The sequence below is a fragment of the Lactuca virosa genome, chromosome 9, assembly GCF_052849685.1.
Source record: "Lactuca virosa cultivar CGN04683 chromosome 9, Lactuca_virosa_CGN04683_v6, whole genome shotgun sequence".
In the NCBI taxonomy this organism is placed as follows: domain Eukaryota; kingdom Viridiplantae; phylum Streptophyta; class Magnoliopsida; order Asterales; family Asteraceae; genus Lactuca; species Lactuca virosa.
The window spans coordinates 44,205,188-44,277,276 of NC_136434.1; the positions used below are offsets into that span (position 1 = coordinate 44,205,188).

At 35.8% G+C, this 72,089-nt stretch overlaps 2 protein-coding genes and 2 pseudogenes across 2 annotated transcripts; 2 read left to right on the plus strand and 2 right to left on the minus strand.

The window, feature by feature from the left end:
• Window positions 1–20,874: 20,874 nt before the first annotated feature.
• LOC145137264 (gamma-secretase subunit) lies at window positions 20,875–21,992 on the minus strand. Its single transcript, XM_079071407.1, has 2 exons — window positions 21,633–21,992; window positions 20,875–21,194 (listed from the first exon to the last, which is right to left on the minus strand). Exons 1-2 carry the CDS (start codon window positions 21,934–21,936, stop codon window positions 21,034–21,036), a joined length of 465 nt encoding a protein of 154 aa, XP_078927533.1. The 5' UTR covers window positions 21,937–21,992; the 3' UTR covers window positions 20,875–21,033.
• Window positions 21,993–22,652: 660 nt separating this feature from the next.
• Window positions 22,653–26,016, minus strand: GONST1 (golgi nucleotide sugar transporter 1). Its single transcript, XM_079071406.1, has 9 exons — window positions 25,420–26,016; window positions 24,490–24,718; window positions 24,268–24,407; window positions 24,058–24,187; window positions 23,891–23,989; window positions 23,630–23,784; window positions 23,432–23,548; window positions 23,189–23,286; window positions 22,653–22,888 (listed from the first exon to the last, which is right to left on the minus strand). The coding sequence occupies exons 2-9, from the start codon at window positions 24,703–24,705 to the stop codon at window positions 22,830–22,832; spliced, it is 1,014 nt and encodes a 337-aa protein (XP_078927532.1). The 5' UTR covers window positions 24,706–24,718; window positions 25,420–26,016; the 3' UTR covers window positions 22,653–22,829.
• A 20,418-nt stretch (window positions 26,017–46,434) lies between these two features.
• On the plus strand, window positions 46,435–49,111 carry LOC145137899 (gamma-tubulin complex component 3 pseudogene; annotated as a pseudogene).
• A 1,154-nt stretch (window positions 49,112–50,265) lies between these two features.
• On the plus strand, window positions 50,266–51,457 carry LOC145141102 (flavonol 3-sulfotransferase pseudogene; annotated as a pseudogene).
• Window positions 51,458–72,089: the final 20,632 nt, after the last annotated feature.

Consider the following 72,089-nt stretch of genomic DNA (forward strand, 5'->3'; position numbering starts at 1 on the left):
TATGTTTATTCGGCCAAATATCAGTCTACCTTTGGGTCGGCTAATACACGCATTAATAAACACATAAACTATAAATTTTGATAATAAGAATTGACAATATATCATGTCAATTAATAAGCCCCTCTTTGGATTGACTTGTTAATGACATGTAACCTAAAAATTGTCACATATTTAATATCAAACATGTGTTTATCCGACCAAATATTAACCTATCTTTGGGTCGATTAATATCCGCATTAATAAACACAAACTATAAAATTTAAGTTCTCTGTAATTAATTTTCACAAAAGAGATCACTTTGGCGATATATTGTGTCAATTAATTTACTCTGAAAATAAATAAACATGTCATAATTGTAGTTTATTGACAATTAACCTGAAATATATTGAATGTGTCTACCTTTAGGTCGAACACAGTTCAGATAAACAATATCATAAAATCTTTAATGTATTTACAACCAAATTGATTAAAATAATAGAGATTATTTTGGTAAAATTATCGTGATTGTTAATATATTAGGTAGCCCAAAACCAAAGCATATAATACATAAGGATAATTCTACTCCAATAATACTTTACTATAATAAAGTCTAAAAGGTTAATTTGTAACCATAATTATGTTGTTAACGAAACGGCAAAGCAATAACATATTGTTTGAAACTTGGAGCAGAAAAATTAGCATTACTTAATCACGTACAAAATCACAAAAGCATTGTAAAATGCACAAACTTAAAAGAAAATTAATCTATATGTGATCCAGAATATGAAGGAGGTGTGATACTAAAACACCCATTATGCTATATGATTAGTTTTCTAGAACCCAAAATTTGATATAATCTCTTGTTTTAAATTGAAGTCATATGTGATATAACCTAAGCAGTTATCCCGGTCAAAAATATAATAGCGGTCACCCGCCGCTATTTGAAATCACGGTTTTCGCGGCGGTATAGCGGTGATATAGCGTTTTTTATATTATTTAGAATTTATATATATTAGAGTATTAATCAATAAATCTTACTTTAAAGTTCAACCCAATCCAGTTAATTAGTTAATCAGTAAATCATAATCCACATATCATATTTAGTTAATCATACTTCACATATCATAATTAGTTAATCATACTTCACAGATCGGTTACCAATGCCCTAGTTAATCATACTTTAACACAATTAACAAGAAAACATATGCAATACTTACTATTTTATCATACTTTAACACAATTACAGTTATCAAATAAAATGATTAAGCAATTTGATAGTTAATCATAATGTAGTACTTCAAGTTTTCAACACAATTAGCAAGACAACACATACATGGTTTCAATGGAAGTCATGACAGTCACAAAATTACAATTTTATTCAATGGAATGACACAAAAGTTTTGGTTCCGGCTAAGAAAAAACAATTTTATTCAATGGAATGGCACAAAAAAAATGTTTTTTTTTATGTAAAATAGCCCAAAAATGGAATTTATTCAAATAGCGGTTATAGCTTCGCTATAGCGGTGAGCATAATCGAGGTAAATAGCGGTAAATCGCGGCGCTAATAGCGCCACCGTTATTCTAAACCGCTATTTTGAAATAGTGTTTCCTTACCTCCGCTAACCGCTATAGCGCCGCTATTGACTACATAGGATATAACATATTCATGTGAGTGGTTGTATAGTCCCAAAAAAAAATGCCGACATCCAAACATTAACCTCATAGGGACTAAAGAAAGTTATTGGCGCTTAAAATTAAAAGTCCTTAAAAATGAGTTGTGCCATCTTTCACCCAAATTATACATAACACATGTAAAACTTAAACTTATAATAATGCAATATAATAATAATACATGCATATCCATAGGTCCCCAAAATAAATAGGTCCCCAAAATAAAATAGAATTGATATACATGTGATCATTTCCTAAATAAAACATAAGGTTATTGATTTCTTTCTTGTCAAATTGATTACAAAAAAATCCATATAAATGACATGTGATCACTTCCTGGTTTCATTATTTTTTTTTCTTTGGCGTCATGGACAAAAAATGCACATAAAAGGGAAGATCTACGCCAATGGAAGAAACGGGTATCTTTAATTCAAAAAGCAATTTTATAAATTTCTAATAACATATTCGAGTAGGCTCTGATACCAATTGTTGGTTATTTTGATAGCCAAAAACATAAACGCGGTAGCTTTAGATCTTAATCTCGAATCTGTTAAATGAAAACTTTAAACCTGAAATAATGATTACATACTTGATTTCATTATGATCTTCGTATCTGAAGAGCTAGGGTTGGGTTTTCCAGTTGATCTCAAGAACCCTCTCTAAATCCCACAGCAAGCCCTAAACCGATTTTCTTGTATGTATTTTTGTATATTGTAAATATGTTTCTCATCACGTATTTATATAGATGGAGATATAACCGAATGTGAGAGATATTAGGGATTTAAGAGATTTTGAGTCAAACTGGGAACTCAACCCATAAGATAAACATGGTAAGTGTATATCTTTATTTATTAATAAAATCGGTCCATCAACAATTTTATATAATTTCCATAATAATATAAAATTAATGATAACATTATTTATATATATTTATTAGTGGTCCCAAAATATCTAACAGTTTGAACCTCCCGTCATAACCACCTTCGGTTGCCTCCTTCCCCGACAAGTCGTCATCGCTTCCCTTCTGCATCATCGTCACGCACTCTAAAGTTTCATATTTACAATATCGACCATTAACACGGCCGATCTGCATCTTTGATCGTTTTCAGACTCTTTCTGAAACCTTTAGGCATCATCAATACACGCACTAACTCGGTCGATCTTCACTGCCATCGATCTACATCATCAAACGTTGGCTCCATCACTGCCATCGATCCGCCATTATTTGTCCTTACCAGACTCCTTCTGCCACTTCCACACGAACATAAACACACTTTATTTTCTTGGATTTCTAGTATGAAATATGGCTTGGAGTTTTTTATTTTATTATTAGTTTGAATGCATTTATGGGTTTGAATGATTTTAAAGAGTATGTTTTCCGGTGGCGATGTGGTGCTGCTTTACTCCGATTGCAGAGGTGGTGGTTTTCCGGTTGGTTTAGAAGGAGTGGGTGGTTCTCGATTATAGTGGTTTGGGTAAGGAGATAGAGGACAACGATGAATATGGTCGGTGGGCCTGACTTTTATTTTTTATTTTTTTTATAATAATTTAAGTATTATAACAATTAAATAAAATGGAAAAAAAAATCATAAGGGCATAAAAGTCATTTTAAGTCTATAGGGACCAAATTCACTAAAAAGATCCGAAATTGGACCATTTATGTACCACCAAACTTTTTTTGTACCAAAACCATATATTTTTGGCAATCACATTGACCATTTTTGCAATTTACTCAACTAATTATGTAGAGAAAATATAATAATATCGTTATTTAGTTAGGGATGACAACTAGTCCAATACCCACCTGTTATAAAAAAGTATCATAAACTCGAACTCGATTTATCATATATCCGGTTTATAAATATTAAATAATTAGATTATAACCTTTAGAAACCACGGTCGCTATACTTAAAATTATTAAATAAACAAAAAAAACTCAACATATGATGAATTATAAGCAATTGTTTGTCATGTATTTGATATGAACAGAGGATTAGTTAAATAAAATATTTAGAATAATATATCTCTAGTTTCTTGGGGTATATTAAAATTTAAAAGATTTAATATGATTTTTAAAAGATAGATACCATATATTTTGAGATTGTTATTAAAGTAAGATTTTTTGCTTTGAAAATGTGAATTGAAGTTGATTTGTTACCAATAAAACAAAAAAATGATATAAATTATAGAAAAATATCACGTATCAAATATACATGCTAGAAAAGAGACATGTGACATTTTTATGCTTCATTTATTAGAATATATAGATATATAGATGTAGATTGTATTTCAAATTCGTCTTATAGGTATCAGATATTCTATTTTATGATTTTAATAAGTTAAAATTACATGTTCAAATTTTTCATTACATAAAATACGATCGAAAACTCATCCAAAAAAACTATCAATTTCTAATAACATTAACAAGCTTAATATCTAACAATAATACATAAATATAATCATCACCATATAAATTTTAGAATATCTTAAATGTTGTGATAAATTAATATAGATCAATGATATAAAGAATACCACCAGTATCATTCATCTATTTTATTGATCCCCTACATCATTTTATCAAGTTGAGTACTTGCTAAGCGAAATTTATTAAAAATAAAATAATATTATAAAAGTCTAAATTGTTTGGATAGGGCAAGTGGTATCGGGCATGGGATCGAGTAATCAGACAAATGTAGCCCTAATATCATAATCATTACAAACCCAACAAATTTTTTTTGAAAAAATCTCATAGCTAGTGTCATAACCATTTATCCGATCCAACCGATCCAAAACACATCCCAAAAGTTTCAGGTTTAGTTTATTTTTGTCATCGTTATATTTAATGTTTATTATACTGTAATAAGATTCTTATTTAATGTATCATAACAATATATTTTTTATAATATTAGTCTAGTTTTATTTTATAGTTAATTAAAAGTTTAGTCTCTATGTTATGTCAAAAGTTATAGTTTTAGTCAAAGTGTTTCATTTGTTGTAGAGGTGATCACTAAAATTTGATTTTGTTTCCACACTCGTTTGTACTTAACTTGATGCACAGGATTGCTTATTTAAACAATTTATACTTATTTGTAAATGTGTTAATTAGTTTATTCGGTGTAAAAATAGAGTTATATATATATATATATATATATATATATATATATATATATATATATATATATTAGCTTATCTGGTATCAAAAGAAAATAAATTGATAAATTATTTTTACTGTTTGTCAAACTCCGATTTTATATATATAATAATGAAATAACTTATAAAAAACAGTTTAAATACGCCAATATCAAAAAAACTTCTTATTTAAGTCAATAAGTGCTTATGAATTTTTTTTATTCGAACACTAAAAAGGTCATATTACTAATACCCAACCGAAATAAGTCAATAATCATTTTAAATAAACAATTCCAAACACCTGCAAATAAACATTTTGCCTTCGTTCTTTCTCTTCAATAAACCCTCACCTCAAATAAAATTTAAATAATCATAAAAATATGATGTGAGATCAAATCAAATCTCGGTTACCAAAAACTATATTAAACATTCCAAAATCATTATAAATAACCAAAAAAGTGTTCATTTTGTTTATTTTATAAATCCATTATAGAAAGCATGTTTTCAATAACCAAACATATGGCAAGAATTTTTTTTTAACGGCAATGTTAGTGGTTGAAAGTTAGTACACGAAATCGTCAACGTCTGGATTAGAACTCGAGACCTCCATGTTAGATATTATGGGACAATTTCATAAATATGTACATGTTATCATTAAATCCGAGTATTATGGTAAGAATATAAAGTGTTGATTGACTGATTTATAGGATATTCACTTATCTTTTGTGGGTTGACTTTTCGGTTTGACTGAAGATCCTCAAGATCCCTTCCATCTCTTACCTTAAGGTATATCTCCATCTATATATACATATGATGAGGAGCAGATCAAGATACACGAAATACACATGTAAATTCGTTTAAGGTTTGCATAGAGATTTTAGAGAGAGTTCTTGAGATCAACTGGAAAGCTCAACCCAGTTCCTCAGATCCGAAGATCACAATGATACAGGTATGTAATCGTTCTTTCAGGTTTAAAGTTTCTTTTGACAGATTCGAGAATCAAGATTTAAAGTTATATTTCCGCATTTTATGTTATGATTATCAAAATTACTAACAATTGGTATCAGAGCTTACTCGAATCTGTTAATAGAAAATTTTGGTTGGTTTAAGATCTCTAAATTTAGTCTATGAAATAACATACATGTATTATTATGATCTTCAGATCTGAAGAACTGGGTTGAATTTTCCAGTTGATCTCACGAACTCTCTCTTAAATCCCTATGCAAACCTTAAACGAATTTACATGTGTATTTCGTGTATCTTGATCTGCTCCTCATCACATATATATATATATATATATATATATATATATATATAGATGGATATATACCCTAATGTGAGAGATGGAAAGGATCTTGAGGATCTTGAGTCAAACCGGGAACTCAACCCATAAAATGTAACTAAATATACCAACACTTAATATTTTTATCATAATAATCGGATTTAATGATAACATATATATATATTTATGAAGTTGTCTCATAATTATCTAACAATCTCCCACTGGACCATGAATATATAAATGTATATATAACCGTATAAGCGCTTTTATGAATGTTATCATAGTATTGGTACCCTTAAACAATCTCGTCCATTAATCATAATAGTATAGGATCAAAGCGGTTTTCGTTATATATAAATGTATATAACCAACATAATTTGTAGTATGCTATGAGGCATCAAATCATGGAATATGGTTGCAGAAGTTTGTCACAAGGCTACATATTATTGGTATTGAAAGACCACTAAAGTTGTGACAATAAGATAGCAATATTATATTCCACCAACAGCAGAAGTTCTACCAAGTCAAATCATATTGATCAAGTTTCTGAATGTTAAAGAAAAAGTACGAATGGACAAATATTTATATAACACATCTAGAAAAACTCAATGATAGCGGATCCACTCACAAAGGGATTACCTCCCAATGTCTTTCATTAGCATACTATACACGTTGGTGTGATAATTTGTTTTACTGGGAGTTTTATTGGTGTTTTATGTTTTGTTTAAGAACAATTATGTTTTTTTCTACAGAATTAAGAATTTGGTTAATTCTATTATTAGTTGCACTTATTTGAAGTTTTATCTCACTTTAAGCTAAAGAGGAACTCATTGGAAATCTATTTTGATTTTAAAACCACATATCATGTTTAATCTATGTCATTATTTATATATGCATATGTGACCATTGATGGGTTTAGTTACGTAAATTGTAACGAATACCGCTTTGATCCTATACTATTATGATTAATGAACGAGATTGTTTAAGGGTACCAATACTATGATAACATTCATTAAAGCGCTTATATATATATATATATATATATATATATATATATATATATATATATATATATATATATATATATTCGTGGTCCAATGGGAGATTGTTAGATAATTATGGGACCACTTCATAAATATGTATATGTTATCGTTAAATCTGATTATTATGGTAAGAATATAAATTGTTGATGGACCAATTTATAGGATATTCACTTACCTTTTGTGGGTTGAGTTCCCTGTTTGACTCTAGATTAGACCTGACAATGGAGCGGGTTTGGAACGAATCGACCTTAATCCAAACTCTATTAACAAATTTCAAAATTCAATCCACACCCGCTCCGTAACCCGCAGGGTTTTGAATAATCACACCATACTCTTATCTACCGAATCAACGAATATCCAAACCCGCCCCGTAACCCATAGGTTTTTTGAATAATAAAAAAAGTATTTAATTCTTAAAATAACATTTCTTACATAAAAAAAAGTATATTATATCTTAATACTTAAAATAACCATTTTTTAAATAAAACAAAAGTTGATTTAGAAAAGGGCATTACCTACTCGAGGAATTTCGATTGGAATTAAAAATCACTATTGCAACAAATTTCAATTGATTTATGATTGTCGATTGCAGTGATAGCTGATGTGAAATTTATCTAGTCTTAAATTTATAAGGTTGAAATTACCGATACTAGAATTTACTATCGACTTAGGCAAATGTACATAATTGAATTTGTAATATAGCAATGGTAAGAACGGATGTCGAACACTTGGGGAAACGAGTATGATTTAATATTAGACTATTTGTCGCTAATTAACTTAAAAGATAAGTAACTTGGGGGAATTTCTAGTAACAAGACAATAATGAGAATTTTAACAATTAAAGTGTAGAATAAATATAGAACAAGAATTGGTTTTTAAGAATCAAGAATGATAAGGATGCTTTCACTTAGATTTAATTCCACCTTTTAGTAATGAATGATTTATATTAAGTGCAATGGATATTATTAGTTATTTACCGATTTCTAAAATTGGTTAAAAATCATGATCTAAATTTTTTACCGTTTTGATAATAAAATTAATTAAAAACAATTGTCATGCAATTAACAATTTTATTAACAATAATTAATTCGTATCATGCAAACATTTGATCAAACTATTCATTTTAGTGGTAGTAAAACAAATAGGAATCGTAAGTTGGTCGTACGATATAAAATATACATGTTAAATTTTTAGTATTTTATTTTGCCCAATTCCTAGAATATTGTCCTTTACTAGTCATAAATATCAATGGTTATGAAAAATTTATGATTCAAGATAATATAATTAAAGTGATCTTTTAAAAATATTAACTTAGTTATGGGAAAATTAATTACAAAAACTTAACATATACAAATAAATGATCAAATATGCATGATAAAATAAATAACAATTAATATCCGAATAATATAAATCAAATCATATTTTCAAGGTTTCATTATCTAAGTGAAAGCAAAGAGAATTTAGCTCATAATTAAGGTTACAACATACATAGAAAACATATTGAGAATGTTAAACATGTCGATAAAACAAACCCGATGTAGTCCCTAATGCCACTGCAATCTTCAATTCCTTAGCTTTTTGACTCTTGAATCCCCAATTGTGGTTCAAATGTTGGATGGAATTTGGTATAGTGGTGATATGGTAAGAAATTGTATGGAGAAATTTGTGTATCAAAGTGTATGATGGATCTTTTTGTGGTGAAAAATGGTGGTATTTATAGTAAAAATTTGGAAAATTAAATACCAAAAAGAAATAAATTGAGATTGGATCTAATGAAAAAGAATTCAAAAGAAATAAAAAGATGGGAATAAATGGTTGGAAAGTTTAAAGGTGGTGAATTATTGAGTATTGGTTGGAAAGAAATGGGTTTAAAATAGGAAAAAGTGGGAAAAATTGGTTAAAAAAAACGTAAAGGAAATGAATTGGCAAATCTGGTAACCAAAACGACGTCGTTTAGAAGGATGAACAGTGCGAATCGGATTTTGGGTCGAAACCGGGTCAAGGCGCGGACCTTGATGTGAGACGAAACGGATCGGAGTTCGGGTCGGATCGGGCACGGATCTGGGCGTGGATCGGATCAGGTGACGTCACGGATGACGTCACAGGCTAAAAAAACGCGGATCTAAACCGGTTCGGATCTCTGGGTCGGGTCGGTAACATCAGATCTTTCTGTGAGGGAAAATGGAAGCGGGGCGGAGCGGTTCGCGGGTCGGATCGGGTACCGGATTGAGGTGGACGGATCAGGCCTTGTTTTTGTTGGGCTCCGGGTTTTGGGCTAAATCCTGATTTTTGGGCTCTTTTTCTTTTCCTTTTCCTTTTTTTATTTTTTACAAATTAAATTAAATTAAATTAATTTAATTAATATAAATTATTTAGAAATTAAATAATTAATTCCCAATAATTTATTTTAATTAAACCTCATTAATTAATTTAAATTTCTTTTTATATTTTTATTTTGTTTTCTCGTCTTTCCAACGCGGCTATCTTTGAATTCTTTGACTTTTTGATCTCGATTTTCTTCGTGTAATTTCTTTCACTTCTTTTTGCGGATTTTTGCACGTTTTCTTCTCCTTTTTTCCTCAGAAATGCTTTTTAGCTGTAAAATGGAAATTCAAACTTTATAAGTACCTTTTATCTTAAATCATACCAAAATATAGCTAAAAATACATAAATATCGCTCGAAATATATGTATAATTATTGCGATATCAATAGCGAATAGCAATTGCAAACTTTTTTCCTATTAATAAATGATTTTATTGAATTGTAAATGCTTATTATGATTTTTTGATGAATATAAATTGAATGACATCATGATGCTTGGTAGAAGTTTATAAGTTTAGAAGTCGACTTCTGAGTCCTAGGTAAAAACGGTTTTTCCTTTGGCCTTTTCCCTTTGGACTTTTCATTGGAATTTAAAATTAAACGTTAAGTAGTATAAAATATAAATGTATAATTCTAAAATTTATATGGGGTGGGCTATAAATGGAGCGGACATGTGATGATCCATACCCGACCCTTTTAATAAAAATGTTAGCAGGTATGAGTCGTTAACGGGTAAACGAATCAAAAACTACGCTCCAAACCCTTATAATTCTTACGGGTTTGGATCGGATCAAGGGCAAAACCCGCATCATTGTCAGGTCTACTCAAGATCCTCAAGATCCCTTCCATCTCTTACTTTAGGGTATATATCCATCTATATATACATGTAATGAAGAGCAGATCAAGATACACGAAATACACATGTAAATTCGTTTAAGGTTTGCATAGGGATTTTAGAGAGAGTTCTTGAGATCAACTAGAAATCTCAACCCAGTTCTTCAGATCCGAAGATCATAATGATACATGTATGTAATCGTTCTTTCAGGTTTAAAGTTTCTTTTGACAGATTCGAGAATCAAGATCTAAAGTTATATTTCCGCATTTTATGTTATGGTTATCAAAATTACTAACACTGCAATCTAAGAGGCAAAGTCTCTACCAAGTGGGTTAGTCTCACATTGGCGGCAAGAAAATCTTTACAAAAAAATATAAATAAAAAAATAAATAAAAGAAAAAAACATTGGAATGAAAAGGGAGATGGTTTTCTCATTTCTCCGATCAAAAATGGATTTTACATATAAGTGGTTTGGTCATAGGAGCGGACCAAAAAAAGTGTACCTTATCATTTTTTTTGCATAATAGATAATAAGATAAAAAAACATTAAAAATTATGATTTTATTAAAAATGACAAACCGACAAAGCGAAACTACATAACAATTCTACAGGAACGGTTAGGAGATGGTTGTGGACATCAAGTCATTCGTTAAACTCACCAATGGTCATTATAATGGTGGAAGTCACATCATAACTACACTTCATACCACTAACAATGACATCCCTACTACTAAACACACCACTCCATCTCATTTTTTTTAATTAAATTTAATTCAAAAATACATATTTTTTTAAACTAGATTTTTATTCAATAAAAAACATTACATTAATTTAAAAAACAACTTAAAATAAAAGAGAAAAAAAAACATAAAAAATACAAACGCAAACAAATTAAACTAGTCTTTTAAACCCCATTTTTTAAGCAATCCATTTTTCCGGATTCTTAAATTTTAGCCAAGCTTTTAGGTGTATAAACGGTCTGTGATTATGTCTTCATATTGATGCATGACCACAACAACTGGATCGATATCGCCTTCGTGTCCGTTGTTTATAACATAGTTATAAATTCTGGTGAACTCGCGGCATTTTACCCTCATATCGCGATACTTAGAACATATTTCATCAAGATTACTACTTGGACCACCCATTAAATCGTGGAAAACGTTTCGAACTCTTCCCCAAAAATCTCTAGACACACCACTACTTATGTCTTCCGAAACCGACACTCATGTTACTGCTAACTTCTCTTATTCCTCTTCCGACCAATTCCGCATTTTGGGAGTCATGGTTTTTGAAAGATCAAGAAACACAAATGTGTGATTGTGAGAGAAGAATTGTCTGAGATAGAAGAAGGTGTATTGTGGTATATATATAGTAGGTTTATAATGATTTTTTATTTAGGTAAAAAAACCCTAAACTAGCCATTAGAAGCATTAAATCGCAATTCAATTTCATTGGTCGTTGCTCTCCGTTGTATACACCACGAACGGCCACGAAGACGGAGAACCATGGAACCTCGGGGTGGTGTGCACGTTGGTTTTCCGTGGCCACGTATACCACGGACTCATGATTTGTGCTTTGTATACAATTCGGTCTCATAGGTGAGACTGTTAATCTCAAATAGTTCATGTCAAACGTTATAGTTTACTTCATCTAGGTCCATGACAATTGGGACACAAGCCATGATGTTGGTTACACCGAAGGGGTTTCTAAAACCTCACTAATAACAATCATGGAAGCAAAACACGGTGGCTATGGTTTTGCTAGAGGTTGGCGTCGTGAATGGGAAGGGAGAGGGAAAGGATCGTGATTGGAGAGTGAAAGAGAAAGAGAATTGGGAAAATCTATTACAACTCTTATGCCAATTACGAATTGTATTTTCTCATAATGCTGTCAATTCTCATTAAGGAGTATAAATACACAACAAGTATAATTACATGGTCGGATCCTCTCTAATAAATAAATGTTTTTTTGTCGCATGTCTTCTTCTCCTTCATTTTGCCACATGACTTTTTTTGGTTTTTTTTTTTCATTTTCTTATTTTCCACTTGTCGTTTTTTGAGGTTTTTCATTCTTACATTAAATTTCAAGAATTTATGGTTATATATATATATATATATATATATATATATATATATATATATATATATATATATATATATATATGATTATCATTTTATTAATTTGAGAACAGGGGCGGACGTAAGATTTTACAGTAGGGGTTGTATGGGAAAGTTAGGGGTTGCACGGTAGTATAAAAAATGAAAATTTTCAAAAAAATTTTCACTACGGCCGGAAAAGTTAGGGGTTGCCGGTGCCACCGTGGACCACCCCTAGGTCCGCCCCTGTTTGAGAATAAATTCATATAAATGTTACAAACTCATTGATTTACTTTATTTTTTTAGTTACTTTAAAAAATGTTTAATGCTTACGTATTAATATTAAACTTTTTATTTTTAATAAACTCGTGTAGTACACGGGTCTCACACCTAATATATTTATACATAAAAGCTACTACATAAGCTGATATATACTATTCGATGGCTAAAAATTAACTTTTAATTTGAAAAGTTTGAAAGGTAAAGAAAACGCTCACGCATTTCAATTTGGATTTAGGTAGCAATTGGCATGTGACTTACGATATGATGATATCTTATTTGTTTATTACATCTGTTTGGAGATATTGATAATTTCCAGTTATGTAGATTTTGGTGTGTCTATTTGGATAACGATGTCTGAAATAAAAGGTCAAATAGAAAGTGACAGTGGAATCTTTTTAACTAAAGTTTATTTGGCCAACGTTGAAATTCAGAAAATGTTTTCACTCACAGATTTTGTTTAAATATTTATTAAATAGTAATTTTATTCAATATTATTTGCATATAAATTGTTAAAATGAACTTTGTTTGTTTGTTATTTATAATAGTTATTTAACATATAAAACAGAAACTATTGTCCATTTAGTTTTTTTTTTTTTTTGTCCATTTATAATAGTAAAGCACTCCTTTATAAAGCCAACATTTCAATTTATATCCATTTTCTATAAGACGATGCGGTATGGGCCAACAACGAGAAGCAACTGGATGATGTGGCACACGAAAACGCCGTCGTGACGGGGGGAACACCGCCCCCCCCCCCCCCCCTTTCTCGTTTCTTCTCGTTATGGCACTTCTCGTGCTCGTCACAACTTATTGAAACGGGAATCAGAACCAATCAAAATCAATTTTCTTCCTCCTTCTCTCTTTCTCTCTCTACCTTTTTTTACCTCTTAACAAGTTATAACATTGGAACACCATTTCCTACATGGTGTTATGGTGGTGTTAAGGTTGATGTGTCATATAAGATGACGTTATAACACCGGCCCATACCCAATGCTCTAAGAAATACGCGGTATGGGTAGAAAACGGTAATGTGTGTCATAAAAAATGAAATGGACATCGGTTGTTTTTTAATCAAAACAATGCAAAGGATGGTAGCTATTTTTGCCCTTTTGTTAAATTGAGGTCAATTACTTACAAGAATTTATTGAAAAGGTCATCTTTTATTTTATAAAATAGTTTAAGCTTGGCTATTTGTCATTACATAAAATGTTTACTATAAAAAAAAACTATAAATTATTATCTACAAATTTTATTATAAAGGAAATTTATACTTTAAGTCGTGCAATTATACATCAAAAACGCAAGTTAAAACATATATTATAATCATTGAAATTTTCTCGCAAAATCAACCAAAATGGAAACGAGATATCAGTAAAAAACGATTTTCAAAAAAACAAGTTGTGACGGTCCGCACTTTACGGCTAGTTTATTAATTTTATACTTTTAACCGGATAAATTAATAGAAAATGTTAGTATGTAAGATTTCTTGCATAATTTATATATTTGATATTATATATAAATACATACAAAATAATCTAAAAAAAAGACGGAAAGAGGATCTATTTACTAAAACAAATAACAAATAATTATATAATAAAAACTAAAAGAGAAAAGTATGGATAAAATTGTTATTTTAGAGGCATTTAACAAAAGATGCTTGAGAGTAACACCATCAAGAACAAGTACTTAATTTTTGGCCAACCACGGTGATCATCCATATAAAAATTTAAAATCTTGGACCTAGAGTATAGAGCAGTGCAAACAACAAGGAGTAAAAATGTAATTTAGCATTCTTATTGGAATTTAAAACTTATACCTAAAATGTAGAATGGTACAAACAACATGTACCAAGACTATAATTTACTCATTCAATATAATTTTACAATTGTTATGAAATATTAGTTTGTGAATGAGCATTGGATTTCCCATTTCTCTCATAACTCTCTATCATTATTTAGCATTAGTAACAATCATTTCAATGTATTTTATGAGTGTAATAATGTACCATCATAATCGTGCATTCATCTTTCATCTAATTTTGCTTGTATAAATAATGAATCATATGTATTAGAAAGTTGATGATTTCATCACAAGTATTGGAATAAAAGTTCTCTCCACTCTCATGTCTTTCTTTACTTTATAATTTATCTTGTTATTCAGCACGACTCTACCATAGAGCTCTAACTCCTTATTGTTCTTGTCATTTTCAGGTATGTATTTTTTATAAGTTTACATGTACAATGCTTACAACTTATTTTATGGAATTTCTTAACTAACAATTCATTAACATATAAGTCTTTATTTTGATTACTATTTTCATTATGGAAGACCATGCTAGCAAAACTTTCTCTAGTTTTCATGCTACTAACATGCTCCTGTAGTAACAATATCACGATAAAGGTTTAAAATAAATATGAATTAATCTCATGTCTTCTTGTGGCTAAACAAAATAATGAGTTATTGATGAAAAATCACCAACCAATCTCGACCAGTTCTAGTGCATTCCCTGAAGTGAATGCAACATCATATAATTATAATAGTCATGGGTATAACCGAGGTCATGGAGGTTATCATAATTATTATAAAAATAACAAGATTACAAGTAACCAGCAGAAGTTGGAAAATAACAAAAACCCACATCCTAGATAAAAATGGTCAAGGAAAAAAGAAAGTTGAAAATATTTGTCACCGATGTGGAATGACCAGTCATTGGTCTTGTACATGCCGCTCTCCAAAGCATTTTGTTGATCTTTATCAAGCTTCTCTAAAATCTAAAGAAAAATAAAATATTGAAATAAATTTATTCAAAATGATTTTCACGAAGATCAACCAAAAATGACACATTTGGATGTTGCAAATTATCTTGTCTACCCAGAAGGGACAAGTGGTGCTATGGATGGTGATGGAAAAATAATAAATAATAGTTTTGTTTTATGTCTTTTATTATGTTTTTATGTCATATTCGTTTCATTAGAAATGATGTCATCACAATCTTCTCAAAGTAATAAAATATGACTTTATTTCTCTAAGTCGAATGTTTCTTATGTTTTATTTATTTATTGAAGAGAAATATGGATATTCGCAAAAGAAATGAGAAAGATATATGTCATGCAGACAGTGCAAGGACACGTAGCATTTTTAATAATGAAAAATATTTTGCTTATTTATCAATTAGAGAAGAAAATGTTAATACAATAATAGGTAATGCAAAAATGATTGAAGGCTCCGGAAGAGCGATTATAATATTACCATAGTGGACAATAATTACAATTGGTGATGCATTATTTTCATCAAAATCACCAAGAAATTTATTAAGTTTTAATGATATTCGGTCCAACAGATATCATGTTGAAACAACTAATGATGGTAATAAAGAGTATCTCAATATTACAAAAATGATATCGGGTAAGAAAAGTCTTTTGGAAAAATTATTGTCCTCCGGATTGTATTATACAAATATTAGAATGATTGAATCTCATGCTATTGAAAATAAAATGTATGATAACACCTTTAAAGTATGACATGACCGGTTGGGCCATCCCGAATCAATTATGACGCGCAAAATAATTGAAACTTCAAGTGGTCATTCCTTGAAAAACCAGAAGATTTTTCAAGCTAATGAATTCTCTTGTGTTGCATTCTCTCAAGGAAATTAATTTCTCATCCATCATTGAACAAAGTTGGGTATGAAAGTCGTAGTTTTTAGAAAGAATTCAAAGGGATATATGTGGACCAATTTAACCACCATGTTGACCATTTAGATATTTTATGGTTTTAATTGATGAGTCAACTAGATGGTCACATGTGTGCTTGTTGTCTAGTTGTAATTTAGTTTTTGCAAGATTACTTGCATAAATAATCAGTCTAAGGGCACATTTCCTCGATTACCCAATTAAGAAAGTTTGACTTGACAATGCTACAAAATTTTCATTGCAAGCTATTAATAATTATTGCATGTCGATTGGATTGAACATCCTATTACACATGTTCATACGCAAAATGGTATAATAGATTCAATAATCAAACGCCTTCAATTAATTACAAGACCATTACTAATGCATTCTAAACTTCCTACATTGACATGGGGCATGCAATTTTACATGCAACATCACTTATACGCATCAGGCCAACTAGTTATCATTAGTTCTCCCCTATTCAACTGGTTTGCGGTCAAGAACCAAATATTTCCATCTAAAGACGTTTAGATGTGCAATTTATGTACCAATTTCTCCACCTCAAAGAAGAATGAGAATTTATGTTGAATATGAATCTCTATCTATAGTAAAATATTTAAAACCATCAACTGGAGATTTATTTACAGCTATATTTGATGATTATTATTTTCATGAATCATATTTTCCAACATTAGGGGGAGAAATAAAGAATCTGGAAAATAAAATCTCTTGAAAAGAATTATCACTTTCAGTTTTAGATCCTCGTTCAAGTCAATGTGAACTTGAAATAAAAAAGATAATTCATTTACAAAATGTAGCAAATCAATTGCCAGATGCATTTACTGACCTAAGATAGTAACAAAGTATCATGTACCAGCTGTAAATGCTCCAGTTAAAATTGATATCCCAGAAGGAAAAAATACAACTACAAATGAATCTAAGGCATGCCTGAAGCATGGAAGGCGAACCGGTTCCAAAGATAAAAATCTTCGAAAACGAAAGGGAGAAAATATAATTGATGGTCCAAAAGAGAAAACAAAATCTCTTGAAAAGATTAATGAAGCTCTAGAAGAGCCCAATAACACAACAAAAGGAAATAAGGTACCTGAAAAAAAAATTAAAATGATGAGATTTCAATAAATTATGTCATTACATGAATAAGATGGAACCGAAATAAGATAGACGTCGACGATAATTTTTCATATCATGTTGCGCGTGAGATTATGGAAGAAAATGAGGATCTTGAACCCAAATCTATAGAGGAATGTAGAAATAGAAAAGATTGGTCAAAATGGAAAGATTCAATCAACAAAGAGCTTAATACTCTTACTCAACGAAAAGTGTTTAGACCTGTAGTTCGTACACCAAATAGAGTAAGACTAGTGGGACACAAATGGGTATTATGGCGCAAAAGAAACGAGAAAAATGAAATTGTGAGATATAAAGCAAGACTTATTGCACAAGGTTTTACCCAAAGGCCCAAAATTGATTATGAAGAAACATACTATCCTATGGTTGATGCAATTACATTCCGTTATCTAATAAGTCTGGCAACACATGAAAAACTGGAGATGCATCTGATGGATGTAGTTACCGTCTATTTATATGGTTCACTTGAGAATGATATTTATATGAAATCCTAGAAGGGTTTAAAGTGCCAGAAGCACAAATTTCTAATTCTCGAAAAGTACATTCGGTAAAATTAAATAAATCTTTGTATGGATTGAAACAATAAGACCATATGTGGTTCAATTTTTTAAATGTCATTTTGTTGAAAGAGGGCCACAAAAATGATCCAATAAACCCATGTGTATTCATAAAAAGATTCGGATCAGAATTTGTCATAATTGATGTTATTGTAGATGATTTGAACATAACTGGAACTCCTAGAGAATTGGAAAAGGCCACTCTTGTTTTAAAGAAATAATTTAAATGAATGATCTTGGTAAAATGAAATTTTGTTTGGGTCTTCAAATTAAGCACACAAAAATGGAGTTTTTGTACATTAATATCTAGAAAATGTGCTTAAAATGTTTTATAGGAATAACTCACATCCATGAGTAACCCGATGGTGGAAAGGCACTTAGATGTCAAAAGGGACCAATTTCAACATCATAAAAAACATGAAAATCTTCTTGTTCCCGAAGAACCATATCTTAGTGCTATTGGTGCACTAATATATCTTACTATTAATACAAGACCTGATAAATCTTTTGTCGTAAACTTATTAGCAAGATATAGTTCTTGTCCAACAAGGAGACACTGGAATAGAGTCAAACACATTCTTTGGTATCTTCGAGGTACCATGGATATGAATTTATATTAATCAAATTCATCAAATGTGAAGTTAATTGGTTATGCAGATGCTGGATATTTATCTGATGCACATAAAGCTCAAACTCAAACATGTTATTTATTCAGTTATGGAGGTAAGAAAAATTATTGACATTATGTTAAACAAACTTTAGTTGCTGCTTATTCTAACCATGCAGAGATTATAACAATTCATAAGGCAAGTCATGAATGTATTTGGTTAAGAAAGTTAACTCAACATATTCGTAAGAATTATGGTCTAACTTCTAACATGGATTTTGCAACCATACTATATGAAGATAATACGACTTGTATATCTCCATTCAAGGAAGGATTTATCAAAGGAGACAGAACCAAGCATATATCACCCAAGTTCTTTTTCACTTATTATCTTCAAAAAGAGTGTGACATCAACATCCAGAAAATTAAATCAAGTAACAACATTCCCGATTTGTTCACTAAAGCACTTCCTACATCCAAATTTGAAAACATTGTACGAAACATTGCTATGCGGCGCTTCAAGGAAATCAAGTGATGTACTGATTAGGGGGAGTTGGAAACATATTGTACTCTTTTCCTTAGCTATGTTTTTCCCACTGGGTTTTCTTAGCAATGTTTTTAATGAGACAATTATTTCCAATAATCTATTATTAATAATGTACTCTTTTCCTTAATAAAGAGTTTTCCCATGAGGTTTTACCTATTAAGGTTTTAACGAGGCATGATACAATCGTCATTCAAGGGGGAGTGTTATGAAATATTAGTTTGTGAATAACCATTGGATTCCTCATTTCTTCCATAACTCTCTATCATTATTTAGCATTAGTAACAACCATTTCAAAGTGTTTTAAGAGTGTAATAATGTACCATCATAATGTGCATTCATCTTTCATCTTATTTTGCTTGTATAAATAGTGAACCATATGTATTAGAAAGTTGATGATTTCATCAAAAGTATTGGAATAAAAGTTCTGTTCACTCTCATGTCTTTCTTTACTTTATAATTTATCTTGTTATTTGATCATATTTTCTAACAACAATGTAATTTTATAAATTAATAACTACAAGACCGAAACTATAAAATTTCTTTGAAAGTTACAACTATAGGAACCAAAAATGTAAATTCCTTAATTAAAAACTACGAGTATCAAGTATCAACTTCTATTTAATCCATTTTTTTAGAGTTAGAAACTATAAGGAACAAAAATATAATTGTTAACTTAAAATTTTAAATTACTTTATTCTCTAATAACCAACAAGTCTTTGACGTAACAATCTAGTACGAGGTCCTCATTTTCAAGTCTCCTAAGTGATATATAGATGAAATTAAAAAGTAGTTAAAGAGTAGATTTATGAGTGTGTATCTGTTTAAAAAAATAGATTTCTTGATAATTAAGAGGGAAATATAATGACCATTAGCAAGGTATTTGTTAATCTATTTAGACCGGTAGCTATGGTATCACAACTTATCACACTTTTGGTCTAGCCATGTCAGGGCCACATCATTTTTCCCTCTCACCCTTCTCTCACCCCACAAAACTGATAGGAATGATACCGCACCTCACCACACACAACGGTCGGAGAAAAAAATGTGGTATAACTTTCTGGTGCAATGGTCTTAATTAATATAATACAATTTACTGTAATAAATAAAAGACTGTAAATATTAATTATTACATTCAAATTATAACTAATATATAAAACAAACTAGAAATGTATAGACATGACCTAAAATCGATAACCGAAGCTTCAACTCTATTCGGAGAATTTTTTTATTTTATTTTATCAGCAGGATTAGTATTTGTCTGGGATTGAACTCATGACCTCTTTGTTATAAATTCCACACTTTGTTAGCCAAGTGGGCTAGCCCCAACTTGTAACTCTATTCGGATAAATGAATAGTGTTACTCAGTAAATGTGATAGTTAGTTGTTATAATATGAATCTACTCAGAAATCAAAAATCAAATCGTTAGGCTTTAGGATCATTGGACATGCTCTTAGTGACGAAGTCACAAAATATTAACATGTACTTTCATTTCTCTTGCTAATGTTTTAGTTTTTTTTTTTACATATTTATTGATTATATTTTTACAAAAAAATATCCAGTCATCGTATCAAGTATCAACTTTTCAATTAAATATAGCAATACTAAATACCTTGCAAGTGAATAATAGTATAATACACTTTATAAATGATTTAGTTGTATTGTATTAAGTATTAACCAAATATGTTGATGACATGACTAAAAAATTCAAGGCTATATGTATTTAAGTGACTTCTGAGACTACTTGAAGTTGAATAATACAGAATTCAGAATATCTCTTGGAGTTTCAAACAAAATGAGTTATGAGTCTAGTGTTTTTCCAATTCCATTCCAGACTTTACAATTCCAATTCCAATCACTAAATCCAACCTGTCAAACCATATCTGTCAGCAACATTATACATTACCAGTTCATCCCATGTATGCCCGAAAAGACGTTCGCCTCCAATGGTGAAGGTGAGGGCCCACGAAGCTAGCATGGCTGAAAATATCGTCACTCCTATTGCTGATCCTACCACATCTACACAATCAACAAAACTAGTTTTTACTTTCTAACATAAACTTCAAATCTTCTAACCATTCAATTTCCCAGTAAACATGGAGGTATGTATTCATGAAAATATACTTCATTTTTTACCCTAGAAAAGCACAAAACCGATAAATTGCTCCATCTGTCCCAAAGAAAGAGCTGAATTTTGATGTTTTTGATGTCAAATCTAGTTAGCATTCAGTAGCGTAACCGATTGCAGATTAAGTATAACAATTTCTTAAGATACTTTTTCAAATTCAAAATGTAAATCTGGAATAGAGACAGTTGGCCTGACAATTTTGTGCCATTGCAGACGATGTTGATAAATCAAAATGAAGAAGGAGATTCAATTTATTGTAACGAGAATAACTCAAAATGCGGTTAGAGTATACGAGAATTTCCCCCAAATTGAGAATGAAATCGACTTACAGGGGCGGATTCGGGGGAAAGAGCGAGAGTTACGAAGAACCGGCCAGAAGTAGTAGCAATTAACGGCCCACAGCATTGGTAGCAAAATGAATCCAAATCCGAAAAACTTACGAGCGTAACCAATGGAATCTTGCTCCGACAACCCCAATGGTCCGTCGATCGTCGGCCACTCAGCTCGCGATGATGAAGCAGTACTGATAGGGTTACGGTTCCCGTTCCGATCGTCGCCGCGAATGGGATCGGTACGAGGAGTTATCAGTACGGCTGCTTCCGACGGAGTCACTTCCTCCGATGACCTTTCCATTCTCTCTCTCTCTCTCTCTCTCTCTCTACGCCGTATACGGAAGAAGAAAAAGAGGTAGAAGAGTTTGAAGTATAATAGTATACCCCCCTGATCTTATAATTTTGTTAAAAGGCCTTCATAAATGTCAAGGTCTACAAATAAAGTCCTAATCTTATGATTATTTTTTCGTAGAAGGTCTTCATGAAAATCTGTAGTTCCAAATAGACCCTAATCTTTACCATTTTCTAACAACTTTTAAAGTATAGATATTATTTGTTATGTTGTTTTCATGTGTAAATTCCGTGAATTTCTGCCCTCAAATTGCATACATATATGTGTGTGACGCTATCAAATCGCAACGGTTTAGTTTGAAGTTCGTATTCAATGAGTTGAATATATGGAATATACATATTAATAGATGAAATCTGCGTTATATTGTATGAATTTTACATGTTATAACATGATTATAACAAGAAATTCACACAGCATTACTTGAAAATCCACATCTAATAGCATGGAATTCATGGAAATTGCCATTTCACGACATATGTTGAAATTCACATGACATTCAGTATTCACACATAAGATGTTGAATTTAATTTGAAATTCATGTGCCATATTTAATGTTGATCAACTATGTACTTTTAATAATAGAAGACTGATAAAAATAAGTATTCAATTTTGTTTTGTATACTTAGCATCCTAGATTTGTACAAAAAAAAAAAAAAAAAAAAAAAAGTCGCAACTTTTTGTTTTTTCACAAACATCATCAATATTGAGTATTGTTTTAGAGTACAAAAATGCCTACAACATATCCCCCCTTACAAAAAAACAACAGACACACTTGAAACAATTAAATAGCCCTATTTGTTTCCATTTCTCCAAACCAATGTATACTTTAAACCCTTTGTTTTTCAAGATTGAGTTCTATCCTTAATCTTTGCTCTCGCAAACAACACTCCTGCAACCAAACCTAAAACCAAAACCAAAACAAAAATTGAGTTTAATAATATAATATCACAAGTAACAATTTTAAATATAGATTATTATCATACAAAAAATAAACGAAACATGAAAAAATTCAAAGTTGAAAAAACCAATTTTCACTACTGAAACTTTAACACCACATTTTGTGTTGATGAATAGAATAACACCAACCATATTTGGTGTTAGTTATACTATATTACTATTCACCAACGCCACAGTTGATGTAAAAATAGAGTAAAAATTTGGTTATAATATGAATTTTATTTTAAAAGGAAAAACGGCTAACCGAATAAAATGCTGGCAGAATTCTCAACGCTTGTAGGGACATGAAATAAAACTATGCCAGCAACCGAGAGCGGAATCTTATTTAGTGACCCCACAAGACTGCAAATAAAAAAATTTACAATAATTTTGTCATCTTAAAACCATGTAATGCCCAACGTCCATCTGACAGGACTGAACAGGTTTGTACTGCATCTGGTACAACAGGGACCGGGACTGATGTCAAGAGGACAAAAATTGCAATTACCTGTATGTGGTGGCCCCCGTCTGGTGAAGAAACCACATGGAAGTGAAGCTAATAGCTAACCCAAGAAATCCACTAAATGTCATCACCACCCAGAATGTCGGCATCCTCAAAAGGGGTCTGCAAATTACCAAAAAATATTTACTAATCCAAAAAATATATATATTGAAAGTATAAATGTTATAATAAAAATAAACTTACGTGGTATAAAGATAATCCACCTCATTGAATACAAAAATAAGCACAAGCCCTAAAGGCAACGAAAGTGTGTTGTTGAGTAACACCATTGAAAACTCATTCAACTGTCCAGATTTTGTCACTTGCTTAGCTGTATCCATCACTCTACGAAGTGTCAACTACACAAAAAAATTTAATATAAAAATTCATCTGTCTGTTACACATGACATGACACAACAGGTTGCACTGCATCTGTATCTGTATCTGTATCTGGCGTGCACTTACAGAATATGATGCTGTCAGAAAACAATTAATAATCTGCCATGTGTACCCAACAGCATTAAAAGCCAAATCCGTTATCCCTCCAGATATTGCTGATATTATCTACACACACAAAAAAAAAATTATCATTTTGATTAAAAATTTAATATTATAAAAATAAACATACATACCATCAAGAAAAGTGCAGCCCAGACTCTATTGTCATGGTGCTTATTGAACAAATACATTTCACCAACTGCAGTTATCACATTGGTGAAATTCTTCAACACAGTAACCATGGCAACATTAATGTATCTTAAACTGCAAACAATATTATAATTCATTTTGAGTTATTATTTATTATTATTATCAAGATAATGAAAATTGATATAATTTGATACCTAAACATGCTTGTGACTAACATCCCAACGAATATAAAATTCACAGGCAACCAGATTTTTATCAATCTCCATGTAAGTGGTTCTGTTGATATTACACCAAGTATGCTCAAACTAGAGACTATAAGTACAGATACAAAGTTCTGAAAATGAAAAGAAAAAGGACTTGTTAGAGAAATAAGAGAAGATGAAGGAGTAATGATGTAAATTGTAATAATATTGAACCTGGTAGAGCATTAAGGATATTCCAGCATTGAAATCATAGCTGGAGAGGACGTATTTGTTAACAAGTATCATGCTACATGATGAAAGACAATATGCAAATCCAGATAATAAGGCTTGATTGTTGACTTTTATTCTACTACTCTTTTGACTTCTTTCTTTTTCTTTATCAAATTTTCCATTCTCCACATCAGCCTCATCATCACCAACATTTTTCATTGTAAGAGTTGATCTGTATGAAAATAAAATATGATAAAAGAACAAAATGTTGAGAATAAATGCTGATAGTTCTTGGCCCAAAAGACAAAAACTTTAAAAGCCTTAAAATTTAAGAGAAGAAAGACAACAAAGAAGAAAGGCTAAAAATAAACAAAACCAACAACAACTACCAGTCTACAACACACTATCTTTTTCTAGTAAAAAATGTGAAGCATGATTTCCAGAAATGTTAACCATAAAATTGATAACCAATTGTTTTGTTTCAATTTCAAATAAGGTAATTATAACATATTAACTATGCATTTACATATAAAAGAGCATTATTGAGCTATGTGACGAATCTTATTTAGTGCTATAATGAACTTCCAAGCTCAAAAGTATACCATTTACAAATAAGATCACATAATTTACAGATGAAAGGTCTAAAAGAAGGAGAAAGACATCTACTCAGGTACTCAACAAGACAAACAAACAATCTAACTTTGTGAATCTAAAAAAATGTTATTGCTCAGATATCCACGAAATTAGAGTAACCCAAAATTGGACAACAAGAATAACTAAGAGAAAACACAGCCTACAATAAATAGTAAATGGAATTACTAAGCGAAGTAAGTGTGCCCCAATTAACCTCAACCTAAAATCAGCCGAATATAATAACAAATACACGGGAATAAAAAACCAAGATTTAAGAAGGTGAGGTGATTCGCTGTTTACCTGATTGAATTTTGGAGAAGATCAAGATTAACACACAGATAATCGAGAGATAAGAGACCAGATGCAGTTTTTGCAGAAGATTACGAAGAGCTAATGGCTGATGACTAGTGATGCATTAGGCAATAGGCATAGAGAATGAGTTATTTCATCTCTTCATCTTCGTCCCTGATCTCTTCAAATGTTTGACGCTTTGTAATCATATCTCACTAAATCACTAAAGCGTAAGAAGGGTACAGGATTGATGCCCGCCTCCTCTTTGACGCACCGGGGAGAAACAAAAGAAAACCGCGCCTCTTCTTGAAGTTGCCGTATGAGGAGAAGTCAACGATCCTTTGTGATGACCGGCGGTCTGGCGGAGTTGATGATGTCAAAGTAGTTTCCGGCGGTCTGGCGGAGTTGATGAGGTCAAATTGGTTTCCGGCGGCCGAGGGTGGTGGCTTATTCCCAAATGGCGTCGCCTGTATTTATTAGGAAGCTAATGAGACCAACATGCGATGCGAATGCGATTATTGAGTGGAACGAAAGAGGGATTTATGAAAGAACGAAATATCAGGGATTTGAGATTTAAACTGCGACTTGAATTTCATGATAGGGACCCGTTGAACCAACGCATAACATATGTTTTGATGCTTGGCTTCCGTTATATTTTATTATCTCCGACTTTATATTTTATTAAGGGAGCTTTAATGATTAAGTCAAGTCTGATATAATTTTGAATATGATAAAGTAGAGGCATATTATGATTGAGTCTGATATAATTTTCAATCTTATTTTGCATTTATATTCGACCTAGAACTCCATGAATTTTAATGAAAAATATAATATAATAATTTAAATTTCATAAAAATATACTAAAAACAAATCTAATACCTTCAAAAAGTAAATATAAAAATATATATATAAAATGCGAGTTTCAGTCAAAGTTTGAGTTGGTCAACACTTTGACACTGAGATGTTATCATGTTATTGTGGAGTTTCATCAAACACACTTCTTTAGGCATTGCTCCACTATTGAGGAGTTGGGGTGTATCCATTTGATCACGAGTCGCTCCCCTTTGTTGCGATTTAGATTTATTGTTGAAACTATTAGAATTGATTGTAAATTTAAGATTCATTTACTTGTAAATTATAAGGAATGCTCAATACTTTTACTTGGGTAGGTACTTAAGTTTTTTAATTTAAATATTAATCATAAAAAATTTTCATTGACATAACGGGTAAACGAGCAACAAGCTGAGTCATAACCATTTTTTACATTGAAAACTAATTCTTTTACATTATTATGCATAACTTGTTGAACTTTAATAAGGAGCTCCACAGTCCACAACATCTGCAACACAAAGAAACCAAAAATATCAAATGCAAAAGGTATAAACATGTGTTAATTTTTCATATAAATTTTCTTTTTTAAATCTGACTATTCAACGTGGTTTTGTTCACACACTCACACAATATATATATATATATATATATATATATATATATATATATATATATATATATATGAAAAATAAGTATACATTACAGACCCACCTAAACTTATATACTAAACCTTATGAAATTACGTTGATTTATTAGCTAAGGAGTTTCCTAAAAAAAAATATTATGCGATTTCCTAACAAAACGTATCCTTTCTAAAACACTACGTCATTTCTTGCAAACAATTTTTTTACAAAAGATTTTCTATTCATTATTCATTGTTGGGTACAGAGTGAAAAGATAGACGATAATGGAGAAAAACAAACCGTTGAATCATAAAAAGTGACCCTCTTGAACTTCAGCTACCGCAGCCGACAAGCACCCGCAGTCAAGCTCCTTCATCAGCAACCGCATCTGGAGTCTCTACCTACCGCAGTCTCTTTACTAGATTACTTTACTTGTCTTTTATTGTAATACTCTCTATTGTCCATTATGCCTTGCATGGTTACTCTTAGAGATGTAATCTAGTGTACTTCGTGAGTCTCTATAAATAGAGCTCATTCTCTTGTATTCATTACGCATCTATCTATTCTGAATACACATCTCTGAAGTTATCTTTTCTATCTCTCTATCTAATTATTCATTCCTTCTTACTCTCAAATCTTACTAGAATACAACTGATTATAACCTCTGAGCAAGTCTTTTGTGACTTAATCACTAAGTTTGATCTTCCTTATTAACTTGGTTTGAATGCATTCCTTGTTATGAATCAACTTATGTGTATACTTGATATAACAATTGTTGTCATTTCAATTTCTTTACTTTTCCGCAACTAACTCTCTAACTATCGAACTCTTAACTTATTAATATTATTGTTGAGCTTTTAGATCCTTCGAGATTAACTATTCCGCAATCTACTTGTTCTAACGTTTGTTCAAGTGTGTCTCTAAGTTTTTTCTCTCAACAATTGGTATCAGAGCCATAGTGGTTGCTTTTTGAAAACGGAACTCTGATTTTCAAAGGGCCTTCTATACCACTGAAGCTCATTCCTTAAAAAAAACTTCAAAAATATGGCACAATCGTTATCTCTGAATGTTTCCAACAGTGTTGGTGGTTCTAATCGAGCCCCAATACTGGTAGCAAATGAATATCATCATTGGTCACAAAGAATGGAAAGATACTTAAGGAGACTTGGTAGAGATGTATGGTGATCCGTAGAAGAAGGACCACATGTCCCAGTCCTTACACCAGTCCAAACTGACGGCGCTACAGCCAGACTAGGAGGAGGTCAACCAGTCATGAACCGTCCCACCAAGGATGATATCGATAAAATGGAAAATGATGTTGTTGCTTTTTATGAAATCTCCTGTGGAGTTGCTCCTGACAACTTCGATATTATCATAAATTGCAAATCAGCAAAAGAGATCTCGGAAGTTCTCAAGAACTTGTACGAAGGCTCAGAACAAGCACAAGACAAGAAGCTTACTACCGCACTCAATGAGTTCAACAACTTCAAAGCTCATACTGGCGAAAGCTTGGAAGACTCCTTCAAAAGGTTCAACTTGATAGTCACCAAGTTATCCAATGCGGGCACCATCCGCAGTAACCATGAAACAAATCTTCAGTTTTTTAATGGTTTGGGAAGACATTGGACTACAGCTAAGATGATAGTCCAAGGCGATAGAAAGATTCGTTCTTTGTCACTCTACAAGCTCTATGGAGAACTGCAAGCACAAGAATCCACCGTACTCAAAGACTGTGCTGACTTCGGAGGACCACTTGCTCTCATAGCACAAGCTCCACATAATCAATCTTATTCTCCCTCGTATGACACTCCACCGCAGTCATACGAAGCTGACTCCGAGTATGAAGATGAGGAAGAATTTCAAAAGGCTATTGCTCTGGTTAGCCAACAGTTCAACCGTTTATCACCTCCTTCCTTCCGCAAGAATCAACAGTTCAACAAACCTCCATTCAACCGTAACTTCAGTTCCCAGAATAACCATCCTCGATATCCCAAAAGTTCTCATCCACCACCGCAATCTCAAAATAATCAACCAAAGGAGGCACCGCAGTCTACTCAAACCACTGACTCCGGTACTCCCTCAGAAGACAAGACTGATGTTGTAATTTGTCACAAATGCAACAAAGAAAATCATTTTGCAAAAGATTGTAAGGCCAATGTAGTAAAAGACAGAGCATCCTACCTTAAAATGGCTCAAGAGTTGGAAGATAAGGAAAAGGAAAAGGCATATGTAGCCCATGTCAAAAGAGACCATCAAGTTTGGTCATCCGGATATGAAGATGATGCCATCAGCAGTGTCAAAGGAAAAGGGAAAATCTGCATGCTGGCAACTGCAGATAATGATGGGTCTACAAAACTGGACAACAACTACTGCTACATGGCAAAGGATGGAACTCTAAGCATCGTCGAACAGGTAAAACTTATGATCCAAACTCTAAACTATAGCATGCATGACTGTCAACCCTACATAGATGATCTTAATGATACTTGTGTTGCCGTCCTTACAGACTATAACAAAGCCTTAGATGAGAAGAACATTGCGTCCCAAGAGATGTTCCATGTAAGAGGACGACTGGATAACAAAAGACTCAAAATGGCTATGTTAGAGAAGGACTTAGAGCTAGAAAAAGATGCAAGAATTTTGAGCGAAACCCAATTAGAGATAGCTTTGAACCAGAGAGATTTAGCTCAGAGTGAAATTGTACGCTTAAATCTTTTAATCGAAAAATTGTTCAATGAAAGTGAAGCTATTGAGAATTTGGTAAACAATGGAACCGTGGACAATACATACAATTGGGGTTGGTCAAATGGATATCCTACCGCAATGGATTTCTCACCCCGGTTCAACAAAGACAGACTGTATGTCCCTCCAGACCGAGAATTTCATTTCCCAGTCAATGACAAGACCTTTCCCGAAGATATCAAAACTCACTTCGGTAGACTGCATAATCTAAGCAATAATTGTGTCATTGAGGAAATTGTGCCTGAGGTTTCGGGTCACACATGTGATCAAATTTCTATCTGTGGCACCATTTGCTCAAATTCTCAAACCTCATCTGTAGTTGATGAAGAAATTGTCATTGAGGGCCCCAAAGTCTCGAAAGACTTTCCATCTCTGCCCTCAGACCGCAATGTTTCTCACTGTAGCCAAAAGTCCCACTGCAGTCCCAACTAAGACTTACTCTGCGGTAGTCAAGTCATCCCTACTGCAGTCTTCGAACAAAAGTTCTGCCACTCTTCAAACAATTCATCACGAATTACCCATAGAAAACTTTGAAGTGGGTCAATGCTCTCAAACCCCTGAATCTTCAAGTTCTGATGACTCAAACCCTCGTTTTCACAAATTTTCAAAGGGTTCTAGGAAACCGCAGTTGAACAACAAAGACTGCGGTTCACCAAAATCCTTAGCTAAAAAGGCTTTCAAAGAGGAAATTCGATCTTGTGGCACAACTAGACAAACTTTTTCGAAAAACAAGAAGCATGTCAGATTTCCAAGGTCCAAGAGTCCAGAAAAATTTGTTTTCTCACACTACTTTCAAAAAACTCTCCTATCAAGAAAACACACAAAAAGGAATGTCAAGTTTCATCAGTCATTCCTAATTCATCTGACAAAACCCAAAAAGGTGCAAAGTCTTTTCAAAACAATGGTTTTCAAGTCTATTCCTCAGATGACCCAAAGTGGAAGGGTATCTTACCCACTCCAACACTTTTAAAGTCACATCAAAATTTCAAAAAATGGAAGGGTATTCTACCAACTCCACCAAAAAGAACTCAAAGACCTACACGTACTAAACCTTTTCAAAAACAAACTTTTTCAAAACCCAACACCACTCATGTCAGGGATTACCAACCTCGGACCGGTAACAAGTCCAATTCATCCTATAGACCGCTGACCAAGCATAGTGTCAGATCAAAAGACAAAATCTCTTTTTGTAAATGTCAGTGTAGTTGTCAAAAGGATTCATCCTATGTCAAATCTAGTCGGAGTCAGACACCTCGTACTTTTTCAAAAACTCACAACACTCCAAATTTGCACAAACATCCAGGACTAGGATTAAAAGTTGACAAGAGACCTGTCCCTGCAACCTCGGTCCATGCATCATTCAGAAATTCACCAATTGCCCCAGGCTCCAAACTAGTTTGGATGCCTAAACTAACCGTGTAATTCTCAGGCCTTGTGCAAGGAGGAACAAGAAGAAGAATGGTTAATTGACAGTGCATGCTCCTTGCACATGACCGGAAGGTTAGAATACCTTCGAGATTTCAGGCCAATATGCAATGGTGGAAATGTCACATTCGGCAACAATGCGAATGGAGTCATCCGAGGTTACGGTGTTCTCACTACGGGGAACTTTTATATTCAAAAGGTTGCTTATGTAGAAAGCCTTAAACACAATCTCATCAGTGTTGGCCAACTATGTAAGGCAGGACATCGAGTTGAATTTGATGATCAATTTTGCTATGTAATGACAAGTGATAGGAACACGTGTCTGATCAAATCCCGATCCGAAGGTACCATGTATCCTTTGGATGTCTCTCTGATCATTGGTAGACCGCAGTTGTGCTTCCTATCCAAAGCCGTATCCAAAGTCAGCTGGCTATGGCACCGCAAGCTAGCTCATCTCAACTTCAGGTACATCAACAATTTGGTCACCGGAGAACTAGTCAGAGGTCTCCCTATTCTCAAATTCAGCAACGATACTCTCTGTCCGGCTTGTGAATGTGGAAAGCAATACAAAGCAAGTCACCCCATGGTGATTGATTCTTCAATCTCTGAACCACTAGAGCTCTTACACATTGATCTCTGCGGTCCATCCATCGTAGCCAGTCTCCATCACAAGAAATACATACTGGTTATTGTAGATGACTTTACATGCTTCACATGGGTCTTCTTCCTTAGACTCAAGTCAGAAACACCGCAGATTCTCATCAATTTCATCAAGGAAATAGAGCTTCAGATCAAGCTTCCAGTAAGACGTATCCGCAATGATAATGGAACCGAGTTTACTAATCATCTTCTCAACAGTTTCTTGGTTTCCAAAGGCATCACTCACAACTTCTCATCTCCTTATACACCACAACAAAATGGAGTAGTAGAGAGAAGGAATCACACTCTAGTAGAAGCAGCAAGGTCCATGCTTAACTTCGCACGCCTTCCTCTCTACTTCTGGGCTGAAGCTGTAGCCACCGCATGCTTTGTTCAAAATCGTAGCATTGTGTGCAAACGTCTCAACAAAACACCATATGAGGGCCTTAAAAACAAAAAGCCAAATGTCCGCTTCTTTCATATCTTTGGGTGTAGATGTTTTGTGATCAACAACCGCGATCATCTTAACAAGTTTGCACCGAAGTCTGATGAAGGCATCTGTCGCACCCCCAAACCAGAACAGCGGAAACGTTCGGGGGCGGAGGACTTTAGGTAAGTATCACAACACATGCAATACAGTAATCAAAGTACAAACAACCATTGCATTAATAAGTATAAGTTTTACATAAGCGTTTAAACATTACATATTCAAACACTGAAGTAGGTACAGGAGAAGACAATAGTCACAGTACGGTACTAGGTAGTCTTCTCAAAAGCGTCGGGAGTGTACCTATCTACTGGATTCCTGAGAATACAAGTTATTTGGAAAGAGTAGATCAGCATTTAAGCTGGTGAGTTCATAAGTATTTTAGTTCTGTTAAGTATACCCTAATGTTCTTTGAATAAGTTCACTGGTTTCTCCAGGAAATCCTATATTTCCTGAGGTGCTAGATTGATAACCTCAATAGTTTCCCTCTGTAATTACTTAGTTTATACTGATTATACATAACACAATATCGAATGGACAGTCAATTGGGTGTATCTGCCCTAAGCCCACAACCAAACAAGGAACAGGAAGTAAGGCGGAAGTCACACATTTCACTGTCAATCGGATATTACTTATGTATAACTATGATGTAATAACTAAGGAATTATAGAATTAATCACTAAAGGTCTTTTATGTTATACTAGTTTACCGAGATTGAGTGACTAAGTTCCATTGGATAAGTGGTTTAATCCCATAAACCGTTCTCTTTGTATTACTGTTTTATATTTGTATTCCTTTATGAAAACTTGAAACTGAGAGTGTGCATGGCTCCCCCAGGTGTTAATGAAAACTGTATTAAACCATTGTATTTTGTATTCTATAAACTGGTACTTTGAAGGTGTACTTTCGTTTATTTGTTTATACACTAACGTATTGTTAATACCTTTTTAATGAGTAGTTTTTATTATAACCATACTATGACGGATGGCCTGAAACAAACGCTTTGTGGGCGTTTAAACTGGTGATAACAATTGTCACTCATCTAACTGTAGCTAACAGCCTGAGTGCGGGGTTGTCAATCCCGATATAGATCTACACACACTTGTTTCGATCCCCCGCTGGAGATTCTGGTTATAATGTCAGGACTTTCCTATGTTGTCTAAAATGAATTAAACAACCTGAATATAGAGTCTCATAAAAAGCATATTAAACGTTACATGTATATTAGTTTTGAAAACCCAATCATTCTGAAATAATGATTGACAGTATATTCTTAGTTTTCCAAACATGTATTTGATAAGTGTAAACCCTTGATTTGTTTTGAATCAAAACTCTGGTTTCTTGTAAAACAGTGTATTCTAGTATACTTGAATTATGAATTATTACTTCGTGTTTGCTAACTCGGGTACTCTGTATAGTACCTTTGCTAATGCAAACCCGTCAGAATGTATTATTACCTCGTGTTTGCTAACTCGGGTACTCTGTATAGTACCTTTGCTAATGCAAACCCGACATTACCACGTGTTTGCTAACCCTAGTACTCTATATAGTACCTTTGTTAATGCAAACTAGGTATGATGTATCTTTACTTCTTTAATATGTTGTTTTGATATTAAAGGTATTATACATATCTTGGTATAGTTAAATGTATTTTGATAATTTCCTTGGAAAGTATACAGTCATGAATCATACTTGTATATTTAGTTTTGAATCATAAATTATACCTATTATAATTTATATGTTCTATCTGATTAACATGAATTCTCATGGAATATCACCTTTGCTCAGCCTGATACAAAGGTAATGATACTAAAAGGAGTAACCTTTTAGACTCATATATGTATAATATATATATAATTAAGAAGGAAACGACCTTTGGACAAATAATACAACCCTAATTCCACATCCAAACAAGGAAAAGGATATAGGAGAATTCATTAGTCCTAAGCCCTTCGAATCTTATTTATATATTTATACATATATAAACATGATTTTGGCATTTATACTTTGAAATAACGTATAAAACATTTTTCAAAGAATTTAACGAAGTTTTTACATGACTTTAAAGATTTAACATGGCTTCACGTTATTTTGAAAGTATTTGGTAATTCTTAAAAGCATACGGAAATTCTTTGTGTGATTATTATCACATACAGTTATTAACACAATTTAATATTGTGTTAAACTTGTATCCCCCCTAAAAAGCATATAAAACCATTTAAAAAGGTATATTATAGGGGTATGAACTCACTTTGATAAGCGGTGATTTGGGCAGCGTTTCGTTTCCCGTAAAGAGTTTATTTAACGAGAAACCGGCTCAAACCGGGCAGAGTTTCGACAGGAGAGAGGATGAATTCTCGAGAATTCCGGGGCTCCGGGGCTTGCTTCAGGATTTAGACTCGATATCGGGGCCTTCGGGGGTCGTTTGGGAGTTTATGGAAGTGAAAGGGGTGAAAGAGGACCAAAAATGGGGTGAAAAGGTGTAAAAATCTGGAGGGTCTTGCGGGCTATTTATAGTCTGAAGCCTCGGTCCGAAGCAGCTTAGTCATCAGCAACGTGGTAGCGAAGGAAGCGGATGCGTGTCTTGGTTCGGACAGGTGGCGAGGGCTCGGTCAGGCGGTTCGCTGCTGGCCGCTTCGGATAGGACCAGCCTTCGGTCCAATGGGTGGGTGCCACGATGCGAAGGGGGATGTCTCCGGGGTGTCTCATGCGAAGCTGTTCGCTTGTAAGTGGACCTTGGCTGCGGTCCAATCAGGAGGTGCCACGCATGGGTTCGGTCCACTCAGCTGCTGCCACGTGCGAGGGTGACGTGGCATGCGAAATTGCCCGGTTTTTTCCCATTTTTTCTTTATTTTTGTGCCAAACTTGCGAAAATTATAACTTTCGCATACGAGCTCCGTTTTTGGCGTTCTTTATATGCACGCGTAGGTAAAATCATACTCTACGACTTTTGTTTAGACTTCTTCGGCTAATTTCGACTTTATTTTTAATATTATTATTTTAAACAAACCGTGACGGGAATCCATTAAAAATTCATAACTTCTTCATCCGACGTCCGTTTTCGTCTGTCTTTTTACCGTTGTGCTACTATTGACGAGACCTTCGATTCTCGTTTAAGTTGCGTCGGCTAAATATCGATCGATTTATATTTTGAATTTTTAGCTGTCTACTGCTAAACCGAAACTTCGAAAAATTATAACTTCCTCATACGAAGTCGGATTTTCACGTTCTTTTTATGAACGTTCTCGGTTTAACATATTCTACAAGTTTCATTTAGATTGTCAAGGCTAAAAATCATTTTATCGAAAATTCGCTTTTTACACTGAACAGTGTTTTGCCGGTTTTACCACGGATTTTCGATTGGTCATAACTTCTTCGTTATAACTCGGATTTCAGTGTTCTTTATGTTTTTGGAAACCTTGTTACAAACTCTACCACTTGGTTCATCCCAATTACGATTATTGATCAATTAATATTTGACCAAAATTTGACTGGTGTCACAACATCTTCCTCGGCTATTCCACTAACAAAGTTGCTTACAGGGTCCTCATCAGACGTACAAGGCTAATCATTGAAAGCTTTGATGTGAAATTTGATGATTCTCACATCCGTAACGCCCCTCCATCCACTGAAACCACAGCAATCATGGAAAGCGATATTCCTGCCTCTTCAGGTCCTTTAAATCTAGTTGAAGTCAATTATGACGATCTCTTCGACCCTGTTGAAACGGCGAAACTATCCGAAGTTCTTGTGTCTCCGGCAGCTCAACAACAACACGCTGATGTTTCTAGTCCATCCCTATCCGAAGTAGCATCTCTCAATACTTCCACCTCTCCAGTTGAGGGGGAAAGCTCTACTCCGGATCAAGCAACAACCGTCGAGGTTCCAGTACTTGACGTTGTTCAAGTTCCTATCCGCAGAGAATCATTACCATCAAACGTATCTTCGGATTCGGATGATGAACTCATAGAGAACATTGACACAAGAACCGATTCAAGGATTATCACTCTTCCATCCGCAGTCCAGGGGGAACCTTCTCAGGTTCCAGAGGAGCTCCCATCAGCAATCCAGGGGGGAACCTCTTCCAACTGCTCAAGAAAATTCCATTCTCGTTCCAACAAACCAAGATGATTCCGCAAGATGTTCTCAAATCCAGGGGGAACTGCCATCTCCAACCGCAAAATCTTCTGATATCGAAGACATTCCCTCTACCGTAGCTGCTGATCATCTACAAACCCGTCTACATGTATGGACGAAGGACCACCCACCAGGTCAAATCATTGGCAACCCATCCGCAGGTATCCAGACTCGATCTTCCAAGGACTTATCTGATCACTGCCACTACGCAACATTTATGTCCTCGGTAGAGCCCCGAACGATCAAAGAAGCATTGCTTGAACCTGACTGGATAGCCGCGATGCAAGAAGAGCTAGAAGAATCTCAAAGAAACAAAGTATGGCAGCTTGTTCCAAAGCCACGTGGTCACACCATTGTTGGCACTAGATGGGTGTTCAAGAATAAGCTGGATGAATCTGGTGCGGTAGTCAGAAACAAGGCAAGGTTAGTTGCAAAGGGGTATAGTCAACTTGAAGGCATTGACTACGATGAAACGTATGCTCCGGTAGCACGCATGGAAGCTATCCGGATCTTCCTAGCATACGCAGCCCACAAGAATATCAAGGTTCATCAAATGGATGTAAAAAGTGTCTTTCTCAATGGGGAACTAAAAGAAGAAGTTTATCTTCAGCAACCTCCGGGCTTTGAACATATTGATTTCCCAGACCACTGCTACAAGCTTGAAAAAGCAGTCTACGGTCTGAACCAAGCCCCAAGAGCATGGTATGAGACTCTTTCTGAATTCCTTGTCTCATCCGGGTACAAGAGAGGAGTGATTGACCCCACTTTATTTAGAAAAGAAAATGGTAACCACCTTATGCTCATACAAATATATGTGGACGACATCATCTTCGGATCAACTGATCAAGAAATGGTGAATGAATTTGCTAAGCTCATGACTAACAAGTTCCAAATGAGCATGAATAGAGAGATTAACTTCTTTCTAGGTATTCAAGTGAAACAAATTCCTCAAGGAATTTTCATTCATCAAGGAAAACACACCACCGAACTGTTAAAGAAGTATTCTATGGACAACTGTTCTTCGGCTAAGGTCCCCATGGCCTTTGGTTATAAGATCTCTGCTGATCCCTCAGGAGAACCTGTGGATCACAAGACTTATAGAGGTATCATAGGCTCTCTAATGTACCTCACCGCAAGCCGACCAGACATTGTCTTTGCAACTGGTGTATGTGCAAGGTATCAGGCTGACCCAAAAGTGTCTCACATGACCGCAGCCAAACAAATACTACGGTACCTGAAAGGAAGCAAATCTCTTGGTCTATGGTACCCCGTAGTCAATGACTTCAACCTACAAGCTTTCACAGATGCGGATCACGCCGGATGCAGATTAGACCGCAAAAGTACCTCAGGAGGATGTCAATTTTTGGGAGGAAGACTCGTCAGTTGGTCTTCAAGGAAACAAAGTTGTGTTTCTCCGTCTACCGTAGAAGCTGAGTATGTGGCCGCAGCCAGTTGTTGTTCTCAAGTCCTTTGGATGAAAACTCAACTACTGGACTACGGATATAGAATGCTGCGGATACCAATCTATTGTGACTCTGAAAGTGCTATTGCTATTTCTCACAATCCAATTCAGCACTCCAAGACTAATCATATTGAACTACGGTATCACTTCATGAAAGACCACATCTTGAAAGGTACTCATCTTTGTCCATACTCATGAAGAGATTGCTGATGTGTTCACAAAAGTGCTCGACTCCACAAAACTTAACACCTTCCTGCAAATGTTAGGAATGATGAATCCAGACCCAAAATTCTTTTTGAATTGATAGATACCGCATACCATCCTTGGTCTCCGCTGCGGTTCTAACTAAAAGTTACTTATGATAGATGATTTTGGTATATCCTGTGTACCGCAGTCCATATACCGCAACCATATATCATACTTATCTTTCATGGGTCCTTATTGTTTGTTATTACTAACTTCTTGTACAAGTGCTCTCCTCAGTTCCTATACTGCAGACACTCATCTGTTCATCCGCAATGACATCTACTCATCCGCAATAGCAAAGGATCCATCCGCAATGAAGTTTCCATCCGCAATCACATTGTTAATTTCTCATCTGTTTCATCAACCCTTGAATTATGGTGTGCTATTTAATGATCCTTCATTAAATAAAACATCAAATAAAAAAACATTCCTTGAGAAACTGTCTCATTCTCTTTTTGAATAAACCTTGTGTCAGACCTATTTTAGGTATGATGACAAAAAGAACGTTTTTCCATAAACACATCCTTAATCTGTCTTTTCCTCTTACCCAACACGTCCCATCCGTTACAACTTCTTTTCCCCTCACCACACGATTACCTGACGTGATGATGTACGTCTGACTTTTCATTAAATGCAAATCCTTTTTTTTGGTAAATCTCAAAAACTTTTTTAAACCGTTTCATATTATGTGGCTGAGATTTAATTTCCAATTCAAAAGATTCCCCCCAAACGACCTTTTACCTTATCATTTCTTTTTACCTAGGGTAAAAACAGTTACTATTCAAATTCATCCCTATATAAACCCTTCTTCTTCCCCAAAATCACTTTACGCTCTCTGAACATTGAATCTTCCCTCTCAAATTCCTACAAGCACTCTGTCTTCTACTCTTTCTCTCAAGCTCCTACAATGGTGAAATCCGGTGTATCCAAGAAACAATCCAAGGCATCTGGATCAGTGAACCCTACTGGTTCAGACCCTCCTACGATTGCTTCAAGCAACTTCAGAGCTGTGTTCGAAGATCATTCATCCTACAATGATCCGATCAAGCTGATGATCAAGTTTCTGAAGAATCACCCCCTGTGTTGGCCCCTTCGATGCTTTCACAGACGTTATCCCAATCTCAACCCTATTCAAATGTGCCTTCTCAGCCTATCGCCCACTTGAAAACCCACAAGAAGTTCATCTTAACCTGGTTAACGATTCTTTGGTCATTCTGTCCAAAGAAAAGTTTCTTTATACCATTAACCTCCTTGTTCATCCCTCCATTAAGATTTTCACCCCATCCATGGTGGACGTTACTTCTGCACTTTACCAAATGGGATATCAGAAGAAGATTAAAGGAATTGGGGAATTCAAGAAAAACCAACTGCCTGCGGTCTGGCAATTTGTTTGCCACTACGTCATCCGCAGTCTATCCGGCAGAACCGGAGGCACGGATAATATGGGACTCAAACTTCTGGAGCTGGTGTGGAGTATCTTCACAGGTCATGACGTGAACTACGGGCAGATCCTATGGGACGACTTTCTTCAATACATTCCTAAGGAGAGCCCAAAGGAGAACCCAACCGAACTCACTTTCGCAAGGTTCTGGTCCCTCTGTATTTCCGACCTCCATGCGGATGCTGGGATCAACATGGGGAGTGACATCAATTTCTTTGTCACCAAGGATCTCAAAAGGTACAATCTCTCATCTGATCAATCTATTTTTGGACCAATTCGAAGACTTCCTACCCATATTCTTTCCACTCTTGGTCTTGAGACTGCTGATGTCTCAGATCATATTGAGGCTACGGAAGGTATTGCCCCATACCTTCCTACCCCGCCTCTTCAAAACCCATCCGCAATCATTAACCCTGGAAGTACTGCAGTCCCTTCCTCCATTACCCTCTCCAATCTTTCTTAAAGAAGAAAGCAATTGGCCTCAAAGAAGAAACAAAGAACACCAAAGAAGGATGCTCCCAAACCAACCGCACCTACCAAGAAACGTAAAATCACACCAACCGCACCCACACCTGATAGTGATTCTGATTAGGATGTGCAACCAATTGCCATCTTTAAGAAAAAGAAAACCAATACCTCTGGCCAAATGCGTGACCGGACCAATACTGAAGCCTCTCAAAAGGCTTCGGTAGTCCTTGGGGTGGCCGCAGACCCATTCAACACCACTATTCTTTTCCAATCACACTCAGAAAGTGATCTGATTCACCGCATCGTGGAGACTCCCCCCCAGTTCACTCCCACGAGGATGACACTGGTTCACGCCCTAAGGTCTCCAGGGCTTCCCGACTGCATTTCTTTTCTTCTGAGGAGTTGCACTCCATCCTTTTGAACGTAACCCAAACACTTCAAACACCTCCCCAACCGCAGGGCACTTCTTCCGTCCTAGCCAGAACTAAGCCGAGGCCAAACTTGACTACGGGTCAAGGAGACCAAGGAAGCTCAGGAAATCCTACTCTGTTTACATCCGCATCCGGTGGTTTAGGCACGGTGAGCACAAATGTGCAAGGATCCGTGAACCCGAAGGACACTTCGGTGCGATTCCAAGGATTTGACGGGGATGAATCAAACGACTCATGGTTACACTACACTCCGGTAACTGAGTCAGACATCAAGAAATATACCGCTTTTAGGAGGGCATTCCAAGCACGCAAGGAACAACAGATCAAGCAACAACAACAAAAGGAACAAGAAATCCAGTCAGTGGCTAAGTATTGGGCAGATGCAATCAATAATGCCAATACCGTAGCCACCATTCTGAAGGTTCAAGACTGGATGACCGAGATGGCTGAGACAATCCTCAAAGCTCAAGCAACAGGTGAAGGTGCAAGTCCCTCCAGAGTAACTCAAACTCCAACTCCAAATCCAATTCCAACTCCAACAGTTCATGAATCACAAGACGAAGGAACCGCAATAGAAGTCAGTTCTGCTCCCACCTTCGGTTTTGATGATGATGACATTCAGGAGGTAAATAACCCCAGTCCTTCTGATGATAACCTTATGATGTTCGATGAAGAAGAGGAATCCAGTGGCTCTCACCATTCCACTTCTAAGCCCAAAGAGAAAAAGAAAAAGAAGAAGAATGTTGTCACAAGAAAGGAGTTTTTAAGCCTGCAAGCAAAGGTTGATCAAATTCTCGCTGCGGTCAAGCCCACTCAACCGCAACCAGAAGACACCCCCGGACCGCAGTCGTTGATAGAACGGATAGAGCGCTTGGAAACGCGTGAGCGATTGGCTGCTGAGAGAATTTCTCTCAAAGTTGAAATGGGAATTCGGTCCCTTGACAACAATCGACAAGCAGATCACAAGGACTTCATGGCTGCTGCGGAACGCCTCATGTCTGAGGTGACTGCAATCAAGAAAGATCTCCAAGCAGCCATTGTGGATCAAGCCATCCAGTCTCAAAAACTGATAGCTGAGACTCACACTGCGTATGAGTCCACTATCTCAGTTCTTCAAGCCACAATCAATAGACTGCAACGATCCCTGTCCTCCAACTTCCACGATACTGAAATCCTTCAACTCACTAAGGATATTCACAAGCTGCTCTTCAACTCCACCATTCCAAACAATCAACAATTGGCGGATGCCCTGAAGGCTCAGTTTCAAGAAGTATATGCCAAAGTCGATGGCCTACGTCAATGGCTTGAGGATGCTCCTGGGTTGCATTCCTCAAGAGGGGGAAGTGAAGACGAAGTCCATCACAGTGAAGATGAAGTCCATCACTCCAATCATTCCATCTCACAACATCAGAGCCCCCCATCATTACAGAAAAAATTCCAACACCGCAACCTTCACCACCTCCATCTCATCAGACTCCACCTTAAAAAGAGATCACAATTGAAAAACCAGAGACTCCCATTCACTTCAAAAACCTGGTTGATCACATGTCCTCTCCAAGCTCAAATGACTCTCCTGCCACCACCCAAAGGAAAAAAGATTGGAAGGCAGCTAAACTGGCTGAGCTCATATGGAGAGAATGCGGTTTTGACACCATCATGGACGAATCCTTGATAAACTCTTGGATCAATCCTCACCGCAGACTGCTGGATGACGACTACAGACCTCACCTCACATATGTTGAACCCCCTTCGGATGGCTACTGGGATGTTCCAATCTCCCCAAATGCCAAATACTTCACAGTGTTTGAGCCGTTCGACCGCAGCCTTCCAGACCACAAAAGATTGTCAATGGAATTTGAGAGACTTAGTCTTTTTTATGCTAGGCATGCCTCTCCCATTGAGAAAATATGGTCTAACGATTGACCATCCGCAGTCAAGAACTACAAGCTTCGGAAGTTCATGAAGGCTGACTTCATCCAGTACACCCTCACCAGAAGGGAACACGACTATGTCCGCACCCAAGCTGACTTCCCCTGCATGAATCCGGAAGAAGTCTTTCTCATAGCTAAAGTGTTTCAGAACAAGTCGGAGAAGCATCCGAAGATGAAGATTGCGCTTGAAAGGGCTAATATTTTCTTGAAGGAAACTGTTTGCGATTTTGCTAAAATCGATGCAGACATCTACCCCACCATTGCCAAGAAATTTGATCTGCCACCAGTCGATCCTGCACCAATGCCTACCGAAGGCTATCAAGAAAGATCCTTAGGTGCAACCAATTTTCCTTAACTTGGAGTCATTTTCAAAAGGAAGATCGACAATGTCAAATACTTCATTCCTATGACTGCCATGCATCGCTTCACCAGGAAGCAACTTGATATCTGCCGAACCGCAGTTGAAAAATCGAAGCACACTACTGCAAAAGTCAAGTTCGAGATTTTAAGGAGGATCATCTGGTTGGAAAACATCAGGAAGTTTTGGTGGATCCTGATCAAGTTTCTTAAACTTGATAGCTGAACAAAATTTAAAGAGGTCACTTAGGGGGAAATTGTTGAATCATAAAAAGTGACCCTCTTGAACTTCAGCTACCGCAGCCGACAAGCACCCGCAGTCAAGCTCCTTCATCAGCAACCGCATCCGGAGTCTCTACGTACCGCAGTCTCTTTACTAGATTATTTTACTTGTCTTTTATTGTAATACTCTCTATTGTCCAATATGCCTTGCATGGTTACTCTTAGAGATGTAATCTAGTGTACTTCGTGAGTCTCTATAAATAGAGCTCATTCTCTTGTATTCATTACGCATCTATCTATTCTGAATACACATCTCTGAAGTTATCTTTTCTATCTCTATATCTAATTACTCATTCCTTCTTACTCTCAAATCTTACTAGAATACAACTGATTATAACCTCTCTTCGGAGCAAGTCTTTTGTGACTTAATCACTAAGTTTGATCTTCCTTATTAACTTGGTTTGAATGCATTCCTTGTTATGAATCAACTTATGTGTATACTTGATATAACAATTGTTGTCATTTCTATTTCTTTACTTTTCCGCAACTAACTCTCTAACTATCTAACTCTTAACTTATTAATATTATTGTTGAGCTTTTAGATCCTTCGAGATTAACTATTCCGCAATCTACTTGTTCTAACGTTTGTTCAAGTGTGTCTCTAAGTTTTTTCTCTCAACACAAACGAATATGGTTAAATGATAATGGAAGAAATAAATATTATGGGAGATGATATATTTAGCAAGTGAAAATCAAATCAGGTATATTTACTAATTTAAAACGACATAGTTTAGAGGTTTAATATCTAAGCTTAGGCGGAGCTGTAATTTACATATATATATATATATATATATATATATATATATATATATATATATATATATATATATATATACTTTCTTGTAAAAAAATTTCCCATTTAATTTTCCTTTTTATTATTATTAGTTCTACTAATTATGACACCTTTAATCAAACGATTTCAATTCTTGCAAAGATGGTTTCTAATCCAAATTAAATTATCAATATTTGGTCACTCACCTTAACTACCGTACAAACAAATTTTTTAGGACATCCACCGGATGGATCTCAGTATTCCAGGCCTACCCCTACCAAAATGGATCTTAACATTTGTTAGGATCCCTCACCCTAAAATAAGGGTTTATGAGGTGAATTAGGGTTCATGATTTTCACCTCATGATTTCCAACCTTTAATCCATATAAAAGAAGGGGATTAGCAGATAGCTTAATACCTTGTTTTCTTCACTTAGTTAGTAAAAGCCCCTTGATTTGAATTTGATTTATGATTGGAATTTATTTACACATGATGTTACATCAAGAACACACACATACAAATGAAAGATTATAACTCATTAAATATAACACCAAAAACAACAAAACTATAGTCTAAAATCATCTACAAATTCGAAATTACATGTTGGAATAAAGCCCATGTCAATCCGACTTAAAACGAATGAGATATATTTGTTTAAAGAATTTCACAGAATACAAAAGTTTAAATTTCTTGCTAAAAAGCTGAAATATTTCAGCTTTGATATCTGATCTTTGAAATATTGTAACTTACTGAATATAACACCAAAAACAACTAAATTATAATCTAAAATCATCTAAAAATCTAAATTACACGTTGGGAAAAACCGAATGTCAATCCGACTTAAAACGAATGAGATATGTTTGTTTAAAGAATTTCACAAAATACAAAAGTAAAAATTTCTTGCTGGAAAGTTGAAATATTTCAGTTTTGATATCTCATCTTTGAAGGATTGTAACTCATCAAATATAACACCAAAAACAACAAAATTATAGTCTAAAATCATATACAAACTCTAAATTGCACATTGAAAAAAACCGTATGTCAATTAGACTTAAAACGAATGAGATATATTTGTTTAAAGAATTTTACAAAATACAATTTTTTTTTAAATAAGTCAGTCCAAAACCGGTTTTTACTTGGAACCAGTCGGACTGGACCGGTTTTGCTGAAATCCTAGAACCAAGAACCGGCCCGAGGGTCCAAAAAAACGGTCCGGTCTGGTCTGGTTCACCGGTCCACAGGTCCAAATGCTCACTTCACCGGTCCACAGGTCCAAATGCCCACCCCTAGATCAAATGGTGTGTATTTCGTATGGTCGGCTTGTCAAACATATAAGAGGGGTGGCTTATAATGTGTCAAAATTTCAGCCCATGTGGCCTTGTCACACGTTGCGATGCATCATTGTAATGGGTGGTGGTCAGCCCACACACTCATTAACTCAAACAATTAAGTCGGCCATGACTATTAACTGTGGTTCCAACTTTGGACTTTCATAACTTCCTCATACATACTCTAGTTGGCCTAATTTTTCTTTCATTATTTATACTTCACAAGAGCTTTCCAAGTACATATCACACTTGTAATTCGGACATCGGAAAGTCATCATTTTTAAGCTCCAAAGTAGGTGCCTATTATAAATTGGAAATACTTAGAATATTTTCTAAGTCCATTACATTTCACTGATTTTTTCATTACCTTTAACTAGCCCTAACCTCCTCATAGTAGCTTTACTTTTCGTGAGCCTTATATATATGGGAAGTTAGCTATGAGCTCTAAAACTTATTTTTAATGAGTGTTTCCTGATTTTGATTTATTAATCCATGGGCATTAGGGATGTTGTAACGTCCCAAAAATACAAAACAAATGTAAGCAAATGTTCGATGAACTGTCTAAATGAAATTATTTTATTCTTTTTTGCTTTTATGTTATGATTTATGTTATTTGGATCATGATTTAGTAAGAAAGACCTAAAAGGGTTCTTTCTAAGCATAATTTTACAAAAAATACGTTGCATGCTACCGAACTATTTTATAAATATGCTATTTTGCATTGCTTTAGAATCAGCCAAAACAGTCTGCATGTTGATGAACTTAGGTTAGCAATATAAAGTCGTGTCAAGGTCATTGTTTATCATTTGGTCAATGTCATCATTTATCATTACCTATTCCGATTATTTAAAACCGTCTTGACCATACTTGATTTTTTTTAATTTTATATTATTCTCATGAGTTATGACACCAACATATACAAGTCCTAGATCCACACCAATGAATAATAATAAATAGATGGTTGTAGAGGAGGATGATGAAGACCAAAAGAATAATATTTACAAATCCAATGGACCAAACATATTAACGTATTGACGGTTAATTTTGATAATCCGTATGTACCAATCGTTGAATTCCTTGACTATGATGCTTCTTGGGATAATTGCCCTCGAAAAAGATCAATTATCAATTCCATTTTCTTTTGCAGGATCTGGAATGTTTGGTTGGCCCGAAATGATATAGTTTTTAAAAAAAGTTAGAGTACCACTTACAAAAGTCGTTGATAACATCATCTCCATATCGTTTGTTTGGTGCAAATATAGAAGGAAGAGGATTCAATCATTTCAATTTCCGTTTAATTACTTAATTGTTGTAGCATATTTATGTCTTTTAATTTGCTATTTTTCTCTCTTGGATCTTGCCTTGCTTTACTTTATGCTAAGCTTTGTGTTTTTTTTAATCTATTTGCTGTTTTCAATAACAAAAAAAAAAAAAAAAAAAATCTGCGAGCAACTTGTCGTTCATAACTATTGATTTCCGCGCCATAAGAAAACCCTCGATTTGATCCAACCTTTCAAACATCTCCTTCCTCCCTGTACCCGACACATCAATGGAAGACGACCGCCGTGTCGGTGATCTAGTCGGGGAACTTGTCTGCCATTTACAAAGCGATTCTTCCTCTCCACACTCTAACTCAAACCCTAAACCTAACCCTAACTCTGAAGATGTCAAGTACGCCATTCGCATTCTATCCAGCCGAATGACGCCATTGACAGTGACTAACGAAGCCGCTATGGCTAACTCCATAAAGAGTCACATGGCTAAACAAGGTAAGCTATCTGATGCGTTAACTTTTGCAGATCTTTATTCTAGATTCGCTTCTAAAACTGGACCTGGTAGTGTTAAGAACAAGCGCGCCGTGCTTTATTTGCTCAAAGTCATTTCCGAAGATCGAAGTAGCAACCCTAAATTCCAAACGGATCGGAGCTTTGCTGCCTCTGACACCAATGGGAATGATCCTAGTGATTTAAAGGACAGATCGAAAGGTCGGAATGATAATTTAAGGGCATTGAGTGATCACAACTTGAAAAAATTGAAAAATGGAGGGGTTTTATCTATTTCCAGAGACCCCGATGATATGCGGGATATGGCTTACAGAGAGTTTGCTACATTAGTAAACATGGAGAGTGATGTTTCAGAGGAGGTTTTGGTGAGTGATGTGTTGTCTGTTTGTCAAGGAATCGACGGAAAGTATGTGAAATTTGATGATACTGTTGATGGATATGTTCTACCAGACTCTATCAAGGTTCCAAAAGCTACTAGAATCATGATTCGTAAGCTATGTGAGCTTGGATGGTTGTATCAAAAGGTAATCAGATATATTTGTGAGAATATAGATGGTTTTCCCAGTGAAAATGTTGGAAAGGTTGCTGAAGCATTCTGCTATGCATTACAAGATGAGCTATTAGGGTATGATAAGTTGCTGACAACACTTCAATCACATGATCTTTCTCTGAGGCGACTCTCAGTCTGGTTAGTTGAGTCAATGGTGAAGATGAGGCGAATGGCTGTTCTTGTAGACAGTTGCAGGTCTCTAAAGGGTGGGGCAATGGCTGGAGCAATTCACTTACACGCCCAACATGGTGATCCTCTTCTTCATGATTTCATGAAACAATTACTTCAAAAACTCTCGTCTCCTCTTTTCGAAATGGTAAGGAGTTGGGTCTTGGAAGGCGATCTTCAAGATTCATACTCTGAGTTCTTTGTCTCTGAACAATCTGTCAAACCAGAATCTCTCTGGAGGGAAGGTTACAAAGTCAACTATCTCATGCTTCCTTCTTTCATCTCTCAATCTCTTGCTCATCAGATTCTAAGAACAGGTAAGTCCATTAATTTTCTTAAAGTTTGTTGTAATGATCATACTTGGGCTGATTTAGCAACAGAAAGCACATGTTCCACATGGACAAATCCCAAGAGAGGGGGTCTTGGATATGGTGAAACTAATGCACTTGAATCTTTAGTCACTGAATCATCAAAACGAATAGATAAACATTTAATGGATGTAATTTTCAATCGATACAAGTTTAAAGAACACTGTCTAGCTATCAAAAGATATATCCTCTTAGGTCAAGGTGATTTTGTTCAATACCTAATGGAACTCATTGAGCCAGTGCTTTTAGACCCTGCAAACACAATCAGCTTATTTCATCTTTCTGGGCTATTACAAAAAGCAATTTTGTCATCTAGTGCACAACATGATGATCCCGATATTTTAGATAGATTAACAGTTAAGATGATGCCACATGGCACAACAGATGGGGTCCATGACATTGGCTGGGATGTGTTTTCTTTGAATTATGATCCAAGAGTTCCATTGAACACCATAATTACAGAATCTGCCATGGGTGATTACTTGAAAATCTTTAACTTTTTATGGAAGATCAGAAGGGTAGAACATGGAATCCTTCGTTCATGGAAAACCATGAAACCGAATTTGATTACTTATTTACTGACTAAGTTGCCAAAGGGTGTAAAGTTCCAGATAGTTTTAAGACGTTGCCAAGTTCTTTGGGGGCAAATGAGTCATTTCCTGACAAACTTGCAATCGTACATAATGTTTGAAGTGTTGGAGGTTTCATGGGCTAAGTTCTGTAACGAAATGGAAATAGCTAAAGATCTTGATGACCTAATTGGTGCTCATGATAAATATTTGTCATCAGTTATTGAAAAGTCACTTCTTGGAGAAAGTTGTGAAGGTGTTAATAAGACTCTGTTGATGTTGTTTGATGTGATGTTGAAGTTCAGTAGTGTTCTTGATAAGCTTTATGAAGGAATTTTTGGATTTGGAAGTGATAAAAAAGGTAAAGGTTCAAAAGGAACAGATTCATGGGTTAATGAAGGGAGAAAAGCTGTAACACAACGTGCTGGTGATTTTATAAATAATATTGGACATGATTTAGATGAGGTGTCAAAAGAGTACTTTTTGTTATTGAAGGGGTTTATTTGTCAATTGCCTATGCAACAACATGTTGACTTGAAATTCCTCATGTTTAGGCTAGATTCAGGTTATTATTAACTAGGTTATATAGTATTATGTGTTAAAAGTAAGAAATATCAATTTCACTTTCATTGGTTTGTTTAATATAGCATTCTACTTTCATTTCTTCTTATTGCAAATATTCAACAATGATTTCAGTTTTTTTATTGTCAAGATTCTGAGGTTGTTCAAGTACATCCATCAGTTTAATTAGTTTATATACTTCTAACTTATTGTTTTCATAAAATAATGTTGTTTTTTTTAAGTTTATAGACAAAATTACTTGAATGATCTTTGTTGTTTACAAAAAGTCACTATTCCGGTCTTTAACTTTTTTCTTGACGAAGACGGTCCTTGTAGTTTCAAATTTTTACGTGGTTGGTCCTTCACTTGTTATTTTGTGCTTGCTTTTACTAACAAAAGATGATAAACAAACCCAAAAATTGGATAACCATTAACCAAAAAAGCAAAAGCCTCTAATATCTATGAGTATCGGAAACTAATCAAATGGATGATTGCTCGAAACTGATCAAAACTCGAACCCAACTCAGGTCGACTTATTGCCAGCTCTATGTTCGGTCTTTCAAAAATTTGATAGGTTTAATCCATATGGTTTCCAAAATCTCACGGTTTTGGTCCATGACCTATATAAAAGGGCTATTTTTATCTTTATGTATTTAATTTTGCCTTTTTTTTTTATCTAAGTAATTAAAAATAGTTATTTTAATATTATGGCCCACTCTACCAGTTGCAACATCAAAATCCTTCTCCTCTTTTCTCTCTTTATCTCGTATTCCTCTCTGACCACCATCACCAGCCAAAAGGTCGTCATGGTTTTTATCGACGATGGGGTGTAGGTTAGGGTGGGGACTGTGGGATGAGATGAGACGGATGCTATACTGCTACAAATTATAAATGAATAAAGGAAAAGAAAAAGAAAATATATCAGAAAAGCTAGTATAGTCATTTTATATGAGTCAATGACCAAAACTTCAAGATTTGAAAACCTGTGACCTATCGACTTCAACTTTTCGAATGTTCGTCTGAAACTGCAAATTTGACCAAACAACAGGGGCTATTTCTGTAATTTACTATTGTTTTTATATATCTCGAATGTACAGCTAAAGCTTATGAAGTTTTGTCACTTTGTGTTTATTTCTTAGTAGAATACGGAGTGAGTGATTATAATGTATTAATGAATAATGATCTCTACCTAACCGTGTTAAACTAGTCAAATATTTAAATATAATAATGACAAAAATTATCTATAAATCAATGCACTATGAATGCACCATTTAATTAATTAAACTGATATTATCAAGCAAACCTTCCTAACTAATTACCAATTGCCGAAAGCCATGGAAGACATGATCAACTTCAAAACACTTCAACAACACAGTAGCAGCTGGTTGAAAGGAAGGTACACGTTGTATAAGTATAAAGGCTTTTGGAACTCTCAAAAGTTCCACGAATGGGCTTTTTTAGCGCATAAAACCTTCAAACCCAACCCAAGTGACGTAATCATCTCAAGTTGCCCTAAAACAGGCACAACATGGCTAAAGGCCTTGACTTTCGCCATTGTTACTCGAAACAAGTTTGATGAATCTACCAACCCTTTGCTCACAACCGTTCCCCATGAATGCATCCCTTTGCTCGAAAGAGAATTTGAACAAATCGAATACAACCGGATAAACAATAACCCTGATTTCATCCCCTTTATCGCTACACACCTTCCTTACAACTCTTTACCCGAATCTGTTGTATCTTCAAACTGTAAGATTGTTTACATATATCGTAACACAAAAGATGTCGTTGTTTATAATTACCAGTTCTTTAGAAAAGCGTGCAAAGTAGCTGAGGAAGAAGCGTGTTTTGAGGATGCGTTTGATGAGTTTTGTCAAGGGATTTCATGGTATGGACCTTATTGGGATCATATTTTGGGATACTGGAAAGCGAGCTTGGAAAGACCTCAAGAAGTTCTTCTTATGAAATATGAAGATATGAAGAGAGATGCTAGAAGCAACGTGAAGAGGTTGGCTGAGTTTATTGGGCATCCGTTTACAATCGAAGAAGAGAAAGAAGGTGTGATTGAATGTATTGTGAAGTTGTGTAGTTTTGAGAAGTTGAGCAATTTGGAGGTGAATAAAAGTGGAGTTCATAGTCCAGTAGGGTCTAATGGGGTTGAAAACCAACTTTATTTTAGAAAGGCTGAAGATGGAGATTGGGAGAAGTATTTCACCGATGAGATGAAAGAAAAAATAGATGAATTGATGGATCAGAAGATGGAAGGCACCGGTTTAGTGCTGAAATAAGAGCCTCATATGGTCGAGTTTGAACATTTAATTTTTATTCCGGACAACACCCATAATATAAAAATGGAAAAATTGCTTTATGACATGCCTAGAACAATATGATAAAAGATGATCATACAAAGCACATTTATTATGTTATAAATGTTTCTTTCTAAGATGTGGATAATACATGCTTTATATTTATATTTATAAATACAAATGTCTTACAGTTTTATTTGTATGATTAGTGATTGTCTAATTACTTGATAATATAACAAAAATTATATATAGTTTAATTAGGAAAGTTAGTGATGTGAGGTAAGTGTACTGCTTATTTCATTTATTATTTTTAGAGCCAAATTAGCTAAAATCAAATCACATTATAAATTTATAACATATAATACAAAATGCAAAATAAAAGTTTTTCTGGAAATATAGGTTAAGACTCCGGCCATAGCAACATCTTGTATTTATACTTTTTCATCTTAAATTTTTTTGGTCTAATAGTTTTCTCCCTTCATAAATTTAAATTTAAATTTAAATTATTGGTATTTTATAAATTACAATTGGTCTCTTATTATATTTTAAATTTATGTTCTCATTCTCTTATATAATTCTTTTTTATAGTTTTTGTTTTTATTAACTTTTTTAAGAAACACTTTCAAGTTTTATTTCTGTCTGCCTCATCCATATATAAATCATAAATGGTCTCATCCATATATAAATGTTTAGATCGAAAATTTATTTAGACACTTTTATGGTATCGATACTATGTTATATATATATATATATATATATATATATATATATATATATATATATATATATATATATATATATATATGGACTGCAAAAGTGCCATCCTTGTATTAAATTTAAGGTTTGAGTTTCTTACATAATTTTTCTTACAGTTTTCATTTTTATTAATTACAAAAGAATTGTAATGCTCGAAATGAGTTAAATACTAGTTTTTTTTTTTATATTTATGAATTACCTGTGTGAAATTAATAATTATTAATCACTTTCACTTGTTTATAATGAAAAGTGTAGGAGTACACGTGTCTTGGTTTGAAATTGGTAATGGGAATTGCATAATTGAGTCACCGTCGTCAACGTTTGGTACGGAAGAAGATGGTCGACAAGGGGAACTAACTTTGGACTCATCCGGTCACCGTCAACAACTACAACACCCACTTGTGTTCCAAAATACCCACGCGGATACACAAAATTACATCTCAGCCATTACGCGTCTTAGGAATTTTATTGATATTCAATAAAACACCTTAATGATTACAAGTAATATTTTATGTGGACACAAGTTTAACTTGTTTATATGATCTACATTTTACACTTTATCATCAACGACTTGTATTTTAGTAGATTTGTATACTATTTTGTTTTTCTTTTGTTTTATATACAACGTATAATTTTGTCTGTAAAGATAAAAAACCTTTGGCGGTTCAATTGGTCAACCCAATACTATGTCTTAAAACTTTATAAAAGCTAATCAATAAAATAACGAACAAAGATGAGAATATAACATTACATGACTATTATATATATATATATACTAGTAAATTTCTATGGCCGGTGCTAAGCACGACCCGTAAAGGGTAATTTGAGTATTTTAAAGGGTTAATTTAAAATGGATGAATGTATAATGTTATAAATTAAGTAGATTTTTTTAAAATATAATGTGCAGACAAAAACTATAAGTACAATATTGTAGTAGCAGAAAATGGAAGTACGATGTTATAAATGATAAATAAATGGAAGTATGTTCCTATTTGTTGTATTTAACACTTTTAAATTGATAAAAAAAACACTCATATGTAAGACCTATAGAGAACATAACCATAACAATCATTCTATTCAACTACAAATCAAGTATTTGAACTTTTTCTCACAATAAATTATGTTTTTCTTTCACTAATAATCCAAATAAAGCAATACCAAGAAATTAATCAATTCATTATTCGTCACATATGGTTGATGTCAGGTTTTGATGGCTATCTAGGCTGGTTTCCTATATTTGAGTATGGAAGTAAAACTGTTGATGTGCACTGTGTAATAAATTTTTATGTACAATGAAAATACATTGCTATTTCTTCTATTGAAGTTCATTAACATCTGTTATAGTCGATCTTTGAACAAACTCAACTCGCTCCGGTACACACGTAGAATATTTATTTTAGAGAAAACTAAAGAATTCAAATAGTCATTGTCATTTGTCGTACATCAAGTTCATACTAACTCAACTAATTTTGAAGAATTTGCTATGTTAGTCGGAACCATGTAAAAAATGAACATTTGAGTTGAGCCCACTAATATGGTTTTTTTGATCTTTAGAGCTAATAAATTCTTTTTTGATAAATTATAAAAAAAAAAATTCTAAAAGAAACATTCACGCATCCCATATAAGCAATCTTAGACATAATAAATTAAATACACGAAACAAAAAAGTACATATATTTAAACAATGTGTATTATGCATATAAGTTTACCTATAATTGCATTTATGACCGAATAATATTTTATGTGCAGTATTTTGCAATTCACTTAAAAAATGACCGAGTTACTCCATCTTTCCTTCACTTTCTCATATAGGCAAAGCGTTTGGCATGTACATCTTCCCCACATACATAGATTCAATATCAACAATCAAATTGTATGTAATGTCATCATCAAATCGAGTATCTGAATTGTGAGACTAATAGATAGGTCAGTTGATGAGTTCAACTATAGAATCTTAAGGAGTATGGATGGGTTTATGATGGGAGCCATTGGGAAAACAATTTCCAGAAAAAGAAGATTTGTCACAAAAATGGTGGTCATTTTTAATAAATATCCAAAAAGTGGTTATTTTATAATAAATTCCTAAAACTGGTTATTTTGTAATAATTTCCAAAAAGTGGTCATTTTGTAATATGACCTTACAAGAACTTAGGAATCTTGAAATTGGAAAAGTCTAAAAATAAAGTAAAAATAACTTAAATCTTTTCTTAGATTCATTCTGTTGAAACGAAATGCCAATCACTTAGGAAACTTCTTTGAGTATAAACTACAGATAAATAGTTTAAATACATGGAGAAATATTATAGATGATCGAATAACGCAAGACTATGAAAGAGAGTTTGGTACACACCTCTAAATCCTCATAGATATTCTTAAAACTGTTGTTGCAAATACAACTTTTAAAGTCCCTTAAAAGAGTATATAGTGTACTCATATAAACCATTTGATACTCATGTATTTGTAAACACAAAGATAATTCATGTGTTGTTAGGTTGCAATTCGTAAATATTTGAGAAAACATTGTGTATTCTGTCACACTTAACGAAACATACATGGTGAGAAATTTATTCATCTAAGGCTTGTTGTGCCTATCAATTCATTTGGAATTTTCCTAAGGTTAGGTGTAAACATAGGAGTATTTAGAAAAAGAAGAATAAAATTTCACATTGCGTAAGCACCGAGACTAAAATGTCTTTATGTCAACAGCAGAAACAAAGTATAACCTTTTCTGGTCAATCTGTGGCAACAGCTGGCAACAAAAAAGGCACAACAACTGAAAGGATGTAACGGGGTGGAGGTTGTGGAGATAGGAGGGGAGATATAAGGGAAGAGATCCAAGACAGGGCCAAAAATTTGGGATTCAAAACTGAATTTCATAAGTCAATTTTGATTGACAAGTTCTTCAAAATCACCCACACCCCCTAAGGTGCATTCACATCAATCACATTTGACACATCAACTCCTTAATCTTAGATGATTGAAATGCTTTCTATGTAGAGTAATGAAATTATAACTCATATTTGTTCATATCTTTTACATGATACCCATTAATTGGCATCTTAAACATCCAATATAATATCCATTAATTGGGAATTACACACACATACAATTGATGAGAACTATAACAGAAATTGAAAATCATGATTTAAAAAGGCATATAAAAGAAACATCATTAAAGAATAAAAAGTAAAAAATCAAGAAAAGACGTCAAACCTTGAGACTGGGTCCATCTTCCTTCCCTTAACCTATATGACGTGCCTTCTTCTTATCATGAAACCTAGACGTCGGACCATCTTGTTGAGTTTTGGCTAAAGAATGAATAGTGGTTCCCATCCCACATTGCTAGAAGGATGAAATCTTGGGAGGTATCTAGGCTTATAAAAGAAGACCAACGATTTGGTTTCAAAGCATCCCAATCAAAATACACTTGAAGTGTTTGGTTTTTTCTTTCTTCTATTATTTTAGAGTTTCTTCTCTTGTATTAGAGTATAGAAAGTCTTTCTTAACACTTTGATAAAGTGTGAGTATTTTTAGAGAGGCTTGAGAGATTAGTTTTTCTCCAGTTTTGGAGTTTCCATGTATATTTTTGTGTCCAATTATTTTTCTCTATTATTGTTATTAGGAGGTTTTTAGGAACCTTGAGACCGTTTTCCCAATAAGTGGTATTATAGCTTCTGGTTTCGGAGGAGGTCCCAGTTTTTAGAGATTCATATTATGCTCTATGGCTGCAGCTTTGTCTGATATTCCACATCCATAAACGAATCTCTATTGGTCGTATTGGAAGGTGTCTCGGTACTCTTCGTTTTAAACTCTGTGGTTGTAGTCTAATCTTCCACATCAGAAACGAAGATTCGGTTTGAAGATACAAATACGATGTCAAAATACAGTCCCATGAGGTTCGATGTAGAGAAATATGATGGAAGAATCAACTTTGGTTTGTGGCAAGTTCAAGTCAAGGATGTGTTGATTCAATCTGGGTTACACAATGAATTGAAGGGGAAACCAATCCTTGTTCCAAGCAAGGATTCAAGCGGAACCAGTAAGATCGATGATGAAGAATGGGAACAATTGGACTTAAGGGCGACAAGTGTAATTCGTTTGTCTCTAGAAAAGAATGTTCTTGCAAATGTGCATGGGATATAAACGACAAAGGATATTTGGGAGAAACTTGAGCAATTGTATCAAGGCAAAGGCATCTCGAATCAGTTGTATCTCAAGGAACAGTGTAACATCCCGTTTGTTAAATAATTAAATTGAGTAGACTTTGGGAACCAAGGGCTAAATGGTAAATTCCGGATTTAATTTGTAAAGATTTCTGAGGTCAGGGGCTATTTAGTAAATTTTGGACTTAAATTGTGATGAATTTATGGAATCAGGGGTCAAAAGGGAAATATTGGATTAAAGTTGAAGAAGATATGGTGGGGAGGGGCTGATCTTGTACAAAGTGCAAGAGTTTGAAGGGAACGTGGGTTATACCCGGTACTCACTTTTGTCACACTGTTACATTGCGACCTAACCCTAGACGAGTTCAGCCGTCACCACCAAGCTTGGGAGACTCCTCAGCGCCGTTTGCAAGCGAATTCTTCCGTCGCCGCTGCTGCAGTGCCGACGATGGTCGTGATCGCATGGCCTGTTGCCGGAACGTCGTTGGCTGCCAGGGAACTACCGAGGACCGGAAATAAAACCTCTTGTGCCGTCGTTATGCGAGTCATGAGCCATCGGGGATGCTTGGTAAGTCATCGCAACCTATCCTTCCCCTTTTCTCTCTCGTGATTGTGTGGGTGTGACGTCGGAATCGCCTGCCGCCGTCGGTGGCCATGAGGGCTGCTGTCTTTGTTTTTCCGGCGACGCCTAATGTCGGGTGGTGGCTAATTGTGCGTATGTTTGATTATAATGGTTGTTTTCGGTATTTAGGGTGTGGCTTGTGTGCATCTGTGGCCGAGAACCCACTTCCACCACCGTGAGGTGGTGGCTTCCACCCGTTGTCATTTTCTGCCACACTTGGCCGCCACCAACCACCATGGGAGGTGGCTATGGGTATGTGTTTTTATGTGTGAAGTGGTATGTGTGCTTTTGGGCGGGAACCACCTTTGGAAATGGTGGCTGCCGCCTCCTGCCGCCGTGTCACCACCACCAGCCGCCATATGGTGGTGGCTGGGTGTATTTGTTATGATGATTATGAGTATGTCTTGTGGTACGGGACTTGTGTTAGCACCTTTGGTGGAGGGATTGAGGGAAAAACCACCACCACCACCGTGAGCCGCCACTGACCACCACTACCTGAGGTGGTAGTGGGTGGTGCTTGGCATAGTGAACCCTAGTTGGCACAATTGCTTATTATTGGACTGGGCTTACTCGTGATTGGGCCAGAAACCCTAATTAGGGTTTAGAAAACCCTAATTTTGGGTTTGTTGGTTTGGGCCTATTGAGACCCGCGTTTGGACCAGTGGACCGAAGTTGTGACTCATCCCGATTCCATTTTGTGATGGCTTAGTGGAATAATGGACTTAATGGGTTAAGTCCTTAATGGGTTAAGTGAGAACACTTAACCCTAATTGTCATTTCATGTGAAAACCCTAATTTTTGCTTGGGCCTGAGTTGGGCTTTTATTTGGGCTTTGATGACTGGACTGCTGATGGGTCATCCAAGAGCGATCATGTGGACTAGAATATTTAGATGGGCTTTAGGGTAAGGCCCATATGAGGGTTTGGGCCCAATTTGGAAAATTGGGCCATAGTTGAGCCATTAGAGGACGTTTTGTTGACCCATTTGGTATTGGCCCTTGGTAGGCCCATTGGGCTTGGATTATTTATGGACCGGATTGGTGGACCATATTTAGACCTAATAATGTGAAGGTTGGTCTTAGATCCTAATGGGGTTATTTGTGGGTTTGGCTTAGAGATAGAAGCCGGAGTGTAGCAGCAGCATTTATAGGATCTGCTCGTCATTCGAGGTGAGTCTTCTCACTATACTTACCTGTGTTGTAATTTGTGTGTGACCGGAGGGTCGTATTTACACTATTGACTGGAGGGTCTTAGTATATTATTGACCGGAGGGTCACTGTACATTGTAGACCAGAGGGTCTTAGTACATTATGGACCGGAGGGTCTTGTTTGTTTATAATGTGATATATATTATCGAGCATACTGTCTTTGTGACTTATGCTGTTATAGTAATATGTGTAAATATTGATCTTATGTGCTTACCTGAGTTATGTGATAGTATGTATTTTCTATGTGCATATGTTGTGTGTTGAGATATCCTGCTTATTGTTGTTGTGATATGTATATTGTGATTAATTGAGTTACCGAGTTGAGGGACCGGAGGGTCCATCTGAGTTGTGGGACCAGAGGGTCCCACTGAGACATATTGACCGGAGGGTCTTATTGTGAGTATAGCCATGAGGGGCTAATGAGATGTGTGTGGTATTTTGGGGAACTCACTAAGCTTCGTGCTTATCGTGTTATGTGTTTCAGGTACTTCTCAGGATCACGGGAAGACGCCGACTTGATTGTACACACGAGATGGAGTTGTGTTTTGAGGATCCTGGATTTTATTCAAATAATTATGAACATGTGTTTTGATAATTGATATATTGAGATTTTGTGAAATGTGTTGATGTCATTTATGTGAATTTAAAAATGAAAATTTTGTGGGAAAATTTACGGTGTTACAAGTTGGTATCAGAGCCTTGGTTGAGGGATTCATATGTGCTCTCGGGTATCTCTTAACTCAAACTGAGGATTTGAGAAAATTTTCTAAAAAGAAATGATTTTTCTAAAACGAGTAAGAGTTTTAAAGAGAAAACGAGATGGAGCAGTGTGTACAATTACACCTGTCAATGGGGCGGGTTTGGAGCGAATCACCCTTGATCCAAACCCGTTTAAAACAATAAAAACATGACCCGCCCCGCTCCAATAACCCTCAGGGTCTTGAATAGTCGAATCCATACCCGTATCCACCGAATCAACGAATACCCGACCCATTAACCCGACCCTTTTATAATATTAATTTTTCATAATTTTTATGTGTTCCACAAAGTAATATTTCTCAAAAAGATAAAATGTCTACTTAAACAAGATGTACATGAACTAATACTCAAAGTCCAATACAATAAAAATCATATTTTACTTAGACATCGAGTGGTATATTTTGTTGTCATATATATATATATATATATATATATATATATATATATAATGGGGCGGGTTATTAGTGGAGCGGATCGACAATGATCCATACCCGACCCTTTTATTAAATGGGTAAACGGGTATGGATCGTAAACGGGTAAACGAATCGAAAATTACAATCCAAACCCGTAAAATTCTTACGGGTTTGGAGCGAATCAGGGTCAAAACCCGCCCCATTGACAGGTCAATGTACAATCAGCCAGAGCCCGAACGGTGATTCCCAAAATACCATTATTTGGTTGTATTATGAGATGTTTATGAGATATTAGAGCTGCATGCTAGATGATAGGCTAGGTATTTCAGAAATTAGGGCTAGAGTTGCCTGATTCATGATGCCTTAGCCTAGGGGATGCTATTAATTGATATTATCTGCTATTTGCTCTGAATGTGCTGAGTAGAAGTACCTAGAGGAATCTTTTAGAGGGAGTCTTGAGTAGAGGAGTAATTTAGGAGAGATACCTAGACGAGCATTTGAGGAATCTTCGGAGAGAGTAGTTAGAGATCCGCGAGAGGTAGGATTGTCTGAGTTCGGTGATGCTTGAGTTATGAAAAGAGCGAGTGGAGTGGTATGTTAGAGTGGTTTCATGTGTTGGTTATTCGAAGCCCGAATGCTGTTGGCTTTGTGCTTTGTGGAACTCTTGAATGATGGGAGTCAGCTACTAAGTGAATATGACGATATTCAGGAGGTAGATGGCTGGCATCACAAGGAGTTCTTCAACAGCTGATGGTAGAAAAGTGTGAGAACCTAGAGAGTAATCCTAGACCGACGAGTATGCTGTTTAGATGTGAGTATTCGCTAGAGAGCGAGCATGTGTAATGGGAATGGTGATCGAGAAGGTTGAGCAGTTACTTAGAAAATCTGGGACACTCTGTGTAGAAAGTATGGGTAGATGTGGCAGGTAGTATGGGCCCGTACTATTGAAAGCAGAGGACCCATACTCGAAACAGGGAGATTTTCAGAGGTTCTAAGTGGCAGGATTAGGAGAAATAAGATAGTTCGGGTATCATGATTCGTAGCAAAGTGTGCTTTCGCCTTTATCAGTTATCCGGTTGTGGTTATCCAGACTGGGAGTGGGTATGGGAGATTGCGGGGCCAGAGGGCCATGGCGAACGAGTTTCAGTGGGGTATACCCTAGGGGGGAAATCGAGTTAGTTCCTGAGAGATTATTAATGGCGAGATACCAGTTGGTGTCGCAAGACTCAGGGATGAGTAGAGAGGATGCTTTATGGGGGGGGGACGCCTTAGTTGAGTATAGCGAGGCAGATGTTAGCGGCAATTTTGAGTAATCAAGAAAAGTATGTGGGGCAGAGGCCCTCGTTGTTCCCTTTAGACAATTAAGGGGTCCGGTAGTGTGTTGGTATGGAATTTCGGGTGACTAGAGGCAGTCCTAAGTTTCCAAGGATTTCGTCGGGGATTTAGGATATTTGGAATTGCACGGTCTCTATCGGGAAGATCATCAAGTATTATGTGGTACCCTCCAAGAGTAAGTGTGATGTACCTGATGACATAGTCTGCGGAATAGATTGTGGTGTGCCAAATGGTGCGGGTTCGAACCTGAGTGGGAGAGAACCGGGTATTTCATTGAGAGGATCAGACATTGGTTCAAGAGCGGTTAGAGAACTGGACATGGAGACCTGCAGAGCGGGATAATGCATGTTGTAGGTGTACAGGAAAGAACGAGTGTACCCACGGCGAGTAGCCGTGAGTCATGGATCTTATTGTGGTGAAGGACTCTTCAGGTTTGCAATGGTTGGGGTCGAGGCGGTTGGTTCGTTGAGGTCCAGTTTCAATTGTTGGGATTTGCTAGTTCAATGTATAGATTGTTATCTATACTTCGGGAGGAGCAGCATTTAAATTGTCAATTAGTTTCAGAGTCATTATGAGTCGCTTCGCATGGGTTTTGATCAACAAGAGGATGGGGTTTCGGATGGTCGTCAATGTGATCTCCGTCATTGATGATTTCTCCGTGTTTCAATTTGCTAGTGGAGTATTTTGAGGTTATGAGTTGTGCGAGAAGAAGATCATTGGTCGTAGCAGACATTAGGAGGTTCTGTGATGGTGTATCGCGGTATCCGAGTATGATGCCGTGAGTGGAAGATCACAGGTTGAGGCAAGTGAGCGTGAGATTCTGTGATAAGTATATCGGGGTATCTGAGTATGATACCCTAAGTTGTTGGATTATTTTGAGGATCGAGTTTATGATATGATAAGTGGAGTATGGAGTAGCTAATGTTCCAGTGGGAACCCATCAACTAATTGTCTTTGGACGGGTAATGGTTCAAGAATGAGAATTGTATTAAGGGAAAGTGTTTTGTAGCGGTAATTGTTGTTAGGGTTAGTGATGTTTTATCTGGGTGGGTGTGTGCACCTATCCATGATGGTCCGCGGAGCATGAGTTTAGTGAACGCAATATGGTGATGGCTTAATGATGAGATTGTAGGAAGGTAAAAGAGTGGGAGGATCCAGGTGGGAGTAATCTTTTTGTATTATCGGGGAAAACCATGTGGAGAGCCCATGGTGAGTGAGCGACTGATGTAAACTTATGGGGAGCCGTAGCATTAATGAGTCAGTGTGAGAGTGTCATAAGTCTGCGGGGAGCCGTATCACTCATTAGTCAGTAAGAGAGTGTTATAACACTGTAGGGAGCCGTGGTGTTCACTAGTCAGGGTATGACACAGAGGAGTTCTTAGGCTTAGGTATCCTTGATGACTGAGTCCTTGGGAACTTGGTGGCCGGGCCAGGGGCGAGACTGAGGTCTCCATGATGGTCGGGATCCATCATATCTCGAATTGAGGAGAGGTCGTCACAAATCAGAAGGGATTGGAGAAGTAAGGTACGCGTAGATTCGTGGATCACGAGTCGTGAGTTGGTATTAGATTGGATTTGAGTGGTTCCAATTTTACTGTCGAACCAGACTCTTTAGTTTGAGTTTGGCCCTATTTGTGTAAAGGATAGATGAGTTGAGATTTTAGATTCCTGATGGATTTCTTTTGAGTGGTTAGGGTCTCCATCTGATGTTTTAGACCAGGAAGGGTTGGTTCGTTTGGTTTGAGAAGGACCGCAATACGCATGAAGTTAGTGAGTGTTAGACGACGGAGGTCGGAAGTGATGTGTGACTACAGATCGGTCGTAATATTGTTTGGGTTAAACGACTGGGGTTATACTCGGGCTTGTGGTCATGTCGTTCAAGTTACTTGGTGTGTAAGGATCGGTGAGGAATGATTTCGAGGGCGAAATCTAATTTAAGTGGGGGAGAGTTGTAACATCCTGTTTGTTAAATAATTAAATTGATAAAATTGAGGAACGAATAGAAGCCCTAAATCCATAATATTCAGTGGAGTGTTGGTTTTGGGGATTAAAATGTAATCTCGGGACCTATTTTGTAAAGATTTTAGAAGTGGGGGCCTGCTTGGTAGATTATTGGGACTTAAAGTGAGTAGATTTTGGGAACCAAGGGATAAATGGTAAATTCGGGATTTAATTTGTAAAGATTTCTGAGGTCAGGGGCTATTTAGTAAATTTTGGACTTAAATTGTGATGAATTTATAGAATCAGGGGTCAAAAGGGAAATATTGGATTAAAGTTGAAGAAGATATGGTGGGGAGGGGCTGATCTTGTACAAAGTGCAAGAGTTTGAAGAGAACACGGGTTATACCCGGTACTCACTTCTGTCGCACTGTTACATTGTGACCTAACCCTAGACGAGTTCAGCCGCCACCACCAAGCTTGGGAGACTCCTCAGCGCCGTTTTCAAGCGAATTTTACCGTCGCCGCTGCTGCAGTGCCGACGATGGTCGTGATCGCATGGCTGCTGCCGGAACTCCGTAGGCTGCGAGGGAACTACCGAGGACCGGAAATAAAACCTCTTGTGCCGTCGTTATGCGAGTCATGAGCCATCGGGGATGCTTGGTAAGTCATCGCAACCTATCCTTCCCCTTTTCTCTCTCGTGATTGTGTGGGTGTGACGTCGGAATCGCATGCCGCCGTCGGTGGCCATGAGGGCTGCTGTCTTTGTTTTTCCGGCAACGCCTAATGTCGGGTGGTGGCTGATTGTGCGTATGTTTGATTATAATGGTTGTTTTCGGTATTTAGGCTGCGAGGGAACTACCGAGGACCGGAAATAAAACCTCTTGTGTCGTCGTTATGCGAGTCATGAGCCATCGGGGATGCTTGGTAAGTCATCGCAACCTATCCTTCCCCTTTTCTCTCTCGTGATTGTGTGGGTGTGACGTCGGAATCGCCTGCCGCCGTCGGTGGCCACGAGGGCTGCTGTCTTTGTTTTTCCGGCGACGCCTAATGTCGGGTGGTGGCTGATTGTGCGTATGTTTGATTATAATGGTTGTTTTCGGTATTTGGGGTGTGGCTTGTGTGCATCTGTGGCCGAGAACCCACTGCCACCACCGTGAGGTGGTGGCTTCCACCCGTTGTCATTTTCTGCCACACTTGGCCGCCACCAACCACCATGGGAGGTGGCTATGGGTATGTGTTTTTATGTGTGAAGTGGTATGTGTGCTTTTGGGCGGGAACCACCTTTGGAAATGGTGGCTGCCGCCTCCTGCCGCCGTGTCACCACCACCAACCGCCATATGGTGGTGGCTGGGTGTATTTGTTATGATGATTATGAGTATGTCTTGTGGTACGGGACTTGTGTTAGCACCTTTGGTGGAGGGATTGATGGAAAAACCACCACCACCACCGTGAGCCGCCACTGACCACCACTACCTGAGGTGGTAGTGGGTGGTGCTTGGCATAGTGAACCCTAGTTGGCCCAATTGCTTATTATTGGACTGGGCTTACTCGTGATTGGGCCAGAAACCCTAATTAGGGTTTAGAAAACCCTAATTAGGGTTTAGAAAACCCTAATTTTGGGTTTGTTGGTTTGGGCCTATTGGGACCCGCGTTTGGACCAGTGGACCGAAGTTATGACTCATCCCGATTCCATTTTGTGATGGCTTAGTGGAATAATAGACTCAATGGGTTAAGTCCTTAATGGGTTAAGTGAGAACACTTAACCCTAATCGTCATTTCATGTGAAAACCCTAATTTTTGCTTGGGCCTGAGTTGGGCCTTTATTTGGGCTTTGATGACTGGACTGCTGATGGGTCATCCAAGAGCGATCATGTGGACTAGAATATTTAGATGGGCTTTAGGGTAAGGCCCATATGAGGGTTTGGGCCCAATTTGGAAAATTGGGCCATAGTTGAGCCATTAGAGGACGTTTTGTTGACCCATTTGGTATTGGCCCTTGGTAGGCCCATTGGGCTTGGATTATTTATGGACCGGATTGGTGGACCATATTTAGACCTAATAATGTGAAGGTTGGTCTTAGATCCTAATGGGGTTATTTGTGGGTTTGGCTTAGAGATAGAAGCCGGAGTGTAGCAGCAGCATTTATAGGATCTGCTCGCCATTCGAGGTGAGTCTTCTCACTATACTTACCTGTGTTGTAATTTGTGTGTGACCGGAGGGTCTTATTCTTGTTGATGACCGGAGGGTCGTATTTACACTATTGACTGGAGGGTCTTAGTATATTATTGACCGGAGGGTCACTGTACATTGTAGACCGGAGGGTCTTAGTACATTATGGACCGGAGGGTCTTGTTTGTTTATAATGTGATATATATTATCGTGCATACTGTTTTTATGACTTATGTTGTTATAGTAATCTGTGTAAATATTGATCTTATGTGCTTACCTGAGTTATGTGATAGTATGCATTTTCTATGTGCATATGTTGTGTGTTGAGATATCCTGCTTATTGTTGTTGTGATATGTATACTGTGATTAATTGAGTTACCGAGTTGAGGGACCGGAGGGTCCATCTGAGTTGTGGGACCAGAGGGTCCCACTGAGACACATTGACCGGAGGGTCTTATTGTGAGTATAGCCATGAGGGGCTAATGGGATGTGTGTGGTATTTTGGGGAACTCACTAAGCTTCGTGCTTATCGTGTTATGTGTTATGTGTTTCAGGTACTTCTCAGGATCACGGGAAGGCGCCGACTTGATTGTACACACGAGATGGAGTTGTGTTTCGAGGATCCTGGATTTTATTCAAATAATTATGAACATGTGTTTTGATAATTGATATATTGAGATTTTGTGAAATGTGTTGATGTCATTTATGTGAATTTAAAAATGAAAAATTTGTGCGAAAATTTACGGTGTTACAAACAGTTTCATACTCTTTGTATGAATGGAGATACAAAAATTTCATATCATGTAAGTGTTCTTAATAACATCGTGTCAGAACTGGAGGCTATTGGTGTGAAGGTTGAATATGAAGATAAAGCATTGAGGCTCATATTATATTTTCCATCTTTTTATAAGCATATGAAGCCCATACTGATGTATGGGAAAGAGACTTTGAATTATGTAGATGTTACCGGAATACTTCTGTTCGAGGAGAAAATACTGGATAGAAGCAGTCATGATCAGTCAGAAGGAACGGTTATGATATGCAGGAACAATAAGAAGAAGAAGAAGTCACAGAGGATTCCAGTATGCTAAAAGAATGGACAATCTGGAAATGTCAAGAGTAATTGTCCAGGAGGAGCAGATTCGACAAAAGGCTCCAATACAGGCGTATCTCTCGTTACTGGCAGTGATGAATTCCTTTGAAGTCATGTCATCCCTATGGTATGCCCGTGCTACCATGAAAAGGGATGTAGTTTTTGTTAACGGGTTCACGAGTTACACATGGGCATTGGATTGGCATAAATGCATGATGTGTGGTGAAGATGATGTTGATGCTAATGAACTTCAGGGTATACCAAGCGGGGAAGTTGTACCATAATTTTTCAGCAAGTTTTTCAACATGTGCCGAGGTGAAATTCTTAGAATGGTTTATTCTAAGTGGCGATACTCTTTTATGGTGGAGTATGATAATTCTATGGCTTTAGCCTTATGATTATCGGTTGAAGACAATGTTTCCTTTTATGTGGTTCGGTTGTGTTTTTCATTCATTTATCCAAGGTGGAGATTGTTGAGTTTTGGCTAAAGAATGAATAGTGGTTCCTATCCCACGTTGCTAGAAGGATGAAACTTGGGAGGTCTCTAGGCTTATAAAAGAAGACCAAGGCTTTGGTTTCAAAGCATACCAATCAAAATACACTTGAAGTGTTTGGTTCTTTTTTTCTTCTCTTATTTTAGAGTTTCTTCTCTTGTCTTAGATTATAGAAAGTCTTTGTTAACACTTTGATAAAGTGTGAGTATTTTTATGGATGCTTGAGAGATTAGTCTATGTGATTGTAACAATTTATCATATAGTGAATCGTTCTCTTTGGAGGCCCGTGGTTTTTCTCTAATATTGGAGCTTCCACGTATATTTTTGTGTCCGATTATTTTTCTCTATTATTGTTATTGGGAACCTTGAGGTCGTTTTACCAACACATCTTTGTATGTGTGTGTGTCGATTATCATAAAGCAGAAATCTAAAACACCGCAAATACGGTACTAGGGAAATTAAGAGAAGGCGGACGATGATGATGGTATTCAGAGTAAAAGGTTGTAACGATGGTAGGGAAGACTTTAAACAAAGGTGAGACCGTAGACATGGGGAATTCCGATATCAAAATTCTCTTTTCGAGTTTATGTAGGGTTCTTATTTAAAATTTTGAATCCCAAAATACTCTCCTGTGGTTGAATGTTGCTTATCAAGCAGATTAAAAAATATTGACTGATTAGTGCTTTAAATAGCATAGATCTAAAAATAAGATGAATTCTATGATAGAACATAGGGAAATTTAAAAAAGATAAAGGAGAAAGAGAAGGAGAATTAAAATGGTTAAGAAAGGAGCGATAAAATCGAAGAGTGATAGCGGTGTGAAGGGCGGCAATATTGCATTACCTTGTACCTGCGTATACACCACCGTCAGACGTCGTTGATAAGTCAATATAGTGTTCTCGAAACATTAATTGAAAATCAGAGTCTTCTAAGATCCAAAACGTTGTGAAAACCGAGGATGTGTACAGTCACACCTTCGCCTTGCCACGGATCATCTGAAAAACCTGAAACCATAAATAAACTGTAAGCACGAAGCTTAGTGAGTTTCCACAAATGTCACACCCCAAAACTGGAACCGCAGAAACGTTCGGGGGCGGAGGACGTCATGTTTAGTATCACAAGACATGCATCATAGTAATCAAAGTAATAAACAACCATTTCATTAGAAAGAAAGTGTTTACAAAGTATGTGGTTCACATAACATAGACTACAAAGTAAATAACAAAACAAGACATGAAGCTATTATGCTCCATCTTCTGAATCCCAGTGCGCGTACCTGTCTAATGGTCTCCTGAGAATACAAGTTATTTTGAAAGAGTAGATCGGCATTTAAGCTGGTGAGTTCATAAGATTTTAGTGATGTAAGTAAGTTGTAAGTTCTTTTAGAAAAGTTCTCCTGTTCCTCCAGAAAATCCTATATTTCCTGCTTTGATGAAAAATAAGTAAAAATGACTCTACAATCCTTTCTATGAGTACTAAATGGATACAAGTTATATAAAACCCAGAGTAAACAAACAATCGACTGTGTGTATCTTCCCTAAGCCCACAACCAAACAAGGAACAGATAATGAGGCGGAAAGCACACATCCCATTTTTTGTTAGATCTTCGTTGTATATAACCCTAGTGTATTCACTTGGTACTCACGGAGTTAACTGTAATAGTCCCTTTATATTTGATGAAAACATTCTTTAAGGAAACCCTTATTTCTTTTAGTAAAAATGATAACCACAATGGTTCCTTCTATAATCACTTAGTTTATACTAGCTATATAGAATCTAATATCGAACAGATAGTTAATTGGGTGAATCTGCCCTAAGCCCACAACCAAACAAGGAACAGGAAATGAGGCGGAAAGCACACATCCAACTACCTATCGGATATTAATTATATATAACCCTGATGTATAAACTAAGGTATTATAGAATTAACCACTAAAGGTCCTTTAACTTATACTGGTTTAATAATAAAATGGATTAAACCTTTATTGGAAAGTTTCTAGTTTTGTTTACCAACTGTTCTATTTGAAAAGTATGTTTTGTACTAGAAAACGGTGCATTGAATTAGTGTACTATGACCTGATCCGTACCTGGTACTCCTTATGATTACATGGTGTATATGGAATATATATAGCTAAGATCGAATAGATAGTAGGCTGGGTGAATCTGCTCTAAGCCCACAACCAAACAAGGAACAGGAAATGAAGCGGAAAGCACACATCCTACTACCTGTCGGATCCGATTAATTTATATCCCTGATGTATAAACTAAGGAATCATAAAGTTGGCATTATAGGCCCCTTCCTACTGAATGTACTAGACTCGACTGTTCTGTTTGTCGCTTGAAAAGATGTATGTTTTCCCTAGTTTATAACTATCTTAACTCGAAAATAGTTTGCATTAACTTTCAAGTGGAACTATCACAATATGAAAGTAATGGGAAAAATGAAAGTATACAGTTGTCTTTTAAATTGACATACTGAAGTACTTGTTCATGTTACTAGTATCTATTGATTAGACAATTACTAGGAGTAATGAATCCTATACTCTTAACGCCTTTATCGATACTGTTGTGAGTTTTGTATATATTTATGTGTTTTATTCATTAATATCCGGTACTTTGTAGATGTACCCCTTTATAAATAAATCTGGTACTTTGTAGATGTACCCCATATATATATATATATATATATATATATATATATATATATATATATATATATATATATATATATATATATATATAAATCATGGCATATTGTAGATGCACCATATATATATATATATATATATATATATATATATATATATATATATATATATATATATATATAAATCATGGCATATTGTAGATGCACCATATATATATATATATATATATATATATATATATATATATATATATATATATATCCATTATATTACTTTTATTATCACCTTTTGTTTAGAACAATGAGTTAGTGATACGTTCCCTTCCTAGGTTACTGGGAAACATTAGTATAATTATGTTAATCATGATTTGTTCTTCTGTTATAGTGTATAGTATGTTCTCTCTGTTTTCGTGTATAGTATCTTCCTCCCTGTTTCTCTTTATAGTATGCTCTCTATGTTATCGTGTATTGTATCTACCTCCCTATTTCTCTTTATAGTATGTTCTAGTATCTAGTATGAACTGAACCCCTAAACTATACCTGTTATAGTTTACTAGTATCTTTACTTGAACTGTTACTGACTTGAAGAAAATACTCATTTATCTACTAAGTTATGATTGTACTTTAAAAACGGAGTTTTATAAATTATAAAGTAACATAACTTAAAAAGAGTTTTTGAAATTTTTTTATCACTCATGAACACATAAGCAATCCTTTAAAATGATGTTTATAACAAAACATTTACACAATTATCATTGTGTTCAACTTGTATCCCCCCTTAAAAGCATTTAAAACAGTTAAAAGATTGATCATATGGGTATGAACTCACCTTATGTGGGTGATTCAAACGAATGTGCGCGTAAGGATGAGAAGTTCCACGAATGAAGTCCCGAGACACAAACGAGTCCTAAATGACATAATGGCATATATTGGCATGAATTTAGTGTTTATAAGCAACTAAAATGCAAGGAAACACCCTTAGGGACTAGGAAACACTTAGACTAAGTGTATGAATCACATATGATTGATCAAAGGGGTGTATACGGCCACAATATGGTGTGTACGGCCATGGGTGTACGGCCATGGAGTGTACGGCCGTACACTCATGGTAAAATATGCACAAGAGGGTGTTTGAACCATGGGGAAGCTTGTGGGACTAATGCTCAACCAAAACATGAACTAGGTTCTCATTTTGGAGGGCCTTTTGGAGTGTGTACGGCCGTACACTCCTTTTGTTCCAGCTAAATGGTCGATTCTAAGGTGTTTAACATGTGTATCTAACGTATACTAGGCATAAGGAAAGGATACTTACAATTTGGAGGCTCAAAAGGGTGTTCACCGCCACCAAGAACAAGTGTGTGTTCTTGGTGAAAGATGAAGATCTAACATAAAAAGATGTTTTCATGGATGAATCAAGAGATGTATACAACACTAAGGAAGATATCCAGAAGGGTAGAAGAATCACTTACGTTTTTGAAGATCTAGGATGAAGAACTCGATGATAGTTGAGAGAGAAATCGATTTTCTAGACTTGGAAGTTGAAGAAATGACTAGAATTGAAGGCATACTCTTCATATGGGGGGTGGGTGTACGGTCATCATGGGTGTACGGCCGTACACCCATGTGTACGGCCGTACACTCCCTTGGATGGAGTGTTCAGCTCGATTTCAACTCGAAGAACTTACGCAACTCAATCCTTGTGACATCCCCAATTTCTCGGCCAGAAAAGACAGATTTGTTTATGCTTTGTTTTATAAATCAGAGTAATCTTTTAAAGAAAACGGTTGCGGAATTTGTTCCCAAACAAGATATGATAAAACTTTATCAAATCATTTCTCAAAGAGAATGTACTTTTCATTAAATAATAAAATCTCGGGATGTCATGTTCCGATACAGACCAAAAGCATAAACAATATAAAATAGACCTTACAACGGTTATTTATAACTACCGATTTATAATCCAAAATCTCTCATCATGTCAACCAACTTATGCTCTTGTGTCACTACTTGTGATACAAAGAAAACTGAGTGGGTCAGGCTTGGGAAACCTGATGAGTACATAGGGTTTTCAACCCACAGTAATATAATCATTATGTTTAATCATCAAACAATCAATCAACCCAATTACCCATCCCCATTATCTTATTTACTCTTAAGGATCTACCCTAAGAATCAGCTATTCCTCGTTCATTCATTCCTAAGGATTATCCTAAGGAATAGGCACGAAATCCATCGTTGCTAATGACACATCTGTCAAGCACAACTGCTAATATTATCACTTAGGCGCAGCTGCCAAAATTGTGACATTCTTTATGGGGCGCATCTGCCGGTATAGTCCTTTAGGCGCATCTGTCGGGGTTATGAGGTTCTCTATTAGGCGCTTCTGCCGGTAGAGTCCTTTAGGCGCATCTGCCAGGGTTATCTTGTTTATTGACAGTATCGTTTTTGAGAGTCCACTCGCAATACATGTCAATGGGTTTTTAGAGTACACCGGTGAACACATCGTTCACAACACCTACAGGTTGCGAGCCTGCTAGTGTTCCACTGGACTGTCTAGAATAGTCCGTGATTGTCATCCATACTCTGCTAGATGACGGGGCCAGCATTTGGGAACAAGGCTTCTCACATCGTCCACCTCTCACCCTTACCTCATGGTCTATATCACCTCTCAACTCATCATCCAACTCATATTTCATCTACCCATGTTTTACCCAACATATTATGTAGATATAAATACATATACAGTTTAAATCATATAAAACTTGTATAATTTCGTTCATCCAGCATAGATAGCAAGTATACAGATAAGATGCACACATAGCACGTAATTTATATAAAATACTTCATATTTATGTGTAAGATGAAAGTAACTATGCACTCACTTGTTAAGATGATTGTCGGACAGCACTACGGCTCTTCAAATAGTTCTTCTATGAAACCGGGATATCTTCACACACCGGACTTCTCGTGGGCAGAGCTTCGGCTTGAAACTCTTTTCTTCTCGGGATCTTCAGGGATTCGGGACTCGCTTCGGGTGTCGGGATGATACCGGGGCTTTGGGGGTACTTTAAGAGGGCTAGATAGGGTATCGGGAGTGAGAGAGTGAAGGAATTAGCAGCTAAACCCGACTGCCTTCGATTTCTATTTATAGGGCTGATTTTTCGATTTTCAC

What these genes read in the sequence shown, in the direction of transcription:
- LOC145137264 (XM_079071407.1), bottom strand. Translation starts at nt 21,936, where the DNA reads ATGGAAAGGTCATCGGAGGAAGTGACTCCGTCGGAAGCAGCCGTACTG. An exon ending in TTTCCCCCGAATCCGCCCCT is followed by an intron (nt 21,195 to 21,632) that starts GTAAGTCGATTT and finishes TTGATTGTGTAG; the next exon opens with ATGTGGTAGGATCAGCAATA.
- GONST1 (XM_079071406.1), bottom strand. Translation starts at nt 24,705, where the DNA reads ATGAAAAATGTTGGTGATGATGAGGCTGATGTGGAGAATGGAAAATTT. An exon ending in TATCCTTAATGCTCTACCAG is followed by an intron (nt 24,408 to 24,489) that starts GTTCAATATTAT and finishes TTTCATTTTCAG; the next exon opens with AACTTTGTATCTGTACTTAT. An exon ending in ACGGGGGCCACCACATACAG is followed by an intron (nt 23,287 to 23,431) that starts GTAATTGCAATT and finishes TTTTATTTGCAG; the next exon opens with TCTTGTGGGGTCACTAAATA.